This window comes from Ornithodoros turicata, chromosome 5 (assembly GCF_037126465.1).
Source record: "Ornithodoros turicata isolate Travis chromosome 5, ASM3712646v1, whole genome shotgun sequence".
Taxonomy (NCBI): domain Eukaryota; kingdom Metazoa; phylum Arthropoda; class Arachnida; order Ixodida; family Argasidae; genus Ornithodoros; species Ornithodoros turicata.
Genome location: NC_088205.1, coordinates 55,461,993 through 55,534,081, shown reverse-complemented (window position 1 = coordinate 55,534,081; position 72,089 = coordinate 55,461,993). Strand labels below are relative to the sequence as shown.

The 72,089-nt window shown below is 45.5% G+C and overlaps 1 protein-coding gene across 2 annotated transcripts; it reads right to left on the bottom strand.

The window, feature by feature from the left end:
* Positions 1-31,649: 31,649 nt before the first annotated feature.
* Positions 31,650-59,704, bottom strand: LOC135396055 (para-nitrobenzyl esterase-like). Of its 2 annotated transcripts, XM_064627106.1 has the most exons (8): positions 59,442-59,704; positions 45,166-45,205; positions 44,946-45,066; positions 43,072-43,292; positions 38,647-38,954; positions 35,664-35,929; positions 34,369-34,813; positions 31,650-32,137 (listed from the first exon to the last, which is right to left on the bottom strand). In XM_064627106.1, exons 1-8 carry the CDS (start codon positions 59,645-59,647, stop codon positions 31,990-31,992), a joined length of 1,755 nt encoding a protein of 584 aa, XP_064483176.1. In that variant the 5' UTR covers positions 59,648-59,704; the 3' UTR covers positions 31,650-31,989. The 2 variants fall into 2 exon arrangements, with proteins under 2 accessions (XP_064483176.1, XP_064483175.1); XM_064627105.1 differs by having other exon boundaries at positions 44,946-45,205.
* Positions 59,705-72,089: the final 12,385 nt, after the last annotated feature.

Here is a 72,089-nt window from a genome sequence, read left to right as displayed (position 1 = left end):
AAGTCGTGTGATTATATGGCAGGCCCTCCATCAATCGGAGGAATTTCTTCTGAATTACCAAGAGATCATTATACGCGCCTCTAGGCCCATTTCCCCATACAAGAAAGCAATAGTTCATGTGAGAGTATAACAAGGCATAGTACAGTGTGTGCAGTACTGGAATTGGTAGGTAATCTCTATGTCTGTAGATGATGCCCAGCGAAGACGATATTTTTGATCGTACATATTCAATGTGAGTGCCCCAACTCAAAGCTGAAGAGAAGTGTACGCCTAACGTCTTAATTGACTCAACTAACTCGACCTTCTCCGATAAGGGCATAACCGTAGCGTTAACTTTCCATAAAAACATCAAGTCTGCGTAGCTTCGGGAACCTTCGCGAATCTAACGTGAAATTCAAAATTTCTTCGAACCGCGCGAACCGTTCGCGAAAAGTTCGTAAGATGAGTAATCGTTTTAGCGAATGGAATGCATATTTTTGCGGGGGTTAAGCTTAGCAGAGTGAACTCGCTGGAGCAACACAAAACGAAGTGACATTGGTTACAGTTTATGGTTAGCTGACGGCTACAACCACTGATAACGTGGCTCCCCCTTACTCTTGACATAGCTCGCCACCTACATGCACGAGCGGCGCAGGGACTGCGGGAGAAGCTGCCGGAATGCAAGTTCCTTGTGGGCGCGGGAGGTGCAGGGAAGCGACTTGCGGCAAAGGATAGACTTCATAGACCATTCTAACAGTAAACTTCAACCTTTTTTGCGGGCTGAAGAATACCTACAAAACCTATTGCCAATGTCGGTGCCTTTACTGATGTGTCACAGGAACAGACTGCGTTAAAAGCTAAACTCTTCGCCAATTCGCCAAACTCGCATGTCTCAACATAGCCCCGTTTATAATTGCATGGATAAACGACACTCTAAGTAATCGGAAACAGTACGCTGTCGCCAATTCTTCACGTCCTGTAAAGTCAACATTACGTCCAGTAAAGTCGGGAATCCCTCAGCGCTCAGTCACTGGGCCGCTCCTGTTTCTCTATATATCAACGATATTCCTTCAGGTGTCTCCTCTAGAGTATGCCTATTCGCTGACGACTGCGAACAATAGCCTGACTTTTTCGATGCCTGCAAAATACAGGGTGATCTCGATATAGTTTTGTCTTGGCGTACTAACAACCGGATACCATTTAATACTATTAAGATTTAGCTTTTGGCTTTTGCTCGGCGTCTGTCTAAATAATTTAGCTATCATCTTGGTCCTTCCATGTATTGGTTTATGGCATTTCCGCAGTCCGAATCTCGCTGTCAATGAACAACGGATATTTATCTATACGGCACTGCGCTGTGGTTGACTGAAGGAACAACTAATGCAAGCAAAATCTCTCGTTGGACAAGATTTCTAATGCGAATGGAGCCATAAAGGCTAAACTGTGTACATGCTGCACACATTTATCGCAGCGCTTGAAAGGCGTCCGGAACTGCTAACCGCTGTCATATTGATGCCCAGTGCCCGAACGAAACTGTGGTGCGCTGCTTCATATAAAGCAACACGGTGTTGTTGTTTTTTTAAATCCGAACAGTATTTTATACGTTCTTTTTTATTTGTCTTGTTGACAATGAAAAAATGGCTAGGAGGCTTTTTGAGACTTCGTGTTGTGTCTGTCCCTTCGTGTTCCCTAGTCTGGGGGTTTTTGCATTATGCATTGTCTTGTTGAGTCTATGAGATGAGCCACAGAAGATTGTGTACTCATCTTCCTAAACTTTCCCTAACCATTTAGCCCGCTTGTTATCCGTATTTTGCCTGTTTCTAGCCTTGAGTCAACAACTGAGACGAGTTCTAAGACGCTGCTACGTTGCTATCGATCTAGAGTGCAGCATCCCATCGTATACTCTCGAGTAGTGCCAACACCGTTGTGCTTTGTATTGTTGAGTAGTTAGATGAGTCACAAAATTAGTGAACCCATCTCCCTTATCGTTTTAGCCAACCACTTCCTATATTCTTAATTTACTGATTTGCTTTATTTTTCCCAACCAAGTCAACAACTGAGGCCAGTTCTAAAACTCTGCCCCATTGCTTTTGCACTTGAATGTAACGCTGTATCGTGTGCTTCAGAAGAGCGCCAACACTCCTGTGCTTCACAATTAACTCACCCCAAATATTCGATAGATCCCCTCCCTGTGTTGCGGCGTTAGCATATTGTAAAGTCATTTAACTAATCTGGTAATTTAAATTTAATAATACCCTCCACTACGCTGAACCCTTTCTTTACACTGCCACTGTTTCGCGGAGATTTTTGCCCCTAACCTTAGCCGCTTCCTCCCAAGCCAATTTCGTGCGTAGTAGCTGATAATATTTCTCATTCGTTCTTTACCCCAGCAGTCACCACCATGCACCACTCAACACCTGTTTACCCAAACTTGATATGCCGTTTCGACTGCTACTAAGATGTAAAATGTATGTTGTCTTTTGGTTACTTTCCCAATGTGTATCCCCACAGCTTCTTTAAACGTTAAGTTACTTAATCCAAAATATTGCTTGAGACAGGACCACAGGTACGCCGGTACCTTACACGCGAAGACGGCGTACCTCACCTTTTCTATTTGACCGCAAAGCTCGCAGTCCCATCTGCGGCTTTTCCCCCACAGATAAAACTGACCTGACCTATGACCTCATGCGCCTCTTCCTACAAGAATGATTTTCTTTTGCCTTCTAACCAGTAACTATGTATTCTTTTCCAACCTTCCGCTGTTATTGTAGATGGATATTTCTCTATTTCTTTCCCCCTCAGATATCTGTATAATTCTGCGACTGAGCTTCCGCTATAGTCTTTGATCTTGCCTAACCGTTTCAATTGCAGCAATGTGTGCTTTCCTGCTTCATAAATTGCTGGCTGCCATTCCGACATAGGACCCCTGTGATCTATCCCGTGTTGGCGAAAATGTCTTATGTTTATTCCCAGCCAAACTTTTGCTACCTGCTGCCCGATGTCCTTGCCATCCAAAATCCTGTATATTCCATGAAAACCATGTGCTTGTGATAATTGTTTCAGATCAGCAATCTGTAGGCCCCCAACTTCGATAGGCTGCTTCATTTTCTCATGCGCTACCCATTGCGTTTTCCCGTCCCGTATGAACTGAAAGCAGACGAAAGATGAAAGTCACTGAAAAGGTTAGCCAGCTGTAGGACTCGAACCCACATCTTCTGGATTACCTTAGGCAACTTGAGGCCTTGTATGTGATTGTCCCTTCTATGTTGTTCCAGCCTCAGAACGTCAGTTCTCTCAAGAAAGCAGAGTTTCTCAATATTCTACGGCATATTTCAGGAGAAGGGTAAGCGACCGAAAACAAGTACGCACATGTCGGTATCATAATTCTTTTGACAATCTGCGCTCGAGCTGTAAGTGCCGTTCCCGGTTCAACATAGTCTTCCTTCAATTTTTCCAAGTATTTTTCTAACTGCATCCAATTGTTGTGTGAAACCCTGTTCTTATTAAACCTGACTCCGAGGATTTTGGTCTCTTCCCCAATGGTCAGACCCAGATCTTTCCTCGGCCTCTCCCCACCTAAATATACCAATTTTGATTTGTCTCTATTTATTTTCGTCCCACTCATTGTCCCATATCCTTCCATTACTTCCAGAGCTTTCTCAACTACCATAGTGAGATTATCCGCGTATAGGCCACTATGGCTTTACACTGTACTGCCCCACTGTCATCATCACTTCTTCATTTATTGTTGTTGTTGTTGTTGTACTGCCCCAGGTAATCCAACCCCTTTCACTGCCTCAGACTGATTCAGCTCTCGTAATAACCTATCAAAGGCTAACACATACAGCAGGGGAGAAAGGGGGCAACCTTGCCTTACTCCTCTTTTGACCTGAAAGCTGTTGCCCAATTGCCCATTGATGAGTAGCCTACTCCTGGCGTTTTCATACATGGCTCCTATTGTGTTTATTATTTCATTTTTTGTCCCAATTCCTTCTAATGTTTCTCTTAAATATGCGTGTTTAAGCCGGTCAAATGCCTTTTCTTGGTCTAAGGTGATGAGAATACTCTTTATTCTCCTTCTGCTTGTCCATTCTATAACATCTCTTAGCTCCCATATTTTCCTTTGGATTCTTCGACCTTTAACTGCAGCACCCTGTGATCCACGGCCCACGACTGCCCTTGCTAGTATTTTATAATCTAAATTTAACAACGTTATAGGTCTCCAGGCGCCCAACTCCTCCTTACGCTGCTGGTCCTTGCACAGCAGAGTCACCGTTCCTTCTAGGAAGGTTTCTGGAAGTGTACCTTTCTGAAGTGCATCATTGAGCACCTTCACCAAAGAGAGGCCTAGGATGTCCTAATACCGTTTGTAAAATTCTGCCGGAAATCCGTCGTGTCCCGGCGACTTCCCATTGTTCAGGCTTCTTACAGCCTGCTGTACCTCTTTGCAGCTAAGCTCTATGCCTTTTCCTGGCTTTCCCCCACAGAAGGAATCACCTGCCGTGAGTCCATTCTCAAGCATGTTAGCGTAGAACTCTCTTGCCACAATGGCTATTTAATCTTGCTTGGTGACTCGTCTGCCCTTGTTTATGAGGGCCTACATGGGCGGTTGCGCTGAAGCCAGATGTTTAGAGAGGAGCCTCCGGGAGCACCGGGCTTCCTTCTCTAGATTGTCCTTCGCCGCCATATACCTCAACGCCTCCCACCTTTCCTTCCCAGGAGTGCGAGGTGATCTTTGGCGGAGGTGTAGCTCACACCGGAGAGTACTTCCACGCCGAACTGTTGCAACCGCCCCATGTGATCCTGGAGCTTGTGCGTTGTTGCACGCTTCTCATGCCCCTTTTTCTTCCCCCAGGCCTTAAGGCAGTTTTTACAGCATTTTTAAGTTTATCCCACCAATTAAAAGTATTGTCACTATCCTTGACCCATCTCTGGATTATGTCTTTGACTTCTTGGTCAACTTTTGGGAGATCGAGCAACTTTATATCCATTCTCCATGGACGTTGGGAACCCAGTAACCCCATTTCTGTCACTTTCAACAAGACACCCTTGCGGTCGGAAATGTCAATTGTTTCGATGGTTTTAACGTCCCTTACTTTCTGTGCCATTCGACTTGATATATATATTCTGTCGATTTTGCTTCCCCCTCTATTATTGAGGCGGTTAAAAGCCGTTACTCCCCCACCTGCTATTGTCCACAGATCTTGTAATTGGAATTTTTGTACTGCACACTCCAAGTGTCTGGCACCACTACTGTTGGAATGTTTTCCTGATAATGTACCTCTGGTATCACGCAGTTAAAGTCCCCACCAAGTATAAAATTGTGAGCCCGAATAAAATAATACGGAAGTTCATCCTTATAGAACTGCGATTCTTTTGCTCTATTTGGTACATCACATGTTAATTATTCTAAGTACTCCTCCTCCGTGAGCTATGTCCACTGTAATTACTCTCCCACCGATGTCTTTTTCGAATTTAAGTACTCTTATGCTCCTTGGTTGTAGGAAAATAATTCCAACCACTTTTGAGTTGTGCGTTCCATAGCTCCAGTATGACTTTGTGTTAAATATTTTATCGAATTCCATTACTTCTTGTTGTTTGTGCCAGTGCGTCTCTTGAATTAGGATACAGTTAACTCCCAAAAATTTCGATAGTTCAATTACTTCATTTTGTTTCTGTTTACTTCTAAATCCTCTTGCATTGAATGTTATGAATTTGAATGTCATAATGGAGTGGAGTGGAGTGGAGGAGACTCAACTGCCTGACACGGTAAAGCTTTAACAACCTTGTCTTAAATATCAACCTTCGCCTTTCTGCCACCTTTTTTTTTTTTTTGCCTTCCTAGATACCCTTCTCCTTTTCAAAGCCATACTACGTCCCTTCTTATCACCTTCCTCGCTTTCTTGCCCCTCACTTTCCTCTGATACCATCGTGTGGAAGCTTTCTCCACTGTCAGAATATGTAACTTGTGACACTGAAGACACGCTTCATGTTGTGCTTGTTACAGAGGAAGCATCGTCCGTGCTTGCTTCCTCTTCAACATTGCCATTGCCAGCCTCATACCCTCGCTTTTGTTCCGTTCCTTCACCCTTACTTTCATCATTTGCGCTTCCCTCCACCTCCTTGCTGACCTTCATTTCTTCCCTAAACCTTTTTCTCCTGCCTGTTGCTGCTTATCACAGGCCCCTATTTCTCCCTCTTTCTTCCCACTAACAAAGTTCATTCATTTTAACTTCACCATCCTTCTCTACGATTGTGGTACCCAACTTGTTTGCTTCCTCTACAACCTCCTGCTGAACTTCCTGCTGTTCTGTACTTTCCAAACGTGGAAAGTTCTCCTCTGATACCCATGGCGTACTCTTTGGCTCAACCACGCCTCCCTAAGCCGATGGCCTTATATCTGCCGGGACGTTCCTCTTTCTTGCCAGATCACTTTTACATTTCCCACACTCCGCCTCGTAGTAAGACCCACACCAGCGGCATCTATGAGCCTCACAATCACGAACTAGGTGATCAGTTGCATCACACTTCGCACATCTCCGTGTGACCCATGTCACAGGCACTCAATTCTGATACTCCTCACCGTCAAAAAATTTGGAAGGTCCCCATTAAGCTCCATGATCACCAATCTTATTCCATTTTCGCAGTCTTCATGCTCTCCACCATATTTTTCCCTTTGAGTCTTAATTACCAATCCATACTGCCCTAACTCTTTTTCCAAGTCGGTATCCGGATAATCGATGGGGTAAGGAAATACAGTTATCCTTCGCATTTTCGCTCCCAAATAATATGCTTCTACCCGTTTTCCACCAATCAAAACACCTCCCTCTTCTTTCAGTAACCTGACACCCCATATCATTCATAACTACCTCATAGAAGCCATAACCCTGATTCTGTGCACCGCGGACTCTGCCGGGGGCTACCTTTTTACACGCGTCCAAAACACCCTTCCCGAAGTACCCCTGAGGGGCTCTTACCTTAAAAACCAGGATGCGGTCATCCTGGCTCTCATCCATTGCTCTGCCGGCGTCTCAACCTACGAGACCCGGCTACACCCTGTAAACCGCTCAGCGCTTGAAACTCACACTTGAAAAACCACGCACACAAAACTAACAAAAGGATACAAAATGCAAAATGGACAATCTCTTGAGAAGGTTTTGCTTCACATTTGCTTCATTTGCTTTGTTGTGCTTCGCATTTAAACCACCCCGAATACGTTCTACGTATATGCAGCGTTAATGCTTTGACCACTGAAGATGTTAGTGGTCCCTTCTGAATTTGTCGTTGTTCAGGATCTACGGTGTCCTTCGCAAACAATAGGAAATTCCTACCTGACTGACATTTCCATTTTTCTTTCTTTTAATTCTATTAAACATATCCCCCCCTTCCACCGGAGAGCACCATCAAACCCGTTTTAACCTGAACTACTCAGAGCAATCAGAATTTATGACGCTGTTTATATTACTCGGAGACAGGGGTCTTTACTTACCACGCGTACTTATCGTTTAATGATCCAAAGCAATCATTGTTTTGTTCACTGAAACACTAATCTGCAAGCCCTGCTAGTCAAATTTAAGTATTCGCAACTTCTTATGTCACAGGGGTATTGATCAGGTATCGAGGAACGGTGATACTTAATTGGACATGAGAACAGTGAATTCGAGGAGCAGCGAGCTTGACAGATGAGGGAATATGCCAAGACAAACCCACATTATGATAAAAAGTATCCATTAGGTACTAGCCGTAATAATATAGTACCACACGGTGCTGCAAAAACTTTGTTTTAACACACACACACACACATAAATGGGATGATGATGTTGTGTTAACGTTACACCATGTATGCATAGAAAAATAGTAACTATGCTTGATGTACGGTTAGAGAAAATGGGAACCGCATTAGCCCCTGCAGGCTGCAGTACCGCATACTTTTTATCAGACGGCACACTCTTTGCTGCCTTCGGTTGTTGCTCTGTTACGAACATATTCCTAAGTCTTATAAAACGCAACTATGACCAGAAAACATACACTTTTGCATATTTAAAACCATGCGCGAGTCACAAGCCATATCTATGGCCCATGCAACCAAAGCGCTCGCAGTCCCCGCAGAAAATGCCCACATAGCAGTGTTGTATCCGCTACCCGAAAAAGGTAGCGCAATACCGATACGCGCTACCTGAGCAAAAAGTAACGAAATCCCGATATCGTTACACGTACCTAAAAGTAGCGGAATACCGCTACCGTTACCCGTAAAAAGTAACGCGATACTTCATGCGCTACTTTTTAGGAAAGAAACAAACAGTATCGTTGATGACGTACTTCAAACGTCTTAAAATAATAAATAATAATAAAATAAAATAATATCCCAAAATAATAAATCGACGTCCAGTGGAGGTTACACGTAGGTCGCCTGAAGGCTAAAATTTGGAAAACCGTTTTTACAGATTTACTAAAGCCTACTCCATATCCTGCATATCTTTTTCTCTTCCTCTAAAGCAAATAAAGCACAAAGCAAGTCTACCGATAAAAGGCTCAACAGCTTTGTCACAAAAAGAACTCAGATTGCCCGGAACGAGAAGTTAGTAAACATACCACGAAAAAAGGATCCAGGGAACACCCACTGAACTTGACTGTATGACACGCTCTGTGCAAAATATATAGTTTGCCGTTTGTTACCGCTTTTGATTTGTGGAGAGAGTGCGCTTTGTGTGTGTGTGTGTCAAATGACGTGTGTTCAAATTGCCAGAAAGAGGCTTCCTATTTTCAACAAACCAGGAAACAGAACTACATCACTCTGTGTGACGGTTAGTTTCCAGCCAGTTATGTAGTTCTGTTCTTAGAGTGTTGGTTTCAAGGATGATATTGTGATACACGACGCAAGGAGAGTCAGGAACAGTTTATGAGCGACGTTCTCTCATCGCAGGTTCATGTATCTTCGAGGGGTCGGTAGTCCCTACTGCAACTAGCGTCAGAGAAGAGACACCTTGCCGAAGGGTAACCTGCGTGGCACCACACAGGACCGTGTTCCTACAAGAGTACGTGTGTACAACGGGGCAGTGTTCTCACGGCTCGCTTACAATATATTCGAGAAGCTTTGCAGCACTGTACATGCATTTCAACTGTATGTAGTTTTTGGATCCGGGATATCCCGAAATCTCGGGATTTCCTCGAGAAAATTCTGAGATAGATTTTGGGACCTGAGTATGCTGCTGACCTACTGTTGGTGCACCCGCGAGGTAGAACTGTGGAAAAGTAACGACTTCTTTGATTTCTAGCACTCGTTTTGAATGAGAATTCCTTTGTCTTTATCACGCTCAAGCACCCTAATAGCGTGCGTATACGTATTTCCTTCCTAGAGCGGTTTCGGTGAGCACGCTTCGATTGTTGATGCCTGTGAGACACGCGCAGGAGCTCCGTGCATTTCTTTGCTCTTCCGATAGTATATATCGGCGCCGTTGTACTGCTTTATAGGGGGCGTATACGTGAACAACAGCATAAAAATAAAATAAAGAAGAAACAAGAACAAAAATGAATTGCTGAGAGTGTGGCATAGATACAGGCCAGCTGGTGGACAAACTCCATGTCGTGAGGAGCCTGAGTCTGGGCAACAACTAGAGGGACAGAACAAACACACTGCTGGGAATTGGTGGATTGAAACGAAGAGTACATTGAACGATATGCCGAGCTAAAGATCGCGGCAAATAAACCGTCTGGAGCTCCGAAAGTCAGTTTGTTTAAGTTGGACGCATTCGCTTCTTGCTTGTTACTAGACTTTGATACGCAGTCCTTCAGTTTTAGAAGTCAAAGTCTTTGGTGCCAGTCAGAAATACTTAAATCGTGAGCGCTAAGTGTAGAGTTTGTGCATACATTAAAAGGAGACGCAAATGAGCATAAAAAGGGAGTTTTTCGATAAAAGGCGTCGCATTTGCAGACAGAATGGAAGTCATTACGCTATGAGGAATGTTTTGATTGATATGTAAGACAGCGCGCCGAACGGGGTGGTAATGGCTCGACGTTATTGGCCACACGTGAGTGGGCATCGTCACGAGTATAGCCAGAAACGGTTAAAGGGTTCGAGGTGGGGTATGTTCAGGATGGATGACATCGATGCGCACTGTGTATGTGAGGTACATTAGAAGGATGTTTCCGCAAGGCCCGTTGTAGATCGTTCAGCGTATAGGAACCTCCGGGGTATAGGGTGTTCACCAACGTGTCACTACTGGGGTATGCAAGGTAGGCTTCCCGCATAGTGTTGTACGCGCGGCATTCTTCCAGGATATGTGTTCCATGGTTTCAGAGCGCTCATAGGAGAGAGATACAAAACGCACGCAGGAATAATGTCGTATAAATAAGGTCGTTGCGGGAATAACCAGTTACTCCCATGGGTGCCGTCTCGGTTTTATCTCAATCCCAGAATCCCGTGCCGGGATCCCCGTGATTCGCCGGGGACAATCCCGAAATCGCAGGATTACAAAAATGGCCCGGTATTCCCAACCCTAATTGTATGGTCCGCATGGGGAGGGAGTGGAATACACGTTTATCTGTAGGGAGGACGAAAAGTCAGTCAGACGAGAAATCGACACTCGATTTCGTCGAATAATAAAAAACAAGAAGAAGAGGGAGGAGAAAAGCAACAGAGGAGAAAAAATGAAGACAGCGTAGAACAGCGAAAAGAAACTCAGGTGGTTTGTCACGGCTCATCAGAGCATTTCCAATTGATAGCAATTTGGTCGCGTCGGTGCCGCCGAAATTTTGACGCGCGCGCCCAGATTTTCGCCGATGATCCGGTATCAAGGCAGGCTAGAAAAAACACGCGTCGTCACGCAGCCGCCGGAAGTGGCAACTGGTTAAGCAAACACGTGATTGCCCGAGGTTCCATGCGGCCTGGCAGTCCTACGAGCACGCCGGGCGCGCCAAGGATTATTTTGTGTGTTCGTCCGTCACACTTTTTTTCTCTCTCTCGCAGCGTCGGCAAGGTTGACAGGTTTGCATATAATGAGAAGTTCACTTCAGAAGTTGAAAAGTACGGCATAGTGCAGGGCTGCGGGATCCAAACCAAGCACACCCTGGTGTGACTAAATTGGGTTGATAGGGAAGTTTCGTGCATAAGTGCGTCAGCGCAGTCTGATGAGGTCGTAATAGTCGCCCAACAGATAAATGGCATGGTGGCTATCAACTACAAGTTCATTTTAAATGTGTATTTATTGCTTTAACGATTACCTTTTCATAACGACACAATAACATGGGCGTACGTGACGTTCCTGTGTTCGGGTAGCACTGGAAACACGCAAATGGTGACGTTTCTCCCCTGCTGAATGTGGCAGTTGCGCCCTCGTTGCCATCGACGGCGGAATTCGTCGCGCGTCGCAGTCGTCAGAGTTCGTCGCCGTTTTCGCGTGCAACGATCTCTCCATGCGGATCTTTATTTTTAAAGCAAAGTGAAGACTTGGTTGGCGTGTTATGCGGCCAATGAGGTGATGCTTTCTCTCTGGAAGCTGAACAACTTGTGTCCCTATTCCTGTTCTAACAGAACGAATTCTGTTAATTTTGCGTACAGAGCACATAAGTGTGGCACGCATGTTTCTTATATAGCGTATTTTCAGGTGTCCTGTCTATTCGTGTCCAACGTCGAGGTGTCGAATGATATCTGGAAGCGGACCTTTTCCAGACTGCTGCCCCAGACCTACATATGTGCCACCAAAAGCTCACGGCCGGTAGCATTCCAAGCTCACTCATCAAAATCTCGCATTGTTATTATTGAGCACAATGTAATAACTATAGACTGGATGTTCAGGCACCAAAGAACTTACTATAAGCGCCTAAAATAGGCGGTAAAAACTATCTAGTAGGTACACATAGGCACGGTCATTACTCACCGTAGGAATTTTTTGGGGAGTTGTAATGAGAGGAAGAGCAGAATAAATATATTTCATGCAGTCATGCCTTTATTTCTTCATTGAAAGAAATATAGACAGAAAGAAAGGTATTCACGGAAGCAAGCTTGGATCACTATCAACTATCCAACATGGCACCTACACATAGCGGGAAAAGTTGTGGAGTCAATAGCATACGAGCACAATTTCGAAATTTTGGAGTTGTGACTTGTTCGTTTTGTCACTGCGAACGTATTTGTACACTGAGAAGGAATGTTCAACGTGCTCTGCCGTCATTGGTGCATACTTGTACTTCGTAATTTTAGATCTCTTTACAGCACCTGGAGCCTTTGGATCTACACCGGGCGGCACTTTTAACGGCCATTTTCGTAACCGCTATTTTCGTGAGAAATGGACTGAAGCTTCATACAGACTTTTTAATGCGTTAGCATTAGGACTACCTAGTTGGAAAATCATGACCGTCTGCTGGACGTGTGAAGCCTCGGAGAAAACTTCTCTCCTCCCTTCCTCCTCCCATACCCGCGTGCTGTGCATGCGCACTGGTACAGGGAAGACGTGCAGCGAAGGGGCAACTCGCCAAGCAGGAAGAAGGCTTGCGACGCTATTGTGGCTGTGTAGTTAGTGGTTGTTAGTAACAGTTAGTGATAGTTAGGGGTGGATAGAGGTGGATAGGAGTAGATAGGGGCGGATAGTGGTAGTGGGTGGGTGATGGGTCGGCTGTAAAAGCAAAAATAATAATAATAATACATAAGAGAACACGTCTAATGCTAACGCATTTCCGCCGCATTAATTACATTAATTACATTAATAGTCCTTTATTTTTGTTAGCAACGAGACCTTGGGAATGATCGCCAATCATCCATCATTTTACGTACACTCACTTGGTTGAAACTTTTGAACTACATGCTGAACTCTATCACTTTAACTCGCTCGTCTGTTTGTGTTTTCTGTGTGTAAGCGTCCTGTGGTAGCCAGTTCGACTTCGTCGTTTTTTTTTTATTCTTTATCACATCATCATCACCATCACCATTCTTCCACGTCGCTATTATGTCGACGTCCGCATGGTTCGCAAAATACCGTTTCGCCACGAAGAGAGTAGTACGGCAAGTCACGGGCCCGTTGTTGGATCATCCGTTTGGATTTTTCCAATGAGTGGTCATAATGGATCATTTGTAAAAACATAACATCGTTGGTGCACAGCTGATTCCTGCGAGCGCACACGCCGACATCATGCCGGTCTTGCCATGGCGAAAGCTTCTTTTCGCGGGGCGGGGAACAGGGGATGCATTGCATTCATCTGTTCGCACGTGCTCGTCTTGGCCTAGAGCTCTGAGATTAGAACTTCGCGCAGAACTCTCAGATTAGAACTTGTTGTGGTCGGGACAACGGGACTCTCTGACTTTTCGTCGACTGTCGTCTCTCGGGCCGTGAGAGTGTCTCTTAGGGCACCGATGCTCATGAAACACTTCACTCACAAGTGGAATCACACATAAACTTGCAAATCCACAAAGCTGTCAAGCTTGCAGAACTATAGTGAGCATAAAAGAATCATGCTGGATGCTCTATTACCCACCAACAAGCAGTGCGGTTGTTGATCGACTTTTCAACACTGCCCCGCAGATTTTGACTTTGCCGAGATGCAAGACGTCTGATAGATCTTTTAGAAGCCTGGACATCTTGATACATGATGAAAAAACGCGCTAAAAAGATGCGGATAAAGACGAGGTGAACAGGACCTGCACGTGTTCCACAACTAACTCTCGAGTAGGAGTTGGTCACGTGACAGAGCTGTACCATGTGATGTGTCGGCATGTGTATGTGTCGGCATACCTGACCAGTGCAAAAAAAAAATGTGAAAAATGTTGTTGAACTACACTGCAGTAGCTACAAAACTTGTACACTAACCGGTTCTAAAATGTAGAGTTGAGATACTAGTTAAGCTACAATTAAGCGAGTTCTCCGCATAATGTTTTCATTGCATCCTCGTGACTCGGACTGCGTTCGAATACCTCGCGCCCGCGAAGCCGCCTGACTAGGCAGCTGAGTAGACCCCTTTGCTTGTCTCCCCAGTAGACCCCAGGCTTGCCTAGCCGAGGCGCCTGTGGCGCCATCTCGTTGCTCACGCAAGACATGCGTACGGCGCAAGCGCAGCAGGACTCTAATGCGCTAAGTTTGTAGGACATCGTGCATAAACTGTGACCTTCACAACTAAACATGTGTTGCAACTCTCTACGCAGTTTTAAAAAACATACCCTATGTGCAACTTTACATTTAAAGCCAGCAGAAACAGCGGGCACGCTGGTACCGTCAACGCGCGTCTCCATCCCGGCTGTCAGATGGTCATGTGTATAACTAGACTGCATCGACGAGCACTAGGCGTTAGCCGACTGAATTGCGGACTTGGCGAGATTTGGAACGAGACTTAACATTGCGGCACTTCCGGTTAGACTGGGTTAGACCGCTAGGCAGTCGACTAACCGGGGTATTGGAACGCAGACTCGGTCATTTTCACCGTTAAATGCACATGCCGTATAGGTTACTTGGATATAAAATTGCCATACAAATACATAAACCAGCGGCATGGCCGAGTGGGTTAAGGTGTCCGCTCGTTGGTGGTAACCAAGGTCGTGCTGTAGACTGGGAGGTGGAGGGTTCGAATCCTACTGCCGGCTGTGCTGTCTGAGGTTTTCCCTGGGTTTTCCGAAGACTTTCCAGACGAACGTCGGCACAGTTCCCCCAGAAGTCGGCCCAGGACGCACCTAACCCCCCCTGTCCCCCACTCCTATCTGCTGTCCTCTTTTCGTCTGTCCACATCTGTACGCCGCTCATAGCCACAGTTGCTTCGCGGCGCTAACACGAAAAAAAATACACAAGTGCTTTTACTTATTTTTCGACCGACTTCCTACACTCAGGCATCGGCCGACGTCATATCTCTTGAGCGGAAGTGAGAACATCTTTCATTTATTCACACCACACAAATTGCGGTCTCTTTTGTGTGGTTTGGCTCTAATGTTTGGAACGGCTTACCTTCTGAAATAAGGCGTACACCTAGTCTCTACCCATTTAAAAATAAAAATAAAATTACACTTTGCAACAGAGTTCTCATAGGCGCAAGTGTGGTTACTGTGGTGGTGGCGTACTGTGGTTTGCTCTCCAGTTTCTCTTTGCGTTTTAATTTTCACTTTATTCTTTTTGAAAGTTTCAGAAAAGAAGAAGAAGAAAGAGTTTTAATTGCAGTACGAATTCATTTTCTAAATAGTGTTTCTGCTACACCGCTATTGATTGGAATGACCCTCCAACCTCTCTTGCGATCATTAATGATCACGACTTATACCACAAACAGAACTGCGTAACCCCATTGTTCGACTACTATGTTTCTTTGCTTGTTAGTGTACGTACTTCTGGTACATACATATTGTACGTACATCTATCCCGACATCCACGGTTGTTATGTTTCAACGTCTGAATTTCTTTCTTTCTTTTTCTTTTTGTTTTTCATGTGTTATCACCCCAAGGTAATGTCTGAAAGGACCCATCCAGCATTATGAAATATATAGTAAATAGCTAAGTGACGTACATGAATCACGAAGATAGATTGATTGATTGATTTGTAAAAGAAAAAAATCACGAAGATAGAAGCCTCTAGCATATAATGACTTACATACCACATCGTATCATGTACTAGTATTTTACCTGATGTTTGAAGTTTTTCCTTCAAGTTTTCCACTATCGCCTCCTGTGAATCCGATTTATCGATTATCCGAGCCTGCAGAGAAAGAGAGACAGGTTTGTTAAGAAAACGCTTTTGAACGGCGAAGTCTTCGGCCCAGGCGGCGGGGGTCAAACTTTCATGAGCCGTCGTATCCGTCATGTTGAAAGATACCGAAGTTACCGAAAATACCGCCAGTTCTTTTAGTCGTCGCCCGTTCTGTTTGTTCCAATGAAGCACTTACTATTGGAGGCTCGCTACGTCCGTTCGTGTCTCTTTTGCGTTTGTTCATCTTGCGATTGAGATGTATCATGGACTATTTGTACTGCTCCAATGCGAAAAAAAGCCTCGCCAAAACACCATTGTTACAAGGTTTGTGAAGACAATCATCAGGAATCACTTGCCTACTTTAAATTTTCTTTATATGCTGCTTATGTAGGAAGTAATGGGAACGATTATTACAGTGTATGCCCGCTATCCCCAAAACGCACACGGCTTTGAAGGTCCCATATTGGTACACCACTTGCCGCCGTTAGGAAACATCGCAGCATTTTTGTACAAGCCATTGAATAGGGCAAGCCTATAGTGTTGAAGTCACGTCGACGGCATAAAAGGCAGGTACGCATACGGCGTGTGACGATGTCATTTCTGATACCAAAGATAGCCCTTCGAGGTTCAGACGGGTTTTAAACATTTACGCTGTAGTCTAGCAATTGTCGGGGATACAGCGCTCTTATACAGGAAAAAGACATTTGATCAAATTCATTTGCTAATAATTTTGGCACTCCGAGCTATTTGCTATGCAATATCTGATTCTGAATATCGATTTTGTTTGTCATGATGGCGACATTAATTTAAGGATTCATTCAAGGGGTGAATCAACGAAAGGCAATCCGTCTGCTGGTAGCCTTCTTGAGTGAGACTGGTCTCACAACTGTGTTGTGAACACTAAGTGCGAACTCCATTTTTGTGTGAACTGCTGACACCGTATTTTATAGATCTGTAGTGACCTACATTGTTTTCCCGCTCTATTGATTGAGTGCCCGTGAGAATGTGAGGGATCCCGCTGTGTTTTGTTTTGATTGCTGCGAGGATTTTGATTCAGAGGATGTAACAGCTATACAGCTCTTGCAATGGAGCAGGTGGCACCCATGGTGGGTTGCTGAAAGCTCCAAGGTTTGCTTTATTTTACTAATTTATTAAGCGAGCGTTAATAAATAATATTAACTAACTGATAATAATTAATAATTATTAATTAATAATAAATAATTAAATGACAAAGTGGAAGTGAAAAAGTGGAAGTGGAAGTGACTGAAAATGAAAATTCTGAGAGTGGTAAACAGCTATTGCACAAGCTTGTTTCTGTGTACCTTTGTGTAAGTCGTGCGTTTGTTTTGAAGTATATACTTTTACACTGACTGCGTGCGCCATTCTAGGCCTGTCTGTCATGTGTGCGTGTATGTGTGTGTGTATGTGTGTGTGTATGTCTCATCTCCTTCATTGCCATCCCAATCATGTATTAACCCACACGCACTGACGTAGGGTATTGTAATTCGTGCGGTGAAATACCGCATCCCATCGTCATGCATGTAGCTGTTATTGTTGTTGTTCTATACGTGTGCCTAGTTATGAACTACGTATATCACTCTCCCTGTTGTGCATTTCCTTTTCTTCCTATGGAAGACTCGTAACGACAGCTCAGGGTGGTGTCATTACATGTGCGCATTACACTACGTGCGCGTCATTACACACAGTACGTACAGCCATTTCCATTTCCAGGACTCAGTAGTAGTCCAATTTTCGAACGAACGTCAATTGTGATTTATATGAATTGTGACACCGTTATATATATATATATAAATATATATATAAATATATATATATTTATATGTTTATATTTATATATATGTTGTTTATATATAAATATCCGCTCCCCACTGACTCGTTAAAAACGGAATATTGGGTAATTGTCGTGGGATGTTCCGCTTTGTTTTGCTTATTTGAGCCAGTAGAAGCTATATGGCGGAATCTTGACTGTACTTATGCATACTTAACAATCCTCTTGTTTACCGGGGAAGGATATCTTCCGTACGATATACTTAGCTATAGGTGTGCTTCCAAACCCGATCACATGCCAATAACTGGGCAAGCAGGAACTGTTCACAGCTTCCTCTCTTTCTTTTTTCTTTTCAGCTAACCTAGACAAAGACTTAAACTAGTTCGCAGTACACTTTTAATTCCGCTTACCTTAATCTCTTCCAAGATTTCTTGGCCCGGCTTTTGGTCGTCGGCTGTAGCTTTCTCCTGGGTAGAGTCATCGCAAGCGTCCGCGCTGCACGCATCCATCAGATCACTCTGACACTTCGTTGCCGCTCATCGAACTCTCAGCCGTTGGCGTGCATATAGAGGGAGCCATCGACGCTACAAGGTCGGTGTTCGGAATACACGTTGCGGGAAAAAAAATAATAACACAGACCAGCAAAAAAGAAAAAAAGGGCCACGCCGCTTTACGTCAAAACCGTAACGGCCGATCGACGGAGTGAGGTCTACTACTTTAGATAACGAGAACAGCCGCGTTGTGTGCGCACTAATGGTCGCGTAATTTCGTCGCGTCTGTTCCTCTGGGAGCGCTTGGTCCATGTGGAAGGGCGGTCTGTTTGCGGTCACACCCAGAAATCTGATGGGAATCGTCGTTACTCGGTGACAACGATGACGGCAGTTGTGCTGTCGACGAGCAATGGAGGTTATCGAATAGCGGTAATTGCGCAATAATTGTTCGAATTGACTTTGAGGCGGAGCGTGTTGAATAATAAAGTTAGTGTCCCAGTTCTGCAATCGGGTTGGTGGCTGACGAGTGTTTTTTTTTCTCAGCTCCGCGAAGCAACTGTGGCTATGAGCAGCGTATAGACGTGGAGAGATAGAGAGAAGACAGCAGGAAGGAGTAGGGGGCATGGGTTAGTGTGTCCTGGGCAGACTTCAAGGGGAACTGTGCTGACATTCGTCTGCAAGGTCTCTGGAGAGCCGAGGGAAAACGTCAGACAGCACATCCCGGTGGAAGGATTCCAACCCTCCACCTCCCAGTGTTCAGCACTACATTGGCTACCGATCTTGGCAACGAGGGGATGCCATTGCCCGCTCGGCCATGCCGTCTCTTGTTTACATGTGGTCTCTTCTTTACACCGTAAACACACGCGATCTGGTTTCTATGCCATTCCGGGGGCAATCAACGAAACCTGGAAGGAGGTCGTAGAGCGCAATAACGCTAACCCTCCTGCATCTTATTGGCCTAATGAATCACGTGATTCATTACACCTCACTTGTGTTTCCTCGTATAAGTACATTGCATCGCATTTTCTATCACACATGAGCTTGTCGCTTCACAATGAAAATACTGTTTCAGACTGCAACAGGTAGTCTTGGCTACCTACAGCGACGTCTTGCTCTTGCGCTCCTTCGTATCAAACGCCTTTCCTAGTTGATTTGTGCAACAGATTTAAAGAGATTGAAACATTCAAATAATTTTTTTTGCTAAAAAACAAGCTTTCGGACGGAGTCCGTCCTTCATCAGCAGAAAGCGCCTTTAATTCAGCTCCCGACTACATTTCATCACGTCACGATCACCCACAAGTTAGGCGTGCACTGTACCGTTACAACTATCTTTCAGAAATATTTCGCTAAACAAAAAATGACTGGAATATCCTTCCCATGCACATTGTCGTCACAACTAATCCTGGTCGCTTTAAAACATCACTTCTCCAATATTTAACCTCTAGCTGACCAACTTACAGTGCTGTTATCACCTCATAATCACGTGTTTTTTTTTTTCGTTCTTGTAAATTGTGTAAGCGGTCGCCATGTTAGCCCCTCCATTATGTAATGCCCTCAGGGCATAAACGCCCTAAAAATAAATTAATTAATAGACACGGTGATACAGTTTTCTAGCGGTGTAAAGCAACGAATTGTATAAAGCGTATTATATAAACACAGTGCAAGGTTTAAAAGAAAGCCGCGCTATTTTGTAGATCTTCATAGTTGGAACAACGTCTATCTCCGACGCTATGTAAGAGTATCCGCTGCACTCCTACAGTGCGCACCGTGAACATTATTTGTATCTGGTTAATCCTGTTTGCTGAGTTCCCTAGCGCTAAAGCTCGTATACACACACACAACACACACACACACACACACACACATCACATCACATCACATCACATCGCACATAAAACCCTTATGGCCCTATACAACTATGCAAGTGAAGACAAACAGGCATGAAGAGGGTACCGTCCTTCAATATAATATTAAAACTAATTATGAAAGCGTTTAGGAAACCAGCACTGGACATGCAGCTGACAGAGCAGCACAAGCGCCTTCGGGAAGGTCATGCACGACGTAACAACGGCGTTTCACAAATGAAGACGAAGACCTTTCAGTTTATTAGTCCTTTATCAAAAATCGCGGCCACAAAATAGTCTTCTTTTTAAATGTTAATAGCAAGTTTGACAAGCCTATCGCACTGCTTACTGATATACACATAAACGCACATAAAAATATTTTGCTATGTGAAAGCGAAGAAGGTCTGTTGCGTGTCTGCAAAGTGACTTATAGGCCACGGCTGTCATGGGTTCGCGTAATTATTATTTACATCTTCACGGTGTTTCGTATTCCATAAACCAATTATTGATTGATTTGTCAACGGATAAGATGACGCAATGGTTCGTTGTTGGCGTTTTATTGCCGAACACTCTCTCTGATGGAACGGGCTGGTAGGGGATACATCTGTTCCGTCGCATCGCGGAATCGGTATTACTGGATCGAAACGGTGCACAAGACGCACTTCGTAAAGTGGCAAGGAATGTCCACAGACACGGATGGCCGTTACTTAACACGTTCATTAGGATGTTTAAATATGGTCATATAACTGAGAGGGACAGTCGCATCAGGGACACTTCACCGTCATTTTATGCCCCCTGGACCACTGTACACGGTACACGGCATCAAAAATCTCATGCGAAATAGTGGCATTGTTTCACTCTTATTCCACGGAATACGCGACAAGAGCAGACACCGGATGTTGAGAGTATTCCGGAATGGACCTTTTTCACAATTGCATATGCGCATGCGTATGACTTTGAGGGGCCGTAGAGGATTATCTCCGTCTTCACTAGATGGTGCACTATGGGGACTACAGAAGTGGGGACCAGTGGGGAGACCACACGAATGGGCCCCACTTCGGACCGGTTTTGCTCCTTTGTGCTATCCACATTTGTTTTGACGCGCGCCGAGCATGGTTTGTTGGAGAGACGCTAGGATACGACGCGTATGTGAAAAACGTCCACTCCCTCTCTGGAAAAACGAGAAAACGACACCACCTAAGAGACCAACGAGGCCGTGACCTGGAGAAAAGGAATGCCATGCGTGGCGTTTCATAGAGTCTAGGTTGGTCCTCACTGGTGCGTTTTGACGCACAGGCATCAGTTCCGTTGGCACGCATCCTCAGTGTTCAACGCAGCACAATGCGTTGATATACTGCCACGGAGCTACGTCCGTCGGTTGACAGTGGTCGACACATGTGGTCGACGAAGCCCACCAATGCGGGTTCAGTGCAAGCCCACAGAGCACAGACAAAGGCACAGCGAAGGCACTACCATTGAACATCGTGTTTTAGAGGCGTTTTGTTTGTGTGCTGTGGTGCCTCGATATGGAAGATCCGGAAACGGTGATGCTCAGCGACGCTTCCGCTGTATTTCTTGTGGCCCAACAGAACTTGCAACAGAAATTGCGACAAGGACGCATGTTTTCACGCTGCACTGCCTTTTTGTAATCTAGCCTCGCCTTGTCACTTATTTCGCTGCAAAGCATTTATTGCACTGCAACGCCCATGGCAGAACCAGACACACAAAACCACACAACGCTGCTCCGAAGGCCGGCATTGCTGTTTACCTACCAAATACAAGCTGCGCATGCGTCAGGTTCACCGCTCTGATTGGTCTCCTTGCTGCGTCGAACGCGCTGCTGTGCGGAAAAGTTGAGCCGTTGCGAACTCTTGTATGTCCGTGCGAGGGAGCTCTCTGTTAGCTCGTTGTCTTGGTAACTGACGGACACAGGCCAATCGAAGGGATGCCTGTGCGTCAAAACGCACCAGTGAGGACCAACCTTTACGGTGCGTCTGAGCAGAGAATTCCTCCTCTGAGCGCCGTGCTCTCACTCTCCGTTTAGGGAGTGACGTCACGTTGCCGGAGCTTCTGCGGCCGCGGAAGCAGCGCTAATCTTTAGAATTCGTTTATTTAACATCGGAGGAATAAACTAGCCGTGTAGATTGTCGGCCGATGCTGAACATAGTGAATATAGTGCCTCATGCGGAATGACTTCATTTTCATCGCACATATATGACAACTAGCAACTCATCTTGCGACGAGGAAAAAGACATGGTGGGTGCGGTGATGGTGAATGGACTCGTCGTTGTCGACCTCACAGAGGTGGGCAACGTCACGACTAACACCCTGGTTAACGCGCGTCCAGGGCCGACTTCTAACGGAACTGTGCCGACATATGTCTGAAAGCGTCTGACGAAAAAGACATGCAGTCGGTACTTCTATATCAAACACGCGCCAATAGGCGATTTTAAAAAGATGCGCGCCATCAAGCGCGCGGCGCAAAGCAGCATGGGAGCTTTGAGGCACAGGTACTGCTCTATCGTCTGCTTGGGTTATGGTTCACCTCGGCTGACGCTGCTGCTGCGCACACCAGGAATGTTGTTGTTCTTCTTTTACCTCCTCCTCTGGCCGTCTCGTAATGCTTTAAGGCGCTTGACGTCCCCATGAGCCCTTGCGTGCCACAGGTGGCGCTTTATTTTTGAAGCGTGATGCGATACCCGAATTATTTTGATCCTATCCTATAAATTAATCCTATTTATTTAAATTATTTTAGACACACATTTAAGATAAGCCGTCTCCAGATCCCAGCCCTATGAGTTTGCTGAAGGGCAATCATGTGGTTAGCAACCCTCCTGAAACTATCAATATCTTCGCTGACTATTTCTCTAATGTCTTACACTCAAGACACACCGACCGCTGTGATAGCTTCCTGCGCTTCGTCTCTCACGTTGCCACACATCTCTGTCACTGAACACGAAGTCCGTAATAGTACAGCTGATTTAAGTAAGTACAAAGTGGTTTCGATAACATTCCTAATTTTCATGTTGAAAACGAGCAAGCGAAACGAAGACGGACAGCACACACAGTTTTATTGTCAAGGGCTGTTCATGTATTTTTGCTCCAATGCAAACTGTTCGGTTTAACAGCGCCCTGAGCTCGTTCCATCAATATGGAAGAGTTTTGCCGTTGTGCCCATACACAAATCGGGCACATCTACGTCCATCTCTTTTTACTACAGATCGATATTCCTACTGCCTTGTTTTTCAGATCGATGTTAACAAGTTCTCAGTATGGGTTTACAGCAGGCAGATCAGCTGAATCTAATCTAGCTACATAACCCCATTGTATAGGGCAACGCACAGCGCAACGCTCCCAAGTCGATTCCATCTATTTTGACTTCTCCTTTCCAGAGGATTTGTTCTCGAATGCCTTCGACTCAGTCAGTCATCCTTTACTCTCGAAAAAACAATGTCGATGTGGTATCTCTTTCTATCGGTTACGGGTTAGCTTCTTCTCTTTCTGGAACCTTGAATTACGTGCGGATAAGCGGTTTCTCTTCTGGCTCTAACAAAATGTTCTCAGGTGTGCCACAAGGAACAAATATAGGTCCTCTGCTTTTCTTTCTTTCTTTTTATTTTATGAATGGCTTGCCTGCATGTGTTAAAATTTCAGGTGTTCTTCAATATGCAGGTGATTTAAAATTGTACCCTAAGGTTTCCTGTGTAAGCGATCGACAACTCCTTCAAGACGATGTAGTGCATGCCTGTCCTCAAATGGATTTCCGACGACTCATATGTTGGAACTCGATTGCACCACACGTCAACAAGTGATTGAAATTGTTCAGCAGCGTTTTATTCGAAAGTTTTACGACAGGCACGTTGGCATCCCCACATACTACGACTCTCATCACTGGACTTAACTGGACATCAGTGGACTTAATACGCTGTGTTCTCGTCGCCTATACCATTACTCCATTTTGTTATTTAACGGAGTTCACTCTTTGGCTGATTGTCTGTATCTTCTCTCACCAATTTGCTTTAATGCCCCCCGCGCTAAGGCGTTAAGATACTTCCCTCCTTTTTTAAGTTGGAATGTGTCGCGAGCACTCTTTTCACACGTGTTATGAACTTGTGGTGGCCACCAATGATGACGACGATGTGCCTCTGCTGCCACGCGCTACCTGGCTCATCAGTTCTACCGGCACTGTCCTAGTGTGAGGCCACGGCCATCATCTGCCCGCAGGGACATTCCATCATCGCCGGTCGGGACTCATGTAGAGGAACGCCATTTCCTCTACATTTGGTGACCCGAGCGTGATGTTCTTTGTTCGGGTCACCAAATGTAGAGGAGATGCTGTTCCTCTACATGAGTCCTGACCGACTGTAATAATAACGTTTATCTACAAAATGACATCGACATTTTCGCAAGTTAGAAAGTTTTCTCATCTGCCATTAGGAGCATAAGATTATCATATGTCAAGCTTGCTTTTTCTTTTATTCGGTGTCAGCGCCGCGAAGCAACTGTGGGTATGAGCGGCGTACAGCAGTGGACAGACGACAGCAGGAAGGAGTGAGATCGAGACAGCGGGTTAGTATCAGTCCTGGGCCGACTTCAGGAGGAACTGTGCCGACGCTCGTCTGCAAGGTCTGCCGGAAAACCCAGGGAAAACCTCAGACAGCACAGCCGGTGGTAGGATTCGAACCCAGCCACTCCCAGTCTCCAGCATGACCTTGAGTATACTACCAACGGGCGGATTCTTTTAACCACTCGGCCAATGCCGCTGGTCATGCTTGCAGGGATGCTTGGTTATGTTGTGCATGATGTTGTTCTAGTGCGGTGCAGACTACGGTTGTTCATGGTCACCATAAAAGTAAAAATTGAATTGAACAGCGATCTATATAGAAGCAGTTACGGTTATAGTTACAGAAGTCACGAGACATTTACTCAGCAGTAACTTGTATGTGTCTATTTTTTAGACCATTTTGGAAAGAAAAGGGTGCGACAACTTTTCGTGCCAGGTTTTATATCCTGGTTACTTTCGGTTAGCTTACCTCTTTTTGTTCATCGCTGTCTGGCGTGTAGTCTGCCTATGTGCCACCATGTGGGAACTACATTTTACTTCCCATGTAGGAGAAACGTGAAAGCAGGTACTCCGCACACACACACATACACAGAAAACTGCGAGGGACAACACTACGAGGGGCTTCGTATGTCACGCAATGCTGTGATTTGTTAAAAGGAGTTGTACGCTTCACTATTGAACGAACAGAATTCGACGGACGATGATTGCATGCACACATCTCCTAATTAGATGATGAATGCCAATATCGTTCACCCTGAGATGAATTATCTTTTCTGACGTCGTGAAATCCATGAGATGGGTGAGGCTCCCCAGTGCATGACCGAACGCTGTCAACTGTCCTGAATACTAAACTCAGGCTCCACTCCCAGCTCCACTCCGCTTAGTGTTTCACGTCAATTTGTCTCTATTACGGTAATGTGAATTGGAATTCAAGGATAGTGCGTAGTTTCGACATTCGTGTCACGTCGAGTCAACGGGTCTCCAAATGTCGAAAAACACTCATTCGGATAGCCCTCGGAAATAGTGTAATGTTTCGGCGATTCGTGGCTTCGCAACAACGTGCGAGTAATAAAAATGGGAAACCGAACAATAATCACTTTTTTTTATTGCACGTTAGACAATTATGCTCAAGCGATTCAGCTCTTAATATCTTGAAGAAAGTCTATCACGTATTCTTAGTAGCCTTGTTCAGCTTCACGGCCAGGTGTTCGTTTAAGCGACAGTTAGGGGTTACATTACGTTATTCCTGATGCCAGGTTTTGTGCCGGTTGAGCGACACATCATCGCTGAGTCGTCATCAATCTCAAGAAATTCTGAAATGCACGTGGCGTCAGTTGTCTGTTTCTTCAAAATATATCTAGACAAAATGTATTATGTTTCCTGTGTTTTCTTTTAATTTTTTTATAAAGGACAACGGTTACATTATTTTTGTACCGCTCTGCAGATTTGGGAATTAGGTCTGACGACTTTTCGGAACGAAAAAATGGCAAATGGCCCTGATACAATGATCGAATTCGTATTTTAACTGTAATTTATAATTTCACGGTAAATATTCCCTCTTGTTTTAACGTAGAACAGAGACGCTAAATGGCGTATCTTATTTAGTCACTCTAACATAAACAATGTTTGTTCTGTTGCGGGACTGTAAAGTGAAATTTGACCCCCCTGTTTCTGTGTGCGATCTGGTTGTGTTTGCCTGTGTGATGCCGCACACACTACTTTTAGAATCACAAGAATTACATGGACAATTCTTCAAAACATCGAAGAAACAGTATCCCAAAATACTGTCAACGCCCTCTGTTTGCTCTTCTCCCAACCATATCGCACGGCGTGTGTTACGTCTGGCGAGGTTTGTGTATGCAAAAAAGTTCATTTCCTGCCGAAATTGAACAGAACTTCACCTGACAGCGATGCCAGGTACCTACTGTAATGTTCGAAGATATACCAAGTGTGCTCTTTCGACAAGGGACGTTGTGTGCCACAAGATTCCAACGGATAATGCGCGGTAAAGAAAGTGGTTGCAAGCGCTTGGTCAAGACATCCGTGATCCACTCCGTATTTGCTCAACCCATTTCTCTGGCGAGTCGTACGAAATGGTAGCAGCGGACGGTCGAAAACGTCACGAACGGACCGTAGTCCGGACACCAGTGTTTCTCCTTGTGACGTCTGACGATGCGAACACCAGTGCACACGAGGTATGTATATTTACCGATACACAGGAATAATGCATATATACGAGGGGTGCTCAAGTCAAACCGGAACTTTCTGTCTCCTGAGTGTACAAATGGCTCGCGCTACTTCTTTTTCGTCATTTTCACGCCCGACAGGCCTCCGCGTTCACCACGTGGTGGTCCAAAGTTTGTGAAAAACAGAAGACACATGCTGGACAAGATGGCCGACAACGAGGTGAGCGCGCACATCGAACAGCGAATTGTCATGAAGCCATTGCGTTTCTCGTGAATGAAGGCATAAAGTCATCTGAAATTCACAGAAGACTTCAGGCTCAGTATGGCCACGATACACTTAGCCGCAGCAAAGCTTTTGAGTGGTGCAAACGGTTCCGAGACGGCCGTACATCAGTGCAGGACGATCATGGCCAGGGCGGCTCAGTGCCCAGTGTCAGAGTTCCTGAGAACATCCAACTTGTGGAGCGCTTGATCCTCAAGGGCCGACGGATAACATGTCTCGAACTGGCTCGAAAGACGGACCTTTCTGGGGGAACGTTGACTATCATTCATGAACACCTCCAGTTTCGGAAAGCCGGGTCTCATCGGCAAAGGGGTCCTCATCCTACAGGACAATGCACGCCCGCATACCGCGCATCTCACGACACGCACCTTGCAGGAACCTGGCTGGGAGTTGCTGCCACATCCCACTTACAGTCCAGACCTCGCCCCCAGCGATTTCCATCTCTTCGGGCCACTGCAGGCGTTCCTTGGGGGCCGCCACTTCAGCTGCGACGAGGAGGTCAAGAATGTGGTCCGATCATAGCTGCTACTCGCCTGTAAGGATTTCTACGTTGCTGGCATCCAAGCCCTCGTGAAACGCTGGGACAAGTGCATTAGTGCACCTGGAGATTACGTTGAAAAATAAAATTAATTTCTCGCCTGTAAGTTCATTTTACGTTTGCGAAAAATGAAAAGTCCCGGTTTGACTTGAACACCCCTCGTATATAAACAAATACAGACGACGGAAGCTTTCTGCCTGCTTCTCGGAGTTGAACTGCACAGTGTGAGATGTCCCGCAGACAAAATTAATTCCGCTTTTATGAAGCATCTCAATTTGGGCGTATTAAAGACTGAAACGGAGTCCCCAGGGTGAACATAATGCGGCCAACACTGCAGTCCCTACGCTCGCTTCGCCCGGGACACCCGTTCTTGTCCGCCATCTTGGAAGTTCGGTGCTCCACCTGTAGTTCATTGGAGTCGCCAATACGGTTGAAGCCTGCTCTACGACTTCCTAAAAAAAGAGAGGGAAATAAAAAAAATACAGAGCAGATTTTGCTCACGCATTGTCATGTTTTGTAACGACGGTACATCAGTACCAGGACTACCTGTAGATTGGAACCTAAATGGAACCTCGGGGACAGCGTTGATCATATCCAATTTAGTAATCAAAATCATTTTCTGGGACATAAGGAACGCGCATAACAAATGCACAGCAATATTAACCAAACAGGCAGGGGTTTTTCTGTTCCTCATGCATTGCGTCTATGGTAGTACGCGTGAGAAGTCTGCGTTACGTTTTCCTGAAAAACGTATAGGGAAATGTGTCGGGAAGGCAACACGTGATCGAATCTGCCCGCTCGGTCAGCTGTGCAGTATTTCGTCCTTGATTCGCAACAGTGTCATACAAGAATATGTGTATCAAGTACATAAACGTCACATGTAAATGTTAAATGTGATCAAAGACGTATGTCGGCACAGTTCCCAGTGAAGTCAACAGGGATGCAGTTCCCCTCTGTGTTACTCGTCACGTTGCCCGCCCTATCGAGGCCGACTACCGCAAGCAGTATCTGTATAGTATCTGCAGTACCACCATCACTCGACAGTCTGCAGAGAGGAAGACGAAGAAGCTCGCCGGCGCGCGTTATGCTGCTCACCATACTATATGTCTCGATCAAATCACTTCACGCTTGAGCGTCGTCTATTGTTCTCGTCCTCTTAGCTCCCGCAAGAAATTGGCAAAAGTGACAACGAAACAAATACGGAGAGAACGTAAAGCCGGCTTCACCTGCACGCACGTACTTTGGAACCTAATAGCGAATTCGGGTGGTCATTTCGTAGCAAAATGGCCGAGCGCTCGGAAATTGCTAGGTCGGCGACCGAGCTGGATCACGTGACCGTTGCCACCCGAACATGATTGCTAGGAATCTAGCGGTTTTAGGAACTTGGATCACGCTAGGGGCGTCGCGGTCGCAAATCTTCGAGTTTTGTCGTCTGCTAAACCACGTGGTTTGAACATGGGGGCCAATGAGGGCACTCGCCACCGTTGCAGTGCGGATGTGACGACACCGGATACAGTTGAGCAATCTGCTGCTCGATCGTTTTGAGACCGGGCAAAAAAAGTGCTAGCTAGCAAATTCCGAGCGATCGGAAAGCGCCACGCGAACATGCGATATTTGCTTCGTTTTGACCAAGCGAACATGACTGCTCGAGATCTGGCAAGAAAGTTGCTCCGAAATGACCCCCCCGAATTCGCCATAAATGGAACCTCGAAGATAGCGTTAACCATCGACAAATTTGTGTTAAAGATCACCCTTGGTGCTCAAACATCGTACCTCTAGACAACAAACGCAGAGCGGTATCAACAAAACGAACTACAGGCGATTTTGCATTCCTTATGCATTGCGCCTATGGCAGCATGCAGGTGAAGCACGCTTTAAGTTTTTGTCACAGAATTCTGGTCGTGTCCATTCTGATCAAGCCCCATGTAGCCTTTCCAGCAATCAGTGATTATTACAGTCTTCTCTTCTACATCGTTTGTGATTTGCGATAGTAATGTTATAGCATCGCGCCTGTTGTCCCGACAAACTTCTAATTGTGGTCATATGGATGTCAATCATGCCAATTACCCATGTCCCGTCTACTAGACTCCCTCTATTGAATTTTACCCTCCCAATTTTGCACTCATCTACTTCTACGTCGTGGCCGTCGGCCCCAATCTTCTCCATGTCGGAATAGTTAGTTTTTAGAACATTACCACACAGCTCCCTGTAATAGTTGTATCAATCTGCGGCCGTTTCTCTGGAGCTACGGAGCTAGATTCGTGTTTCCTTCTGTATGAACAAGAACTTCTGAAAATTTCACGCTTGTAGTAGACATCGTTCTGGTGATAGCCGGAACAAAAATGAACGCTCCGCTTTACAAACCTACAATTCCACTTCTTCGCCTCGCTCTTCCTTGCTACGATGACGAGATTGCGTTCATATATCTGGATGTGGACCGGGCCGGGAACTTTTCATCACGGCCTGGTTGCCTTTAGTACTGTAGGTGTCGGAGGGCCTTTGCCAACTCTACAAGAGCTTTTTGTCACTGATATCACCACTTCGTGGAAGTAAATACCTATTTAACGAGTAACTAACTACCTGAATTGAATTCTAGTTTCACTAACTTTTCTTGTAACTTAAAGTACTGTCGAGTCAAGGGATGTAGTTCCGTATCGGGACCACTGGGCTTTTTAAAGAATAAAATCAATCTTTTACGTGAAAGAGGAGCTAATTAGTAACGAAATTAAACAGGAATGACCCTCGTATATTGCGTGACACGTAGAAAAATTAAATTTTTTCGCCCGTTTCTTGAAGGCGATCCGCCATCTTTACTGAGGACCTTCTGACCTACCCGAGGCACAGTCTCGACGCCCGCACCGCCTAGTGCGTGCCTTGGGGAAGCAGCGCCCCTCCACAGACCCCCCAATCTGTAGAACCTAACCTAGACTAACCTTATTAAAGTGAGGTGATTTAGCCGGATTCAACGACCTTACCTCTTGCAAGATGTCAAGCTTCGAGTCCGTTAGGCTTAGCATTCCCGTGTCTCTCCTGCGCTAAAAGTGAATCAGGTGGGGTTGTTGAAATGCATATAAAAAAAAATCTTCTATTCCACAGAATATTGTAATTCTTATATTTTTAGATTCAGTATATGACCTTCTTCCACTTCTATGCAATATTTACCTTCCTAACGCTATCACTATTTTTTTTTAAACGAGTGGTCCCGGTACGGAACTACACCCGAGTTATGTAGCTGTAGCTGTAACTTAATCACATTTTTTAGTAACTTAACACAACTCTGCTCGTGAGTGTACCTGGCGCCTCCTTTGCAGGAATACTGCTGATTCACTGAGATCGAGCGAAACTGCACGACATGACGTCTTCCCTCGAATATTTGAAGGACGGAATAATCAAGTATCAGGGAGCTATTTCTAAATGACAATTGGTTCCGAGCCTGTCACCGATATGCGTCTCAAGCTCAAATAACAATATCCCCCGTAGGGATGCATAGTAAAGAAAGGGTGGGGCCGCCAAACATATGGGAGCTTGTAGGTGGTCTGAATATATCACTGCGTGTTCTTCCGTAATTCAAATCAACTGAATTCCGTTCAAATCAACTGCTTTTACTCACGCAAAAACAAGCCTTGCGCAGCACTTGAGGGCGCGCGCAAGGTACAGTGGGTATCTTGAGTGGCGAAGCAGCATCGCCTGATTCTCCATGTGACAGTACACGTGCGAAGTCGCAAAGTTTAAAATGTTGTTACCCAACGTGTTTTTTGTTGTTTCGGCACGCACACGTTTTACCCCTGCCTTTCTTCTTCGTTGGTGGCTGCAGTAAAGCACGTAGTAACCCGGCGCCAACCACTGAAACTATATCGGCTGAGCGAATGGGCGGGTTCTCTCCCTCATGTATCCCACAATACCTTGCCCCGGCCTCTCGCGGAGCTGCTGCGTGTAAAATCAACCGACCGATTGTTTTTTTTTTCTTTTACAGCTATCCGTGATGAATGTTTGTACCTTGAGTACGTACGAAACACTTTATTAGTGTCAGAATATATGGGACTGATTGGTACATGGTTTGGAGCGCAACACACACATGACGCGACTTCGATGTGTGTGTTGTCTCATCCTGTGTCGCCTCGCTCCAAGTATTAGTGGCACTAATCCCACCAAGAGTACCTTAGAGTGTTCCAACCCATCACGTTAATTACACCGCAATGTATTTCCCTTCAGTCGACCTTTCCGCATACAATCTTAGGTTGTTATACTCACTTGGTTACGTTGGTTCAAGTTGGCAGGTTCTACTAGTAGAACAGTGTCAAGTTAATAACTACTTCACTTTTAGAGAGCTAAAAATGCTTTATTTGTCCAACGCTTTTCAATTTCAATGTGTTGCACGTGGTTCTAGTTATTTGATTGCATATTAGCACGGTTTCTCGGTTGTCCATAAAATTAATTTGATACTCATCACCCGTTTGTTTTTGTCACACAAGACGCTATTCAGTATGCGTGCCTATTTTCGGAACTGCGTTACGGGCCTGTCCTAGTACATTCGATAGTGCTTTTAATTGATTTTTCGATAAATACAATCACAAAATTTCAAATATATTCATATGATTTGCTTGTGCTCAAAGTATAAAGTTGGGCAATGATTGATGTGCAACCGATGAACGCTCGATGTTCCACTAAAGAATAGCTTTGCGCAGTCTGTTGCAACGATGTGCACTCGGAAAGTTGATATACTGCAAACTGCCGGTAAAAATTCGTGCCACGACAGGAAAACCGGCGACGAACTTCGGCCAATCTATGCTGCCCGGAGAGGTAGGAGGGCGCCTAGAAATTCAAGAAAGAAATTAAGTTCGATGTCCTGGATAGTATACGCATCATAGAGCTGAAATAAAAGTTATCGCAGTACGAAATGTTGGAATGAAAATCTGGGAAGTTTTCACGTTAGTATTTGCGGAATGCGGGTTCTACAAGCACCCAGGTATACTTCACAAAAGAAAAGGAGGCACAGTTAACCTACAACATGGAACTAACAAGTCCCAGTCCCGAGTACAGTCTCGAGTAAATTGTGCTGTTCATAGCGGCCAGAAATGTGAGCAGCAGAGATGCGCCGTAATGCATTGCAAAAGTAATACATATATTATTATATCCCGACAATGAGGGAATAATGTATAATGCATTTATGTTTTGGCCGAGCAACGCGTAATGGGGTTACTCATAATTTGGGTTGAAAGGCGGTTAGGAATAGACGGTTTCAGGAAATCCCAGTGCTCCTAGCGCACGCGCTCCATCCTTACTGTTATGGGAGAAGGGAGAATGGTCCTTCATGTTTCGTTTTTGCTGACCTGGACACGTCGTGGACAATGCGATGAGAGAGGAGAAACTGGAAGAGGTTGGCAGACCTTTTCCTTCTTTCCGATAACACGAGTTCCCACAGTTCAAAGCGGCGCTAAGCACTCTGGGGTTTTCTGAAGTCGTCTATTGCGGCCTCGTACCGGCACGGAAAATCCCAAGCCAGCTTTGTCACGGACAGGGTGTCGAACCGAAACGTTTTTCGTTCCGGTTTTCGTTCCGGTTACATCATAAACGATCCGGTACCGGTTCTGCTCCGGAGCAAAAAAATAACGGTTCATACCGGTTTCTAACCGGTTCCGCTTCTGCTGGGAATATTTATCCCCACAAGAAAAAAACAATGTTACAAAATGTAAACCCGTTTATTGCGCATACATGGTATTTAATATTAATAGACAGCTGTGAAATTGGTAGCTCCTGGTTCCTGTAGGTTACTGTCTGTTCAAATAGGCTTTCTCCTTTCTTGAAGCACATGCTACAAACGGACTTGTTTGTCGTGATGTCATACGTAAAGTACTTTCTTGCTGGGTTGGAGCAATCGCGTCCCATCTGAATGTCTGTTGCTACTGTCCAGCCAGCAAGCACCACGGCACGAGTACGACGCAAATCGAGGAACAGCTTCACTCACAAACGCGCTCGACGGCTCCGTTTTATTTTCTTCGTGTCCTGTCCACAAAAGAGTTGACACTTTGCACGGGCTTGCCCTCGCGTACACGTAAATGTATTCAACTTAGCTGCTCTCAAACAAGGGACGCGTTGCGCGACATTACCGATAAAGAAGCCGTTATGCAGCCCCCTTGGGTCGCTGTTTAGTTGAGGAGAGTTTGCGGGGATCAAATTAGAGCGAACAGTACGGCACATTGCTAGAGTGTCACATGTACCTCTAAGTCTGTGTGCGTGCGCGAACGATAAACCATTACAAAGGGGCCTAAGGGTCATAGTATACCGACATACATTCCACGGTAACCGTAACCCTCGTATGGTACCCATGACATGACTTCAGTGCACACGACGTCTGTTTCATTCGCCTATCCGTAGTACAAACCGGCGAAGTTTTTTTTTTTTTTTTGGACCGAAAACCGTTAAATATATTTTTCGGTTTCCCTCCTGAGCGAAAAAAACGTATACGGTTTCGATTCCGTTCCGGTTCGCACCAAAATAGCGTTTTTTTCGGTTTTCGGTTCCGGTTTTCGGTTCGCTCCGACACCCTGGTCACGGATGCGGTCACCAAGACGGAAGACAAAAGCCCGAGTGCCCAAACCACCTATGCTCTGCAGTAAATCTGATCTATGATTGCTCTTTTGGATTCTGTAATTGAATATCATCATCATCATCATCATCATCAATCATAATCATCAAATAAAGTTGTTGTGTGTGTTGCCTTCTGCATAACTGCTATCGTCCCTAAGAAAAACGAAATAATTCATCGATTTTGCAGAAACGAATTCTATCACCGGTAATGTGAAGGTCTCTCCACAGGACGGGCTTCACACACCACGGAGGAATATGTTAGAGACTTCCGCCAAAATTTAATGCCAAGGTAATGTTATTACTTCATGAATGTAATGACAGCAGAAGCATGAGAAAGTAATGAGCAATGTTATCCATTCCTTTCAGACACTGTAATATGTCATGTCAATGCATCACAAAACAAAGATTAGCCTCCCCTCCCCCTCTGGAATGAGGAAGCACGACCATGAACGTACCCCGTTTTTGCGAATGTAGCTACAATGAGCACGAGCCTCTTCGCTAGCTCCTTCTCCGCTCCCGTTGGCGATGAATTCCCTCTCTCCAATATGCTGCCGAAAATGCACTCCACATCATCATAGTGAGCTGCTCTATCCGTTCCGCGGCGTCGAGTGGACGGAGCGTGATCGAAGATGTAAGCGAAGACGTCGTTTCCTTCAACGGCTAAAGAGTGCGCGAAGTGATACACCGGGCAGTAGTAGACAACGTCACCGTACGCAGCGCTCAGATAATCCACTTGTGACGGGTATCGGCGTTGATATTCCTCAATTATTGCATTTGGATTGATGATTCCCATAATTCGAAACAAGGATTGCAAAACTGGATGCAAGGTGCGACTATCGCTGTCTCCGTATAGCGCTGTGAGGATGCGCATAGCCAAGCTGCCTTCATCCGCAACGTTCCCTGCAAACCATAAACCTATGAAACCACCGTATTTATACGGATTTGGCAGAATGCGCAAAGATGGATGCAGCAAATTTTTGCGTTATTTTTTTGCCTTGTGGCTATGGACCTCTGGAACAACTGAATGGGAAAGTCCAGCCATTGGGTTTTGTTCTAGGAATGTGGCCGTTTTCAGTATTTGGACGTGCCGCTCGAATGGCACATTCCGCCCAATGAATTTCTTGCACAATTTCTTGCAGTGTGAGAGGTAAAGGATACTTAACGTCGTAAACAACGACAATTGGCTATGATAGAGCACAATTAGGGACGGCGAACACGGATAAGACTCAAACGCCCAGAACTTAACGAATTCAGACAACTCAGAGATTCCTGGCGTAGCACCTCTTTTCCCTTAATTGTTTGGATACTTCACGTATTTAACGCACAAGGCTCGTGAAAAGCGAAGCTTTAACTCGAAAAATTACACCATCACCATCGAGTGAAGACGACCGTTCCACGCCTATATTTCTAAATGCATGTACCGTTTGTGCATGCAGTATAACCCACTGCTGAGATCCACCAAGGGTCCACATTCATGGTATCACATATTGCCGTAGTCAAATGCGGTACATGGAGAAATCTGACTCACGCTCGGCTGTAACATGTACTATAAATTGTCCGTTAAAAGCAGCTGTGATACCATCATAAAAACGCTAAAAATATGGCTTCGTACGTGCCGTGGATTTTTCTAAATGGTCCAGAAAAGGGGTTTGTACTAGTGCAGAATTGGAAGGGTCAAAATATCAAAAGGAAGGGGCTAGATAAAGCGGTATTGTATTATTTGCTACTGGGAAGATGAACGCCGTCTTACCAAGTAGTATTTGCTTATGTGTGACTGTGAGCTTCTGCGCGAGCTGAACTGGAGGTTTTGGCAAGAGTTCGCTGGCAAAATGCGGGACGAAGGTGGGCTTTCCAAGCATGCCGGAACGTTCTACTATGGTAGATGCATTGACTCGCTTCAGGCAGTCGAGAAGGTTTTCTATGTTCATTTTCAGAACGACTTGGCGCTCCGAACAGCGGGTGGCGACGGCCAAGTTCCTCACATTTTCTGTTGACAAGTTGGTGTTGTCCCTGTAACTGCGTAAAGATATACCTTATTAAGAAATGTATACATTGGTAAAGGAGCAAACACGAAGGGACGACGAACACAAGCTTCCATTACACAATAAGCTTACTTCCTAGAAACCAGCTGCTGAAACAGTCACGGAAAAGGGGAAGGGAAGAGGTTCCCGAGCTAGTAATGCTATGTCTTACTGTCCCGATAGTGATTTTTTTTACTGGGAAAGCAAGGTCGAAGCCAAGCTCAGGACCTGTAGTCTTAATTGGGCTAAGCTTCGAAAATTTATCTTTATCGGTTGCTTTGCTAATTTTCTGTATGATGGATGAGACCTAGTGAAGCGTTTCCCGGCTTTTTGCCTCACGCCTCCCCCACAAGTGCAGTGGAAAATAAATTACGTTACATTTAGGAAATAAACTTGCGTAGTGGAGCCAGTGATCGCAGTGTGTTTGTCTCTTCCTGTCGACGGGTTTGCTCCTTCAACACTGAATATATACAACAGGCCCTTGTCTCTCCTCTTGTGTGCCGAAATTATTTTCAATTGCGGATGCCAAAGCTTGTCTCATTCGCTGAAGACACCCCTACAGCTGTATAGCTAGCACGTAGTACTACATTGGAAATGTGGAACACCTTATGGCTCAAACTGATGCACAATATGACGTTGTACTGGATGAAGCAATTTAACATAGGTCAATCACAACGCCCGGTTTCATACTTGAACTGAATTTTATACGGGTAGTTGAAGGAAAGGCACCAATAGTGGAATTCGTACCCACACCCTCTGATTGCCGGTCAGAGATGCCACCAATTACACCATGCTACCCCCTCGTCAACGTACCAAGCCAACGCCACCTAGATACAGAAGGCCTGCTTATTGCCTCCTCTCCCTCCTTCACTACGTGAACATATAAAGCCAGAATTCGTCTGCTACTGCTGCGATTCGCCGTCCTGCGCATTCAAGAACTCGCAAATGATTGCACCTAACTTTGAACCTGCAGACTTAAATCTGTAGACGAAACGTGCAACACGCTTTCGAGAAAGATGTGGGACCATTTTGCGCTTCCCTTTAAAGTTTTTTTTTTTTTTTCATTTACTTCGCGGGGACGTTCAATCTCTACTCGCAGACGACGTCGGTTCGTCTCCATGGCTACGACTGCTGAAAGCACGTTCGTGATTGACTATACGGCCATTGGAAACACGATCCTGATTGACTGCCTCTTAGTTTTTACGTCACATCGACGAGCGACCCTATGTGGTGTTGACTAAGCCACGCTAGGAAACAGGGAGACATGCACTCACCCTCAACACATTCCCTCTTACATTGTTGCCAGTCGCTGCCACGTTCACACAGACGAACACACTCGTTGCGAGCGGCATCTTTCTAATTTAACCCTGAAGTGGATGAGACAATTAAACATATGAAGACAAACACAACACAAGCCTCTCTTTAATTGCGTCATCCACTATCGCGTTACATGAGAAAGATGCCGCCCGCCTCGAGTGTGTTTGCGTGTCTCCGTGTTTCCTAGCTTTGTACGTTGGAGATAGGGTATAGCTAGTCAGAAAGTGCTACTGCGAACGCACATCACGGGGCACGAACTGAAGAAACTCAGTAAGCATTTCGGACACGTTTTATTCTATGCACACGGATACAGCAACGGATGTGTAATGTGGTAATGGTAGTGGAAACGAACCTTTATTGAAAAAATAATAATGATAATAATAATTGGGGGTTTACGTCGCGAGACGACTGAGATCATGAGCGACGCCGCAGCGGTCGGTCTGTGGATTGCTTTTGCCCAGCTGAGGGTGCTTTAACATGCCATGAAAGCTCATCACACGGCACCCCGTATTTAACGTCCCTCGCGGAAGACGGCATGTCTAAGCAACTTGTACCCTGCCACCAAGATGCTAGCGTCCTCGGCCGGGTTCGAACCCGCAATCTCGGGATCAGAAGGCGAACACGCTACCGACTGAGCCACCGAGGCCGGTCTTTATTATTATTTATTATATTTATTTATTTATTATTATTAACAAATGACTAGTCATTTGTTCAATGAAGGGTGGCTGCTCTGTTTGAGAACTTGTTGTCTTCATCCCCTTTTCCCTGTCTCGGGTTACCATTCCGTTGTTATGTATCAGCTCGCCTGCGCAGCTAGCCCTTCTACCCTCTTAAAAATGAACTTCACCGCATAGCATGCTCCTAGCCAACCATCATCTCACATGCAAAAATGGGAAAAGTCCAGCACTCGCAAGTGAATAGGGTAAGTATGTAACGAAATTGAAACATTCAAATAATTTAGTTTACTAAAAAACAAGCTGTCGGACGGAGTCCGTCCTTCATCAGGTGCGATACATTTAACACTTAGTACAGATACTGTACCAAGTGTTAAATGTATCACACCTGAGGAAGGACGGACTCCGTCCGAAAGGTTGTTTTTTAGTAAACTAAATTATTTGAATGTTTCAATCTCGTTAAATACTTATCTCAACCATCATCTCAAATGATATCGTTATCTGTCCTAATTTGTTGAAAACGGGAAGTGTACGCCTTTCTTGTGACACTTATGCTGTTCATAATTGTCACAAAAAAGGCGTACGCCTCCCGTTTTCAACAGATCAGGGCAGATAACGATATCATTCGAGATTATGGTTGGCTAGGAGCGTGCTATGTGGTGAAGTTAATTTCTAAGAGTGTACCTTTCACACGGATACAGGAACGGGTGAACATACTTACCGTCGAAAAGGACTCCCACTCAACAGGATAAACCGTTCTACGGATCTCGTTAACTGGGAAAACAGCATAAGGTATCCAACCGATGTGGCTCCGCTTCCGTGACCCATCAGCACGATTTTGGAAGCGTTTCCGCCGAAGTAGCCGATGTTCTCCCTGACCCACTTCAATGCCGTCAGTTGGTCGTAGATGCCTAGGTTTCCTTTTCCCCGAGGCCGAGCTCCCTTTGCGAACCCTAGTGCTCCAAGGCGATAGTTAGGAATCACTACCACGATGTCTCCTATAGCAGCCAAGTATGAACCGTCGTAAAGCTGTAATTCATATCAAATCGGTTTATGTCCGGCAGATAATTATTATAAGAGTTACTCAGCTTCAACCGCAGTGGTTATAAAACTATACACAGCAAGCTATACAAGGGGCGTCCCAGAAGTTCTCGGCCCGACACAGGACGAGTGCGCGCACAGACATGCAACATTATCATGGGACACAGACATTCTTCAAAGACAGGTGCCACCAGAAATAGCGCGTGGCGCACTACACGGCTTTCCGGTGACGGCCAACTCGAGACGATGTCCGCAGTTGGGCTCAAAGGGAGAAAGTGAAGGCACGTGATGTCATCCAACATTTGTCTCGAAAGGGCCGAAATCCGTCAAACGTCGACTATATGGCGGTTACGTTGAGGGACGATGTCGTATCCTATACAACAGGCTGAAGAAGCTGGCAGCAAAATTCAAGCGAGGACGGGACGGGCGCGAAGACGAGCCCCGTCCTGGCAGTCCTGCGGAAGTCGCCGCACAAGAAAACATCCGCCGAGTGCACGATAAGGTCAGGTCATAACCACCACTTCGGTAGGTCACGCTTCCGGGTTGCCATATAAGCCAAGGGACGCGGCTTTCCCCGGCGAGGGGTTCGTTCCATCAGGAAGACGCGCCTCACACCGAGTTGCTGTAGCGATGACAGCAACTCACTCCTATGACGTTCGCGTGGTCAACCATACTCGTCAAATCTCGCACAGCCATTTGTTCCCCAAAATGAAACAGGCGCTCTCTGATGTCCACTTTACCAGTGATGGTGGCGACATTGAAGCCATGACCTTTCTTTTTTTGGAAAGACCAAACTTCCGACTTATATACAGGGTGTTTCACGAAAATCCCCCGGCTGAATAATTCGTGAACAGGTAGCGCTAGCGAAGAAATTTCTTTTTGGTAAAGATCCTTGGGACATCGGCTATGAACTGAATACTGAGCGGCTCATTTGCATACGCTCACTAATTAAATAAACATCCTATTTTTAAATTTTACTACGCACGCTTACGGAACCTCTGGTTTTACGCATCGGGACCTTCAGTGAAAAATATTGCAAGAAAAAAACCGCGTCGACACTTAGTGATTTTTTCGAGTAATTCATTGGTTTCGGTTTACATATTTCTTGCGCGGAGCAGCGCAATCCACAATCTAGCGCAATCTAACAATTTTGTCAGTGAAATTAATCAGTCAGTTTTTTTAATTATAAGGATTAGAGCCAAAATGTCAATGAGAAGGTTGTAGCGGGCGATACAACCACACGAAACCCGCTGATTGCAACTTTGTACCTCTGACGGATCATTTTTTTCCCGGCTCAAAAGACTAACTTTCCGGTTTGCAAAAAACCGACGCGGGACCTGTGGCAGATGCGCGAGGAGCGCCGGATCACAGCGCTCTCGAGCGTCCTGTTATCGAACGATAGTCACAGTTCTCATTGACATTTTGACATTTTGGCTTGACATTAACTGCTCGCGCGTCTGCAACAAGTCCCGTGTTGGTTTTTTGCAAACCCGAAAGCTGGTCTCTCGGGTTTGCGAGAGAACAGAACGGGAGATGTTCCTCGTTGAAAGACATTTAATGTTTCAAAAACCCCAAAACGCGCACGTGTGTTGAAATATCCATCGCTGAATTTCGCTATACAAATGAGCCGAAACAAGAACTACGCACTTTTCGAGCGCAGAAAGAGCGACAGGCAATCGACGTGACAGGGCCACGTGGTTTGGGAAGATGGAGCTGATTGGCGTAGGAGCTATTCTGTTGGCCAGATAGACAGCTCGCAGACCCAGATAAGGCGAAGGTCGCTTCATTTCTGCGCTCGAAATGTGCGTAGTTCTTGTTTCGGCTCCTTTGCATCGCGAAATTCAGCGACCGATATTTCAACACACTTGCGCATTTAAGGGTTTTTTCAACATGGAATGGCTTTCAACGAGGAATATATTCCGTTTGGCTACATCGCTTTTGCGCGAAATCGCATGATTAAAGAGTTAATTAATGAATTTTAAGTAATTAGTGATCTTGTAGTTACTTTCTTCGACAGAATGCTTCGAATGCCCGCCTGGCCATATAACTCAATTGCATAAACGGCATCTATTTTGCTCTGCTAGTTTTTTTAAATAAAAATTATATAACGAATAAAAAACACCCTGTATATATATATTCTTTTTCACCAGGATCCAAGCACTCAAGCATCCATGGGCGAAGTATGTGGACGTTACCGGGGACTACGTTAGAAGGTAACATTCGTTTATTCACCTGGGACGCTTCCATAGGACAGGTGTTTCCGTGTGCATTTCACTTGATTCTGCCATAGCTCGCCGTTTCGACTCTTCGAAACTCACGATCACAATCATCTGATAAGGCGTGATTTCGTGCCTTGCTACGAACTCACGTGAAAGTCGACATGGCTGAGCTCGATCATGCAGCATATTAGTGCACTCAGCGAATAACATCACACTTGTAAACAGAGCAGGTGTGATGTTATCTGGTGAGTGCGCCAACATCCGGCATGATCGAGCACATGGATACGCCATGACGAACTTCACCTGAGTACATAGCAGGGCCCGAACTCACGCCTTGTCAGTTGATTGTGATCGTGAGCTTCGAAGGTCCGAAACGCCGAGCTATGGATTCTGCACTGCACCTTCAAGAGCAAGACTGAAAATGTGGGGTGCCTGTACACACTTCATACGCCGTGTGTGCATGTCACGTCACGTAAATATTCGTCTGTGGAAGATCCAAAGAACACAAAGAACACAGAACAAAGAAGAACAAAGAACACACGCGGTCCTCACGATGTCCCCAAAGTGTCATCGTGTCCTCGTCCTTCGATATGAATCCAGACAACGTCCTGAGGATGATACTCGCGGATTGTTCACGGTGAGTCATTCAGGTACGTCCTGTGCGCGTCCCTGTGGGTAACTGGCTGGATGAGCAATATTTTGTTCAGTTTACCTGCTAAGACTCCCCAAATATGGAGTGATACATTTGTTTTGTTGTTTGGGTCGGTCTCTGGGGCTGAACGGCATTCGTCATAAACAAAGGGCGGTCCTGTGTAAGACTTTTCTTCCCCAAAAAAGGTGACTTTTCTTCCCCAAATTCCTCATACTGTGGCGATGTCTATGACACATGGAGCATTTACCGCGAAAAAGGCAGAAGTGCACGATTCTGTTGCACTGTTTTGGACCTTCCAAGATCCTACCGAATGTCTGAAACCAAAAGCAGTAAGAAACACAGACTTTACGCCGATGGAGAGTTAATACCCTAAGCAATTCCTCGTTTGTTGTATTATTTGTTTGCATAATCGAATTAAACTTAGCAGCTCACCCTTCGTTTTTAGTTCGGAGGTGAGTAAGACTCTGGAATTTACGGGAGGTCGCGTAACAAGCAATAAATAGTATCTGTTGTCTCTTCGGAAGGAAACTCCAGTAAGTTAGTTCCTTGGACTTAGTGCTGCTGGAAGTACTTTTTCAGAATCTTTGATATTTCTCTCTGCTTGCTTTTTAAACCGCTGCGCTCATTGTCCGTTGTGGGAAACGTGCTAAACAAATAGAATGGGGAAAATGAAAAGCTGGTGGCTGAGGTTCAAAGATGCCGGAAAAATAAAAACGGCCTTGTACTCAAAATGTGCACTCCCTTCTCAAAATAAATAAATAAATAATTCATCTCTATAAGATATCTTGTTTTGCTCCTAAAACCCTACTGATGGTGTTTTTGGGAGACTTCCTGAGGAGCGTCTGAGGATGGCCCGAGGCGTTGCATTTTAACGCATTGCTGACAAACTGAGGACCATACTGGGATATCCGGGGTATTTATTCCTGTCCCAATGAAACATCCCTGGGATAACCTGAGGAGATCATTGCGTTTTTTGGGTACGTGTTCGAGAAACGCGGAAAAGCTATTGGTTCTTCGGTATTCGCCATGAAAGCGAGACCCTGGGCCGCAGGGCCTACCAGTGTGATTCGGTTCTAATAGACTTTTTCTTCTTTCTTTTTGCACGATACGCGAACTCTGCGGGGATAACGTACTGCAACCTTCTACCGTGAGATTTATTTCTTTTTTGTTCCTCGTACACCGCAGGTTCGAGAATCGTTTGAATTACAATTGAATTAATGATAGTAGCACGAACCTTGTTCGCCCCGAACTGGAACTCGCCACCGTGGAAGAAAACAACTACGGTGCGATTTCCACACTGCTGTCCGATATCCATACAGTTTATATCTGGTGACCAGATGTTCAGCTGGAGACAATCTTCGTCCAGTTCTTCCGCGTGGATGTGCAACCATGTGGGAAGCGGTATCGTCGTCGTTTGTGGGCAGACTCTGGCATGACGAGGCCAGTGAATTGTTCCTTCAAGAGATGGAAAGGACAGAAAAACAGCTATTTGTTTCTGACATACTTTCTTTTAAATCCCAACTATTTACTGTTTCAGCACCTTGCTAGTTACTGTAAAGTCGGAGCCTACAGTGATCATTTTAGTGCATTGCATTGTAAAGCATAGAAGGAAAGAAACCAGAGTTGTTCGCGAGCAACGCGCGAACAAAACCGCATTTTGCGCTTTTCTCTCACTCTCTTTTTCGCTCTTCCCTACTTCTTAAGAAGTGCTAAAATGCGGAGCGTCATCCATTGGTTTCTTCAATTTGTATCTCGCTATGATTGGGCAAATCATTTGAGGGGGCTAGTGCGAGTCTTGTTGACAAGTACTTCGTGATGCTGTGATACTGATTCCTGCTTCCTGATACTTCTTAAGATACTTCTTACTACTTCTTAAGAAGGAGAGAAGAAAAGCGCAAATCGCGGTTTTGTTCACGCATAAATCACGAACGGCGCAACGGACGAATCCCGTTCCTTTTGTATCGCTATCAAGGTAACGGCACCTTTTAGGCGACACTTTGCACTTTAGTGCCCCTTTAAGCATCATTTCATGTTATCTTCAAGAGTTGACATGATCATCCGACGAACGTTCTCGAGGTTCATCAAAAGCAGGCATGGCTGTTTGCGGTAATATGAGCCAATATCGCTTCAATAACCTACACTTCCTGATGTACTAGACTCCTACGTTGACGTAAACCTGTCCCTTCGATGCGATCGGAGCCGAAATGGCAAGCTAGCCACCCCAGCCTATGTCATAAAAGGTGAGGTGCCAACAGCCTCTACTGTAGCAAAATCAGCTGTATTCACAAAAATAGTTTTTTGTGTGTCTGTTGGCGTCGCGAAGCAACTGCGGCTATGAGCGGCGTACAGATGTGGACAGATGCAGAGGACAGCAGGAAGGAGTGGAGGGCAGGGGGGTTAGTATGCGTCCTGTACAGACTTCAGGGTGAACTGTGCCGGCATTCGTCTGGAAAGTCTTCCGAAAACCCAGGGAAAACCTCAGACAGCACGGCCGGTGGTAGGATTCGAACCCACCACCGCCCAGTCTTCAGCACAACCATGGCTACCACCAACGAGCGGGACGCCTTAACTCGCTGGGCCATGCTGCTGGTCACACAAAAATAGTGATGTCACGAGTTACCATCTTACTTGTGCAAGTCCTGAGTCTCAATTTGTGGACAGTTTGGTTATGGCATATGATTATATTTTATTGAAGAATAAAATGTTCAAGACAACTATCAATAGACAAAGCATGCGCGTCAGATGCACGTCAGACGTTCGATACATTGCTCATACTGTGGCGATGTCTTGATTAGGTTCATTATGGACTCCCAAAAATAATCATCATACAATTGTGGCGACATCCTTCACTTCCCGAATTGGACGTCCCACAACTTTCAGACTTTCGCTGCGCGGAACCAGATCAACCCTAACCGCAAGAAGGGTGCCTCCTCTCTGTCACACCGATCACCTTTTACCGCATCCTCGTCGCCTTTACCATCTCCACTCTCACTAGGACATATCGCAGTAATGTTCCCGCTCTGAAAACCTATGGAAACCCGCAAGTGTAGTACGTTCGTTTCTTTGCTATGCATACCAAACGCATTAGTACACCTGCAGTATACTAACCTTTGAGTAAAAGGCAAGGGCGAGGCAGTGCAAAGCGTAGTTCTCGAACAGGTGGTTCAGCAAAAGGTATACCCATGAACTTGTAAACTAGAACACCCGGTGTCACTTCCGCTTGGACAGTCTGAATGCGGCCGAAAGAGGAACGCAATGTGATGATTTTTGGTGCCGGTGGCCAGAGCCTCATCAAAACAGCAATAGCGATAGACATTGCGAGGCTTACTGCAATGACGCAGACCAAGTACGACGTGTTTCGATTGGCCCTGCAGTAAACAAGACATCGATTTCGTCTGGGTAAGCACACAGACAGACACGAAAGAGCGCTGATGCGAGCGAGGTGTTTGGGTCAAACGTAGACATCACGCGGAAAGAAGACAGGACGGTCTGCGTAGTTCCGCCCTTCTTTCTGCGTTATGCCTACGTTTGACACATAAAGAACAATAGAAGCAATTATGACCGAACATACCAAGAAATTGTGGATTAGTTAATTGAAATTCTAAACATAAAGTCCGCACTATTGATGGGAACAATCACCACTGCCGTATTCCTACTAATCAATCTCTCCTGTCACCACAACGCATTTGGTTTCTGCTACTATGGCATGCTTGATATGATAATTGGTGGCTTTGCTGCGCAAGATATAATCATGAGCAACGTCACGGTGGTCGGTCTGTGGATTACTTTCGTCCAATTGATTAACGCACGCTGAAATATCAGCACTTACTCTGCATATGACGACACAGCGAAGCAAACTCTACAATGACAACAAATTGCCTGCGTCTTCGTCCTGGTAAGGACCTGCCGCCATGGGATCTGTGGGCAGACATGTGTGGCGTAAACGGTGTGTGGGCAGACACGTTGTCCACTGATCCGCCAATCTACTGTGCAAGCTAACTTCCGAAAGCCAAGCGGTAGACTTCCCATAGAGCTATATTTCCAGGCGGTATTCATCGAAAGCAAATGCTACATAAGGCTTCTCGGTTGAACGAGACAGTTCTTAAACGAAGACCCCATGAGTTTCAATAGCTTGCAGAGGACGTTTCGGTACAGACCAGCTCGGTATACAAGGATAACAAACGTTTCAGTGCACGGATATCTCAGCATAGAGTCGTCTCGGTGCAAAGGGATCTCGGTACAAAGAGTGTAGAGCAAGGAAATATTTCACAGCTCCGTTCTTTGCTTCTGAACGTTACAGCCAGCTTGACAAATTAACAGGCATGCACAGCTGGCCAAATCGCCACTGAGGTTCCGGCAAACTCAGAAGCGCAATAACGCAAAACGTCCTATAGGACTGACACTTGGAGCACGAAAGACATGGAAGGTGTGGTACGCGTAGGAAAGGACCCACGGGAATAGCCCTTTGGAATGGCTCGTTCTCACGCTCATTTCTGGGTCAGGAAACTGGTTGACATGACCCTGGTTACTTATTCGGCACAGGTTTTATCTCTCGTCTACAATCTCGATGAGTGGAATATACAGAGTTTTTTTTTTTTTCATATTTTTATACGAAGCTATTAGATACCGGTTTTCGAGGGTATATTGTACGGCCAGGCGGCATTCTCTCGAAGAGTGTATGTAACGGCTGTATGACTTGAAGGAACTTATATGTTGTCAGCCTGTTTTAGGTGCGCTCATGCACGTCATCCTAGGGGGGGGGGGGGTCTGGAATGCTTAAAAGTATAAGCGGGATCGCGAACGCGGTTGCGATTGTTCTCCGGGCATATGCTACAGGAAGGAACCCGAGAGGCTCATGTGGTGTTCTGCAATGTAAAACGAATAAACGTTGTTCATTGTTTGTCGTTTGGATGTTGCTGTGCGACGGGGTACGCCCCAGGAGTGGGAATAGTTTTCCACATATAATTGTCTAAAACTAATTAATTAGCAGAATGGGACACAATTCGTTGAATGTATATCTGCATTCTTAAAAGAGTCCCAAAACGAACACGGGCATTGAATAGAAGACTTTTTTTAGAAAAGCAAGCGCCACCTGTGGCACGCAAGGGCTCATGGGAACTTCGAGCGTCTTACAGCAACAACAACATTCCCGGTGTGCGCACCGATAAGTGTCAGCCGGGGTAAACCATGACCGAAGCAGACGACAGAGCAGTGGCCCTCAAAGTTCCCATGCTACTTTGCGCCGCGCGCTTGGTGGCGCGCGCATCTTTTTAAAATCGACTATTATTGATCGCCGAATGTTGCAAATGAGTGGAAGCTGAAACCGCGCTCATCAGAAGCACAAGGACGACAGCGCTACCAGCTCCCATGTCTCAGTGGTTAGCGTGCTGGTCATGTCACGTCGAGACTGGGAGGTACCCGGGTTCGAATCTTGGTGCCGGCTGTGCTGTCTGGGGTTTTCCTGGGTTTTCCTCAGACGTTTTCAGACATATGTCGGCACAGTTCCCTTAGAAGTCGGCCTAGGACGCACATTCTCCAGGGCGTCAGTTGTGACGTTGCCCACATATGTGAGGCCGACAACGGCGAGCCCTTTCACCATCACCACCACCACCAGGACGACAGCGCTCATTCCACGTCAGAGGGCCACGTGTTGTTGAGGGCCACGCGCTCATTCCACGTCAGAGGAGACGATTGGAACAAGCGGTGCTGTTTGCCCAGGACGCATACTAACCCCCTGTTCCCCACTCCTTCCTACTGTCCTCTCCCCATCTGTTCACGTCTGTACGCCAATTCATAGCGGCGTTCTTAGCGGCGCTAAAACGGAATTTAGACAAAAACAAAAAACAGGTGCTGATCTGCTCGCCAGATCAACCGCGTAGCGACGATGATGATGCGTTCCTGAGGCGCGCAGTTTTGGTTTCGCCTTATTTACATTGCAATATTCGGCTATTGATATTTCAACGCACGTGCTCGTTTCAGCTTATAACAAATAGAAATGCTTTCAACGAGGATTGTCTCCCATTCTGGTGCCTCACCGAATGGACCATTTCCATTTACGCGTCCCTCCTGGCGGTGAGAGACGACATGATGAGAAGACGACGAAGCAATGATGATAAATTAGCACCACGTGGGCGTAGCTGGCGTTTTTTGAGGATATAGCAGGATAACATTGGTTTTGAATGGTATAGTCTGCTCCAGTGGAAGCACACAACACGTGATACACCCCAAAAACCCACACGTAAACTTGTTAAGGTCAATACATAACACGCCATGTTTCCATGCCAACTATCATGGTGGCGCTCGTACCACTTCCGCTTGCCGTACTTCTTTTGGTGGTGCTTTTCCGGTGGGAAGTGGAATAATCGTACACCGAGATTGCCTATGTTTCGGCAGTCGACGACGCAACACATTACAGGCATCGCGAAAAAAAGCTTCGCTAAGTCGCGTCACTACACCGTACACCAGCAGTCATGATGCTTTCGTGCCAACAAACATGGCGGCCGCCGCCAGAGGTGGCTGGGCATGCGCATATGCGCACGCAGAAATGGTCCGTTACAAAGTTTATTAATGAATTTTTGGTAATTAGTCACCTATAGTGGTTACATATACCATAGCTTGCCGTGCATATACTTTCTTCGAGAGGGTGTCCTCCACGCTGTATAGGTCAACTGCAAAAGCGGCAACTACCCCAACAACACCGAACGTCCGTCGGATGTGCATGATAGATCCAGATGTCCACAGTCCCTAGCGTACATCCGGCGAACGTTCTTTTAAGCGCCGGGTCCGCCCAAATCGCTAAGCGCTGCCCAGTGTGCGATATGGCGCGCGAGGGAACGTCCAGACAGGATCTATTATGCATGTCTGGCACAAATAGTAGAAAAGTGCAGCCGGTATAGGTGTAGTAGTAACTGAAGCTCAAATGTGTCATTTACAATTCAAAACAAAGTGTTGGTTTCAGTGATGGACGCTTAAAGGGGTTGTGAATCCAAATCCAAATATTACACAAAACCATGTTTGAAATGTATATTTATGGGTGCCAAACATCTCCGTCGAAACCCTTTCACGCTGCGCTCCCGCGCCACGGAGTTATGGCGCTTTGAATATGAGGAGATCCTTCACTCTTGGCTCCCCTCCTCCTCGCCCGATCTCGGTATGACGTAGTACCGAGCGCGCCACGGAAGTGCGGAGTTCCTGTCCCTATGACGACGCCTGTAAACAGGGACGCTACAATGGCGCTGTTTTTCTGTCTCATTCAGCCCTTCTCACACATATAAAACGGACCTAAAACGGATGTACATGGGACGTCCGAATGTCCGTTCTCGGATATTTCCCGAACATCCATAGGAGTGCATTGTGTTGTTGGGGTATGATGCTCTCATAGCTTTTCATAAAAAAATACTGTAAAGAATACAAAAACCATCCTGTATATTAACGTAAACTGTTGAGGCTGAACGAACAACAACTAGGCCACATAACATTTAAACCTCACCGACACCCAAGCAAGCATCTGAAGGAAAGGCAGTTGATGAAAACTCAGTGAGTGCCAGCGGCCGGGCTCGCTCCCGCACCTCATTGATTACCTGTCGGGTGTGCCACCAATACCACTACGTCCACATAGCGCTCTCATCAACGTACCAAGCCCTCGTTCATGAAAACACGGAAACGCATTCACTCTGGCGAACATACCGAGGCGGGCGGAATTTTCGATAGTAACCTATACTGTAGAGGTTGAACGAACAACAATTAGGACAATCAGCATTTAAACCTGACCAACGTACTAGCTGTTTCGTTTTTCTTTCTTTTTTGTTTTGTTTTGTTAGCATTTAGCGTGCTACGTTGACACGGTCTTTTCTAAAGCTAATTCCTCGCTTTAGTTTTTCTTTCTTTTTTTTCTGTACCTTATTCGTTAGATTTGAGTAGCATTATTCGTCGTTTACACTGAACAGCTTGAAGACACTCAAAGTCACTAAGAATGCATAACAATGCTCACATTCTCACTCAAACGGACTCAATATCCGCGGTAAACCTGATACCTCCGATCCATGCCCGAGATTCGTGGACACCTCTCCCTAACGTGCGCTTAGCCTAATAGCACGTGTTGTGTAAGTAAGACAACTTTACGTTTGTACACGTGAATAGGTGAGAGGAGGCATGAAACCCGAACGGAAGGAGGAGGTCAGGAGAGAGCGAACACTTATCACGGGTTACCTCCTTTTGATTGGTTATAACGGGAACTGCGTGACGAGCTTGATAAGGATTCTTCAAAATGTTTCATCGCTTTCAAATGCCAGACTTCTTTTTAGACGAATATCGATGGTACAAATGGCATTCTGAATGCCATCATACCTCCGACACTTTCTGTTTCGGACGCAGCTATCCTCCCCCCGAGCGGATTCCGCTCGGTCTTCCACTTCACCCTTTCCTCTCCTCCTCTCCACCACCTTTCCCTTCCCGAGAAACATGCCGCCTAATCAGGCAGGCAGACCTCTCGGGTTCCTCCCTACGACACTCCTCCTCCTCCTCCTCCTCCTTTCTGTTTCCACTATTATTGTAGGGCGTTTCATTTCAAATGAGTCAAACTTTTTTTATAAAAGTGGTGCATTGCACCTGAGCGAGACTTAGTGCGTAATGTTAGTAAGGGTCCAGAGATACTCAGTCTATTTTTGTTTCCTCGTTAATTAATTAATTCGTTAATTGGAATTAATTGGTGATCCTTTTAACTGCAGGGACTATAGCAAAACTGTCAATGGCAGAGTTGTAGAGGGGGAAGGGGGGTCTTCGGTTCTCTTACCCGTGTATGTACCTCCTCTCAGTTCTTTTTTTCCCGGGTTTAAAAAAAAAAGCGCGCCAGAAATTTCGAAATGCCGCCCGACAGCAGCACAAACGCGCACGGAAAGAAGTGATCTCTTCGTTCGTTCAAAACATATAGACCTAGATAGATGTACTGTTTACAAACATGAGGTGCCATCTGCGAATGCACGGATTTGGTGTGGGCAAAACACACTGAACGCAGCCGTGCGAATGCTTTCCGCAACTGCAACATCGGCCGTGTTGCAATGCTACACCGCTTTCGACTGTCTCCTTCCAAAATCCCTGAACAAGTTAGAGCTATGAAGGAATCAGGCAAGTGTCGCTACAAGACCAAGTTGTTTATGAACGGTATACAACATGACGATCTCTTTGCGCTACACATCGACAACTGGACAGCCCAGCCACAGGTAGGACGCCATGATCGGCTTGAAGTCAACAAAACATTGACACAACACGATTACATGCACCAGGTCCCAGTTGTATTCGATGCACTTAAGTGAGTTGAGCATAGAGGCATATGTCTCATTTAGATGACATTTACATTTTGTTCGTGAATGACGCTGCCAGACAGCGCAGGCGCAACGGCTCGGTCATCCACAATTTAATCAGCTGTCGCCTAGACAAGTGTACGCATGAAGAACACAAAAAGATAAATTGCCTTGCGTCCGCCTCTCCTAAATGGAGGTATATAACGTCGTGAGACAAAATATACGAGCTCACAACCCCATAAAGATACCCATTAAATTTCATATTGGTTGCAACCAAGCTTCCCCGTGGTGCTACGAGGAAAAAATAGGAAAAAGTGTGAAACATAAAAATAAGCATACATTATATACATGCAAAAAACATGACGGTCACAGATAAGGTAAATATTAAAAGGAAATCACCGGCGAACAGACCATGTGGCAATAACGGTACACTACAGCCATAAGAATTTTTGTACACCTTTTTACCACCATAAGTACAATGTCAGAAAGAGTTTAAAAAATTGAAGAGAGCATTAGATTTCCCCAAACCCGCGAACCTCAGGGGGAACGCAGTATCTGCAGCGTTGTCTTTTCTGTTTTTAAAGCAGAAATCACCAGAAATGTTCTTCGGTCTCTTAGGCCGCGAAAGCACACCTTTATTTTGTATATTTCTTTATCAAACCGGTCTTGTAGTGCTGGTGCTGGCGTGTGAATGTGTGTATGAGTGAGCAAAAATATAAGAGTGAAAGGAGAATGAGTGAGAGAGAGTGGCTGGTTTGTCCCTTCAGATGGACGCACCCTGGAAGTCGCTGAGAAGGCGTGTTAGCTTAGCTCAATTGGTAGAGCCCTGGACCGGCAATCCAGAAGATGTGGGTTCGACTCCTACAGCTGGCTAACCTTTTCAGTGACTTTCATCTTTCATCGTTAGTTTCATCCTCCTCCCATTTACACGTGCTCAAACGCACAGCCCTACACTTTCCTACATGCGGAACTGTCGTTAGGCTAAGCCCTCTTTAAGTGTGATGTCTCACATTATAGTCCCACTTTTACGCCCCCAGGAACAAAATTGGGTCGCTAAATAACCAAAACATTAACTTTAGGTTCCACACATGGTCCCCCTAATTGTGAAACTACAGTGGAAAATTACCTGAATCAGATAGCTTTTGATGTATAAGACTGTGAAATCACGATGGAGAGCGAATTCTACTTTTGTCCCATTGAGTACAATATAAGATTTCAAACGCCGGGGGAACAAAAGCCTTTATAGACATACGGATAATTCTTTTTCGGAATAATTTCTAGTATATAGACCTCACAGGATCCAGTGTGGAACCAGTGAAAAGTGTCCACGTTTTCCGCCAAAATGAAATTATACGTTTCTTATGCATTGCGTCTATGTGTGTAATGCAGGCGAAGCACGCTTTAAGTTTTTGTCCGCGGATCTTGAGCATGCCACATCTGAGCGCTATGTACATGATATATACGATGCATCGTATACTGGAGATCAGATAATGATGACAAGCAATGGGCGCGTTAAGTGGCTGCTCCGGAAAGCGAGTGTTTGGCACTCCTACCGTTAAGTGCCTACGCAAGTACTTCGAGTTTCCTACGCGAGCGCTCTTCACGCACCTGCTTTTGGAGGGTGCACGAAAAGGGGATATCGTGCTCTGTCACGTTACCTCTTCCGTCCTCTCCACGCAAGCGAAGAGAGAGAACGCAGGACGTGGGGCGGCAGCAGCGTAGAAGAAACGGCAGCACAGCGAGCGTGTTCAAGCGTCCAAGCTTCACGCGGCATTGGTGAGGGCAACTGTGCTTTACAGCCTTGCTATTCTGCACAGGATATCAACAACTTCATTAAATACACTTCGGTCCCGGTTGCGTGGTCACATTCCCCGTCACCCGCTCCTCAGGAAAATTCGATACCGCCCTGAAAGCGACTTCTATCGAGTAGCGCAGAGGACACGCCAGACTCTCACTGGCTTCATAACTAAGGACACTATACCGCCGGAAGCCCCCTGGTCTCTACCGGTACCGCCCACTTTTGTACGCCTTCCAAACCTTCTGGAAAGAAGAGATCAGGTCCCACCTCAAATCCTCCGAGCCCATTTTCATGCTTTGGTAGAGAAGAAGTTTTCTACGTTTACGGCAGCATATAACGATGGCGCATCCCGAAACAACAAGTCCGCCTCAGCACTCGTCATACCATCCGAAGGCGTAGTGCACAGAAGACGCCTTTCACATCCAACCTCCTTCACAGCTGCGGAACTCTATGCCATCCTCCATCCTCCATCCTCTGTGCCTCTATGACTCAAATCTGCACTTCAAGCAATTGAAAATTCCGGCATACGAGGCCCATCCGCAACCCTAGTCGCAGATGTGTTAATGGCTTACTACACTCTCTACGCAGCAGGCCACAGGAGGCTAGTTCTCCAGTGGGTTCCAGCCCATTGTGGTGTCGTGGGGAACGAGCAGGCCGACAGCGCCACAGCAGCAGCACTCTCGTATCGGAAACGCTGCTGAGAGGAGACCGCCGTTCCATTCTGCGACGCCTAGTGACACCCCTGGCTTCCTGCCAATGAACAGCCGACATCCTTCCCCCCTCTGTTGAGCAGAGGTGATCCAACGCTCGCTTTCCGCATGCCAAGAAACACCTCTCGTCAAGATGCTGCATTAATCCACCGAATGCGCCTCGATGTGGCCTTTACAGCTCAGTGGCGTTACCGCTTGAGACAAGTTGACTCTCCCACCTGCTGCCACTGTGGTGTTCTTGAGGATCTGGAGCATATTCTTCTTCATTGCTCCCACTACCAACCTTCCCGAACCACACTCTCCGAGTCTCTTCATCTGCTGGACTCTCGCCCCTTCTCCCTATCGAAATTGCTTGGTCCCTGGCCTAATCCAGCCAGGAACGCTCCGCCCTCAAAGCTCTTCTGACATTTCTGGACACCATCGGACTTCGATCGTTATTGTGAAGGGGCTCGTTATTTTATTCCCCACATTCCCACCAGCAATGGGGGAGAGTATCGCCTGTGGCGATGAACCTCCCCACTCTACAAAGCCAAATAAAGTTGTTGTTGTTCAAGCGTCCAAGTGCCGTTTAATAGCTACTCCAGGAGCACGAAACTCGGAGCGCCCGAGAAGGAATAAACGAGCAGCTACTTAACGCGCCCAACGTATAGGCAGCAGCGCTGAAATGTCGATGTCCGCAAAAACCACATCCTTTATATGTGTCATTTCATAGCGTTCTTTTCACACCAGCAAACTACTACACAAGCCTCAAGGTGCCTAAGAACATGAAATATCGAAATATGGCTCTATTACTGGTCAAGTATATACCGGTAAAATGAAGGGGTACGGGCTCGATACCTGCCGCTGACAGACCTTTCTTTTATACCTGCCGCTGACAGACCTTTCTTTTCGACGACTGCCATATTTTGATATATAATTCCACGCCGCTTTTCACCGTCACGTTATGCTCATTTTCGTAGTCTTCTGCAATGTGAATTTTTTTTTAACCGAAGTCTTTCGCTCTGCAGGAACAGTTCCTGTTGGAAATATCTGCAGCTCGAAACCTGAAGCTTTGTTCTCTTTACTTTCACGGGATGGTTGGATTTTCTTTTTATCCACACATATTAAATACTGAGTTCATTTTCTGATTTCAAGATAGATTATTGTGTTTACTTTTTTGATGTGGGATTTGCTAACCGTGGCTACGTACGCACTTTACCACCTCTGTAACGTACAAAGTAACAAAACAGCGAGGACAAATGGACAAACAACAGACAGACATCGATGGCACATTATTAATGGTACATGGCGATGGTACATTAAATAATGCAGCCAGCGCCTCTTTTTGCCTGCACAAAACGAATTGTGTCTTACCATAGGCATCACAAAGATTACTTGTGAAAAATCTTAAGAAAATAGAATGCGCAGTACCGGATGTATATTCAAGGACGCGCAAAATTGCGAACCACGACGGATAAGCTACAGCCTTGATCCCGTTGGGCAGTGCTTCGCAAACTCTAGGAACTCTCTCTAGCTAAAGGAACTCTGGAACGAACTCTCTTCCCGAACTCTGGGCTAGGAACCATCGCAAAACGAAAAGTAAAAAGACAAGAAACCGCATGACACCAGCAATGCCTGTTAGTTAGAGCACGTGCAGTTTGTCAAAACGAGGTTGGACATATCAACTCTCAGTTCCTTCTCGATCTTCAGCTCCAACCTTCGCTTTGTTTTCATCGACGCCATCGCAGTAAATAACGAGAATTAGCCGCGGCAGGCTGCAAACATGGGCGACACCGACATATAAGCCCCCAATGTCCAAGAATCAATGAAATCCAAATAACCTAGGTGCTGGCGCCAGGACTCTTACGTAGAACCTCCTGCTTTCCGGGCAAGGATGCATGTCGAATACCGTAAATCCGCAGGGATGCCGATACGCCAGCGTGGTGTAGCGAAAGCTTCCCCGACCGGCAAACAGGAGGTACTAGGTTCGAATCCTGGCGTGAGCATCTTTTTCCTGAGTTATGTGTACCGCATAAGTATGGCTTTGCATAATCAAGAGTGTGTACTCTCCTACCAAACCTGCCCAAAATTCGGAAAGTGACTTTATTTATTTATTAAGGAATACGAAAGAAACAAAGAAGATGGGATACAAACAAACGGGAAATACTAACGCGGAACTGCATACCATAACATGAACCTCGGTAAGAAAGGATATCGCGAGAACATATAACATATTCGCAGAGATACGCGTAGAAATAGCGCGCACGTATTTGGGGAGCGAGAAGACAGTGATCCCCACACTTGGAACAATCATAGCACAGCACGCCCCCTCCCCCCTTCCAATACTGATGCAGTGATATGTCATGCAATGATACAGTCATGGCCTCCAATCTGACGACAGAGGGGGCCTAACCTTTTTGAATGCGCTGTGTGTGTCGATCGTTATGTATCCTGATTAACACAAAAGACGTACTTTCTGATCTTGTGCGTGTCCACGCAGGGCGCGATATCTCACGAGGTAACACACATAACACACTCTATTGCGATGTTTCACGCCATCTCTACAATAATAATCATACTAAGTGGGAGCAGATGTCTATACAAGAATTTCACACCCAAATATCGCTGCTCGTGTGAATGCGCTCGCCGTAATTTCGGTTTGCCAAATATTTGAATCCTCATGAACAGAAAATATGTGGAAAAAGTGATAGATATTTATTTTGATTCAAGATCTTATAATAATAATAATAATAATAATAATAATAATAATAATAATAATAATAATAATGTCTTATTGGTGCCCACAAGAACGGTCATGACGACCCTAAGCTCGACGACGAGCGATGCGCGATATGCAACTCAACAAGGCTCAACAAGGAAATCAGAATGTAGAGGTTTTCCGGGACTACAAACAAACAGAAATACACCCTTGCGCTCTCCAAACTAACTGTGTAGGTCGGAAGAATAAATGAGGTTCCACCAGGGGCGGATCTAGGATTTTCCCGAGGGAGGGATCCGCTATGGACAAGTGCCACGTGCATGCTGGGATTGGTCCATTGAACCCTATGTTCAAGTCTGGAATTGAGGGAGGTCCGGACCCCTGGACCTCCCTCCCCCGTAGATCCGCGCCTGGGCTCCACGGAGGTATGGGTTGTGAAGCTGACCTTCAGGTGCTTGAGCAAGTTGCTCGAGTTATTGATATTCCCTGATACCGCCTTATTTGAACAATACGTACAATATGCCACGAAGTTTTTGCCATCAGGCTTTGCCGTAGCATTTTTGAACGCAAACTTCACAACGAATGTCTCCTCTCCACGTCTAATTAGTGTAACTGAACCTGATTTGAGCAATGCTCCGACAGCCGACGGTCCTGTTGCAACACTGTCCTGACTCCCCGTCGAAACCTCTTCGTGCTATCACGCCAGGCAAAGCATGCGTCCGAAGTGAAAACATGACAGAAGTGAAAACATGCGTCTCACGCACCTGCTTTAAGCATTTCAGTGCGTTATGCAATTCTCTCCCTGAATGACAACGCTGAACGAGCTTTTGATGCCTGCGTCAGATGCACAGTGCTGATATTTTGTGCATGCATGTGATGCGCAAGATGAAAAAAAAAATCTCACAGTTGTCGCTAATAAGAAGGCAGTGAAGCACACGGAAGGCTAAGGAAAAAATGCGAAGTAGCCGCAACCCGCTGTAACCTAACTACTGTAGTTAACTACAAAAATAAGTTTAACTAGTAGTTGTAGCTCACATTTTTGCAAGTAGCTTCTAACTACTTCTTAACTAGCACGTATTAGTTTCACTAGTTACGTGCTGCACATCCCTGCATATTAGGGAGTCTTAGTAAATCGGAAGCTGTTCACTATAACAGTTCAGAAAACATAAGCCAATCACCTTTCTGCCTTTGGACCGAGAGACACCACATTGCTAAGTTTGGATTTGATAACTTCCTTTATCGTATCGTTTTGTAGAATTCTCCCGGTGTATTAAAATTCGCTATTCAGCTACAACAGACATCATTAACGAGGTTTTCAAATTCATCACTACCCTTGCCTTGGAGAATTCCAAAGGGCAATGAATTCCATTCAAGAATAGTGCGAACAAATATTGTCTTCAAATGAAATGGGTGGGGATGCGTGTTTGTCGTGGTTGAAAGGGTTGGAGTCACGGAAAATATAGTATTCGAGAGCTAAACTCCTTAAAGTGGGACTCCGCATCAAAATAACCAGAAAAGTTGTAGTATATTCTTAATCTTTGGGATGTCAGGAACATGTGTGTTAAATACCTCTGTCCAAAACTGAACAGCTTTTACTCAAACGAATTTATTACTAAGCGAGCGCTTCGCCTCCGTGAAGCGAGAGGGCGCTGAAAGCAACACACTGCTGAAATCATCTGGCAATGGAGAAAGAATGCAGGCTTCCAAGCAGACGACAAGGCTGGGTGACGTCACGGTATCCTCCTCTGGACGAACTGCTGTAGGGTGCGTTCCACAACTAACCCTCAAGTAGGAGTTGGTCACGTGACAGAGTTGTACCATGTAACCATGGGAGTAGAGTAACCCTCGGGTAGGTTGTGGAACGGGCGCGAGTACGATTCTCAACATGGCGACAGCAGACGACACTGACATTTGGGCCTCGCGACATAACAACCGCTGTCCGCTGCTTCGCTTTAGTGTACGCTGTTGACTTCGGTATGTGGACATCTGCGTGGGTTCGTAAAGCATTCACGCCACGAATTAGGGGTATTTACCGCACGTTCCGAGAAAGGGTAGCGCTGTTATCGTCCGCAGCTAGCTCGGAGACGCACAGAAACAGGTTTCGACCTTCACATACAACGATCTGATGTGTGTTTTATGTATGGTTCCGTTCATCTTGTCTGAAGAAAACATCAGGTCGCAAAATTCGCACTGGAACTTTCCTGGGTCCGCTATGACGTTGCCGAGACGAGCAGCAGCAAAAGCAGACGACCGTAGATTTCAACGCAGACGACAGCTATGACGTCACTACTCTTACCTACTCCCGTCTGATAGGGAGTAGAGCGAGTCGACCTCGGGTAGCTACTCTCGAGTAGGCAACCCGCTTTCGGAACGGGGCCCGCAACGTCATCGAGTAGGTTTTGGAACGCGGAGAGAGAGTAGCTACTCCCTACTCTCGGGTCGACCCGGGTGAGTTCTGGAACGCAGCCGTAGTATGGAGCTGTTTTCTCCTCTTTGCATTTCGGTTTCGGTTTGCTATTGTCATCATTTACGAGTTCCTCACGCAAAATGAATGCGAATGTTGTATTCGGTATCGGGGGTGTGGTTCCTGTTCTGTACGATGCCCACCTAATTTTTTCGAATCCTTAGAAAGTCTCCCTTTAACGTCTCAAACAAGAACTTAAGTCAGGCAACTTTTCTTCTGGTCTGCAAGGAGTCTCATCTACATTGAAAATAAAATAAACTTCAACGAAAACTGCTGCTTCCCCTTTTACAAGTTCTCAAGCCAATCGCGACCCCTCGCGACCACAGCAGCACAATGTACTGAAAGCCGAGTGCAATGGGGGTGGACGGTATGTGTCTCATCAATGTTCTTTAGTTTCACTGGTCTGTTCAATGCGTTTCGCCTATCCGTCCACCTCCATTGCACTCGACTTTCAGTACATTGTGCTGCTTGGGGACCCACAGTTTGGGAAGCACCGTAGAGTGCTTCATTAAATTCAGTCACAGGCTAGATTTTTTGCAGATTGATAACATGGCTGTGCACAACTGTGAACACTGATTATATGCAAGAGATAAATGGAACCTAGGAAAGACAATGTGAAGAACACAAAACCTTGCCTTATGTGGTTCAAGGGATCAGGTTTGCAGTGCTCGCAAGAACAGATGTCTTCGCATTCCCCAGTGCGGTAGTTGTCATTCGTGGTGCCCACAGTTTCCCGAGAGGGCGTTGGGCTTGTAGGAGAGAGGAAATGCTCAGGGTCAATGGAAGAACTGGAACACTCCATAACGACTTCGAATGCATTGTGCGGCGACTGTAATTCCATGGGAAAGAACAAGCAAGCTGTACTAAGTCAGGGGCTATGTAGTGTTCACGTGCTATATGGAGCACGTGTTCTTTTCGTTGTCTTCCAATAACCCGCTGACATCATGCATTTCTGCTTGATTTCCATTGGCTAGAACTGTGCTGATTCTCTTTAGTCTAAGCATAGACGTATGCGTACCTTTTAACAAACAACAACAGTAGAATGGAAAGGGATGACACTCTGAAACGTGTGACAATTATAACTGACAACCATCATGCCCATGTGCATGGAGATACACGAAGTAAACCAGGAAACCACATTACTACTTGCAAGACGGTGGGAAGGCTTGTATAGCCGAGCGTCTTCTGGTAGCCAGACGGTAACGAGTCGCTCACGGAACGTACCTGGTGCTGGAAAGCGAAGGACGAGGACCCGCCAGCCAGGAATATGGGATGCACGTAAATACAAAGATAATGAACTCCACAATTATCAGAAAAATGAAAAAGAAAACAAACCATAATTAGGGCGGGTGTGACGTAGGCGGATAGTTAAACTATCGGTAGATAGTTGCTCTTAATAAGCTGAGGTTTAACCATAGCAGATATACTTCCACCGCGAGGAACCTTGTAAAGTTGTACCAAACACTTATAATTACTGGAGGTCATAAATGGATCTAATGTGGAGAAGAGAAATACAAAAAATAACTAAGTCAGTAGGTAGTAGACAAACGTAACATAATACGCAAAAAAAGGGGGGGAAATGCTTTTGTAAAATATATGAGTCATGAAGACCTGTATGGTATGTAAGGCCATAAAATTCCAAAGCATAAGATAAGTGACTGTAGAACAGAGAATGTTATACTGTAAGTAAGCATCTTAATGGCAGAATAAACCTACGACGAGTTCACGCAAACATCCCATTTGTGATCTTTTTGCTTAGGTATTCCGTATCCTAGGTATTCCACGATAAATAGGAATCAATAAACACACCAAGAAACATAGTGCTGTCACCTTTTTTTCCAATTCCCTTCCCTGAAATAAAAATTGTTTATTATTACTGTACGCCACCCTCTGCTTAGGGTTTTGCCGTAAGGCGGTGTAGCGTGTACGCATAAATAAATAAATAAAAAACAGCATGTAGCAGGATTTATTCAGGTTTGGTTTTAACTTGTTCACCGAAAGCCACAGGATATATCGTCAGCATGTAAAGCTACTGTAGCAGACAGAAAATCAAGGAGTTCATTTATATAAGCCAAAAATAAGAAGGGGGCCAAGTAATCGACCCTTACGGTATCCCACTCTCTATGTATTGCTCAGATGAACGGCATGAACCAAGTGTAACATATTGCTCCCTATTGGACAAATAACTGGTGATAAGTTGTAGGGCACAACCACGCCCTCCGTACAACACGAGCTCTTGTGTCAAGCCCTGTCACACGGCATTTTCAATGCGGATTGAATCCGATCCGTTACTAAGCCTTCACGGGGGGCGTGGTGTCGAGAGCGGTCGAGATTAAACCAATTATCAAACGCAGTCGCCTATACACTAAAACCGCAACCGTGAAATTCCATGGGCTTGTATAGGAACATTTGCAAATCAATGTAATGTTTTTGTTGACTACTACAAATTCGCTGAGTTCGAGGATGTCAATGGCGATCTTCAATCCGTCTTGAGAATTTCAATCCCGTTTAACAAACTGGATCGGGTTAAGCAGGATCGGAGTTCGATCCTACTCGAATGTGTCCGTGTAACAGCGCCGGATACGCATTGAGCTCGATGAGCATTGGCCCAATGCGGATCGAAAGTGTCCGTGTGACAGGTCGAAGGTCTTGGATAAACCAACAAAAATGCCTAATTTCAATAGCTTGTTATCAATGCTTGTCTTTATCTTTTCCATAATATCCACCATAAGTAATTATGATTTCTGTTTCCCAAAATCGTACTGGAAACGCGATAACAGCTTGGGAGGAACAGCTTTCAAGTCCAGTAAGAACCAGTTTTTTTCACTATTTTGCTAAAAACAGATAATACAGATATAGGGAGATAATTATCGACAGGAAGCATGCTCCCTTTCATATGTACAACTTTGGCTATTTTAAGGCAATCTGGAAAGCATCCTTCAGAGAAGATAAGGTTTGTCAAATGCTAACCTAAGCTAAGGATGCTGTAAACAAACAAACAAAAAAACAAAACAAACGTTTTTAGAACTTTCACTAAATGCCGTCGTGTCCCATATAGACCGCGTGTTCTTTAATTGAAATATAACAGGCTAAAGTTCGGCGTGCGTTACCGGCGTCAAAAACAGGGAATGCGAATTCCGTCGCAACTTCAAGACGTCCAATGGTTGTGAGGGCATTGGGCCAGCTCCAACGTTGATATAAAAGATGTGTTAAATTGATCCGCGATATTTACCTTAGAAGTTACGAGATTACCATCCTCTATTGCTTCAATGGTTGACGACTTTCCGTATTTTTCTTGCAGATCCATTAGCTTTAGAGATGCGCTTATGGTATAGTAGGTTTACTTCGCAGATCGACGTATATAGGGACCTGAGGGCACTGCTGTATCTGTTGAAGCTTTCTCGCAATGCGCTGCTGCTCACACTTACGTTCTTATTTACAAAGATTATTCTTTCGTTTATTAATGGGAAGTATTCGTCGTTTAATTGAATGCTTCTTTATTTCGTTTCTTCTTTCGTTCGCTTCTTTTTCTTTACGAAACACCTTGTTACTGGTGGCTTCTGTCACTGAGCGAGTGATTTTATGAAGGAATTTTTCGTCAGTTGAAATGTTATCATCCATTGCAAATGAAAAGTTAACTTTCTGGAGATATTGCTCGAGTACTTTGTAATCCAACAAGTGTTTCTGAGAGAACGTAATGGTTGGCACACCAGTGTTCGTGTCACATAGGTAAATCATCTTGTGGTCAGCAACGCTGGCGGCCACAACGCAGCTCCTCACGCACTGAGCGTCCAGATTAGTTACGACGTGATCAAGTAATGACCCACTACTGCTTCCGTGATAGCGTGTTGGTGCTTTAGTCACCTGCTGGAAACCATACCATGAAATGCTCTCTAAGTAACGTTTAGCGGAGAGATTGTCTTATAAAGGGAGGCTCCGGGTCAATTCGAAATTCTTACAGTGACTGTGTATATAAGTTCGCTGCATTCTTCAGAACTGAGAAACAGTTTGGGCTCCACACGGGCATTCAAACTATAAATTTGACGGTGCTGCACCCTATAGATCCGTCTCGCAGCGAATAGAACAGGCTACGGTACAGCACGTGTAGCAGTGCACGTGCAGCAGCGGCAACTATCATGGCGGCGAGCAGTGTGTCTAGCGGAACAGCAGTGGATAATCAAGTTGCTTGTGAATGAGAGCGCCAAGCCAGCTGAGATTTTGCAAAAATTACAGACGCAGTATGAGGAATAAATGATGTCAAGGGGAATAGTGTACGAACGGTGCAGACATCTGTGCGAATGGCTGGATATGGTAACGAATGCACCTGATTGACACGTTCGTCCGACTGCATGCAGTCGCGCCATATTGGAGATCGCAGGTGTTGAGCAAGCCATCCTCAAGAACCGGCTTTTAACAGTTCGGAACATTGCAGCCCAGCGTAATATTAGTGTCAGCAATGTGGAGCACATTCACGAGCACGTACTGTTCTGCAAAGTCTGTACAAGATGGGTTTTTGGACACCTCATTTGTGACCAGAAGGAAGCGCACATGACAATCTCTGAGTAACTGCTGAACCGATTTCCATTCCAGGGGGACGAATCTTTGAAATCAATCATCACGGGCGATGAAGCCTGGATGCATCACTTCAACTGACAAACAATGAAAAAGCAGCATGGAGTGGCGACATAATGCTTACCTGCAGCCAAAGAAAAGCAAGATGCAGCTGACTGCTGGGAAGTTCATCGGGACTGTCTTCTGGGCCATGTGCGCAGTCACCTGTCACACGCTGTCGAGTACCCATGATCCGTGAAAAATACCCCAACCACAAGGCTGTCCTACGGATATCTGATGTACTTCAGAAATTGGACGTTGGGCTATCCTGAGGATAACGAGTTTTGTCCGATATATGTACGCTCAAAGGTCCAAGTGAGAGAAAGAAGGAGTCCTCTTTGACGTCCGACAGACATCCAATCCAACAACACACGGCTGTCCCAGGGATCTCCGATGTACGTATGAAGATGGATGTTGGGATATCCTGGAGATAACGAGTTTCGTCAAATATTCGGGATTCCAGCGAAGCCCTGGCCACCTGGCGGCGATTTTGAATAGCTGCGAGTGGAGGTCCGGGAGCGCGTCCGGACAGGGAAGCAGTACGGCCGTGCACGTTTCTTTTGCTTATGGACAGAATGCCGGCAACAAAGAATGTATCGAAATCGAAAAAATGAATGTTGCACTACTAATTTCTTTTCAGCCTGTTGGAAATGCAACACGCTTTCTTTTAATAGTTTCCTAATCAAGAAGAACGGAACGGAAGTTCCATGCATCCACTCACCGCACGAGTTTCCTGGTCAACTCTGTCACCACAATTTTATCATAATATTAATCTTAGTAATACAGAACGAGGAACCGGCATTTCTTTGTCGTGTTGACATGTGTGCATTTTCAGACCTCATGCAAAGTAAACAATATCACGTACTAATGTGCGGCGAGGCAAGCATCCAATATGGATGTTTTCTCGGAGAGAAAGCTTCTGTACAGTGCCGCAACGAATAACTCGCAAAGATAAAAATGTCACACCAAGTTGTATGTAAATACCAAGAACAGTGCAGAAAACGAATGCTTCACTTTGCCAAAGCATCTGTAGCAGCGCTCAGATGTTCGCAGCACAGCATATATGGCATGTTAATTAGTTGCACACATATGGTGTTAAGTCAAGTCAAGGTGTCAGATATACGCGTGTGTGCCAAGGGTTTTCAAAATATGCATTGTTCACCTCTACCTTTGACATACAGTCACAGAGTTCTGCAAACATCAGGGTCAGAGCTAACGTCATATGAGCATGTTTTGTCATCACCACACCAAACAAAGAAGCGTTCTCTTGATCTCTTGCAAATGCCCACGTGAACATGAACTTGTGAATTACAATTTCTTATGATTACTTGTGTCTCAAAGTTCCGACAAAAAGAATCTAATTCCTAGAGACGCTATATACACTTCCAACGGTGCTGTTGTTCCCTTGCAACACTCACATATTATACGGGACTAGGGGAGGAGAAACTCAAACATGGTATTGCTTGCAGACTACTAATCCACATTCCAAAACACATGCTATGTCTCTCTTCTTACCAACTAATCCCTGCTTTGCCTTTTTAGACTCTAAAATGCCTCCTTTGTTCGCTCGACTGCGGACGTATGTAAACAAGCTCCGACGACGGAAACTTTTTGCCTACTTCTCCGAGTTGAACTGCACAGTATGAGATGACCAGCAGACAAAATTAATTCCGTTTTCATAAGACATGTCAATTTGTGGGTATTAAAAACACTAACAGATGAACATAATTCGGCAGATACAGCATTCACTACGCGCGCTTCGCTCGAGAGACCTCCTTTCGTCCGCCATCTTGGAAGTTCGGGGCGCCCCCCTGCAGTTCATTGGAATCGCAAATATGTACGTGCACATGTTCAAGTGAGAGAAAGAAGGGGTCCTCTCAGTCCATCGAGAGATATCGATAGGGACGTTAAGCGAACGAGGGAGGGACATTATACTGACGTTTCTTCCAGCTAATGCTCCTAATAAAGCAGGCATAATATATTCTTAATTTTAAAGCACAGATGCTATATTACTAATGTGAATAATTTTATCTGATTCTGGTGTCAATAACTGCACGTCCCTTAATTCCTAACTGTAGATCCACATTAATGTTGCAAAAAATGATAGTTTCACTAAATATATCACATCAAGCGCTTGAATCACACAGACAAAAAGAAAAAAGAATGACGATGTCAGGTGCAAGCAGTGCAGAACATTGGATGTCTGTCGGACGTCCCAGAGGACTCCTTTCTCCACTAGGACCTGTGAGCGGACATATGTACCGGACGAAACTGATTATCCCCAGTATATTCCAACATCCAGCTATAGACGTACATCGGGTGTCCTTAGGACTGCCATGTGAATGGTGCATAGATAATCGCGTATGTCCGTCTCTGGATATCCTGAGGATATCATTTCCGTGCTTTATTTTCTTCATCCACGCTGGATATCAGAGGAATATCTATCAGACAGACGAGACCGACCACGGACGTTAGGACATTAATCGTACATCCAGTGGATATTCGGTGTTCTTGGGGTATAAAGATTCGGGCTCCGCGAATAGCGTGAAAGGTGGCGGGTTGACGGTGAGGTGAAAAAGGACACTTCGTTGTAACAAATCAGATTCAAATTTACTGCTTAACACACACAGTATCAATACACAAGAAACAAGCCACACAGGCGATACCATTAACAACTACCATCAACTACCATCCGTACTCTTGATACTGGTACACACGCGACTATTCTGAACTCTCAATACAAATCAATGAAAAAAAAAAAACTCCAAAACAGAATAAACTTTTATCTGGCGCCAAAAGGTTCTTGAAGGTGGCCAATCACAGTCTATGTGTCTGCTAGCAATCACAGTCTTCGGTGATTTCCTTGAAGTAGTCATGGCACTTCGCACACACGACACTGAACAAGAAACGGGTGACTGACTGTTCCATGCACCTCTCAGTGTGTGTGCCTGCTTCTGTTTGCTGCTATGGTGTCGCTCCAATTAAGAAATGCGACACCCTGGTGTTTCGTGGACTTTTGTCCCAAGCTGTACAAATATTGATGCACAGCAGTGTGAAGAAAGCAATAGCTGCAGGGCAGTTTTCAGAAGCAGCTTTGCAACCAGATTCCAAGAGCCTGCCAGGCAGCAGGAAGTACACCCAGCCAGAGTATTTCTGTTGAATTCATGTTTAAAGACCTTCACACCTCATTTACTCATGAATGCAGCATTGTCACGTGACAACACATGACAGTCTATTAATGCTTTGAACATGCATTGAGCTTTATGCCTCTGGTTGTGCGTGAAACAATGAATCTTTCAGTGAGCATACCATTTTCCAAATTGCAAACCATCAGAAACAGTTTATTAACATGGGCACTGCAGATTATTCTCTTTTTAGATCCTGATAAGTCTGTCTCATTTGCTTTTCCCCTTTTCCGCATCCTCAATGTACACCACCTTATGAAGTATAAAGTAGCTCAGGTTATGTACCAGCTATTTCACACCTTCTAGAAGACTTCAGTTAGCCATGCACAAATATACCACACCTTTCTTTCAGGCGTGAGCACAATTAATTCTGGTTTCCTACTTACCACACTAATTTCGGTCCATTCTTCCTTTCGTCCTTGTGTAGTCAAGTTTGGAACGACATCCCTCTATGCCAGTGTTACTCTAACTATTCCAGTACGTGACCCCTTTAAGTAGCACCAAACCTACCATGACCCCACCTTTACTTTCACCCCACCTTCTGAAAATTTACTTTTTTTTTCAATGATGCAGATATATTTATATTGTAATGTGTTTAAAAGACATCAACCACAGAGAGAGGTACCAAAAATGTTTATTGATGTTTTTTAACAAGGATTGATTTAATCACGTATCCTAATGAGAAGGATGTATTTGCTTTTTTGATACAAGCAAATCAATATGTTGGTCTGTGTGACTCAAGCTATGCAAGCAAGGTATATCGCATGTCTACTCAGGCCCTCCATGACTCCCCGGAGAAGGCTCATAAGTCATAACCGGTCAAGGCTCATTTGGGGGTCATGACCCGCAGCTTGAGAAACACAGCTCTACGCGTTTGTTCCAACAATAATCTTGCATCCTTCAAAAACGTGAACAGACGGGACTTATACGTACGGTGACATGCAATTACTTTTTGATTATTTGCATGTCTCTGCTGTGCAATAGCTTTGCTATTTGTTTCTTATACTTGACATGTGTTCTTGGTATTTCTGTTCCCCTCAAACTGTGTAGACATTTGCATTGACTGTGTCTTGGACTGTTCAACATGGCTTACCCTCTCAGTCCTCTTATCAGTAATCAGTGTACACTGTCATGAAATAACAATAAAAATCTCAAATCTGAAAAAAAAAAGAATCATCTGAAACACACCTGTCTGACTGATTCTTTCAACAATCTCCTCACAAATGCTTGATGAGCGATAGTTCATGTAACCACTCCTCTGTTTGAATGGCACAGGATATGCACCTTGAAGATGATGATGTGCACTGAAACGAGCTTTAACAGGCCGAGGAACTTTAGATCATGTGGTGAGCCTATGAGTTTGTTATTGCCTTGAATGGACAATCATTGCACAGAGGTAAAACTTATTTGTTGACTACTCCCTTCAAAGTTGAACTATACATTTTTTCATGCCCTGCACTTGTCATTGTATCCCAGAGGTCACCCAAATGACTTTCTTAAGCCCTTTTGCAAGAGCAGCCTTCTGGGAAGAAATAGGCTACGATATCTCAAATTGGAGCTCTGACCTTACCGAGCAGTGTTTCATAGCTGTTGGGGCTGTACAATGTACGAGGGTGGTTCCATAAGTTTCTGGCCCGAGGTAGAAAATGCGCGCGAATTTGAAAATGCGATTAAGGACGCGTGGCGCCATCTGTTGGAGGGCCGGTGCACCACCCTCAACCCTCTCCATGCTTTTGTCGGTTGGAGAGCGGCATTTCAAACAGCCAGGGTGCACTCTTCAGTTAAAATGGGAAAAATCGAGTACCGCGCTGTGATAAAATTTTTGACAAAAGAGGGACTTTCGCCTAAGGAAATTAAAGCGCGACTGGACAACGTGTACAGGGAAGCCTCTCCGTCGTACACAACGGTAAAAGACTGGGCTAAAGCAGTTTCGACTGGGGCGAGGGTCCACTGAAGATGATCCACGCGATGGTCGTCCAGTGGAAGTGGTGACACAAGAAAATTTGTCTCTTGTCGAGGAGGAAGTGCTGAGCGACAGGCGTCTGAAGGTGAAGGAAATCGCAGAAAGGCTGGGGCTTTCCAAAACAACAGTTTTTCGCATCACCGGCGAGGGGCTTCACATGAAAGGTCAGTGCGAGATGGGTGCCACGACTTCTCTCGTCAGTTCAAAAGCAACAGCGCGTCGTCAGTGCCGAAGAGTTTTTGGAGCTCTGGCAAGAGAACGAAGAAGAAATATTGAAGTCAAGTGTCACAGGGGATGAGACTATGGTGCTTTACTATGATCCTCTTTCGAAAAAGGAGTCGATGGAATGGCGAAAACCAGGAGAAGCACCCCCAAGAAAAGCCAAGGTCACACAATCCACAAAGAAGATCATGGCAACAATATTTTGTGATGGTCACGAGATCCTCCTCATCGACTTCAAAGAGAGGAACACCACAGTGAATGCGACTTATTATCCTTCACTCCTGCACCGACTGCGAGACGCCATCAAGGAAAAGAGGCGCGGCAGGTTGAGTCGAGGTGTCCGGTTGCTCCAGGACAATGCCCCTGTCCACACGGCTTCTGTTGCCAAGGCTGCACTGAAGTAGTGCGGCTTCGAAGAAATCCACCACCCACCCTACAGTCCACACTTGGCACCGAGTGACCACTTCCTGTTCTCAAACTTGAAGAGGGACCTCAGAGGACGGAGATTTCAAAACGATAGTGAGGTGCAAGAGGCAGTTTTCCAGCCTTTTGCGGACAAAACTTCGGACTATTTTATCGTACACACAAAAAAATAAAGGTGTAAAATTCAACCTTTTTGGGTAGAATTGCATTGATACAGATTTTCGACCCTTTTTGGTAGAATTGCAAGGGGTAGAACAGTTCTACCCCTCCTCTTCTACTCTGCATGGTTGTACGGTTCTACCCCTCCTCTTCTACTCTGCGAGGTAGAATGGTTCTACTCCTCTTCTACTCTGCGAGGTAGAATGGTTCTACCCAGTGTGGGGAGATGAGATCTGCCCTTCGGGCACAACATGTCTACCTCGTCAAGTGTAATGTTGTACCCTGATATGGGCATATAATTCAACCATTGGTGGGTAGACATTCTCCCGTCCAGGGTAGAAAAATTCACACAACTCTGGTAGAGCAGCTCTCCCCTACAAGGTTGACTATTCTTGCCCTATGGTGTGACTGTATGTACCCTTAGAGGAGGAAAATTTATTCCCCACAAGTAGAACTTTTCTACCCATTCCGGGAGACATTTTTGCTTTTATGTAGTGTCTGTTCTCCCCCATAGGTGCTGTGATTTGCACCTATATAGGAATGTGTGTGTGCCATGCAGGCACAACTATTCCACCCTAAACAGCAGAACAGCATGTGTTCATGAAGTTCACCATCCTTGTGAGTGTAATGTACTGGTGCCATCAAAAATGCCACTCTGTGGTTGTACATGCAAATGAACTGGCAGGTTTCTGCAAGTTAGAAACATTTATTTAAACAGTCAAAGTTTAAGAGTAGTCAAGTCGCGCCAATGCAACTTTTGCTACAGGCAATAAAGAGCCCCCCCTCACTCCAACAAGGCTAGTCAAGACTTGTAGGGGCCCTACAGCTTTTGGCAAGAATTCCATATTCATCAGCCAATACATGGCTATCAATGTGGCCACGGCGTGGAGGGTGTTGTTGGCTTTAATCACCTTCGCTTCTACGCAGACAAAGATATCTCCCATGTCGAAGATCCCTCCTCATCTGCGTCCTGAAACAAGAAGATCAGACAGTTTACGCAACTTGATAGTAGAACACATCTGTAAAAAGTACTCGAGCCCAGGTTATGCCCAAAATTCAAACAGCGCAGTGCTAAGATCTGAATGCAACGTTTTGTTGGTGGCGGTCTGCTGCGTGGTGAGAAGTGCATTGAAAGAACACAAAGACTAACTGCCAAGTATCTAGAAGGAAATAAGCGTGAAGTGGCCAGGAGCACGGTATCCTCTCATGCTGCCATTTTCAGAAGTTCGACGTAACTGAAGTGCTCACAAGTGCAAAGTGTTCAATGCTGAGAGCCAACATGCTATGGCAAGGGAGGCTGAAACATGGCACCACTGAGCAATGTACATCAAGACTATGCCAAGGAACACCTGAAAGGATTATCAAGGGCCTTATGGACTAACGAGATGTGGATGACTCTTGCCGGACAAGATGAAAGGGCCTGCAGACGGATCAGTAATGGGCACAGAGCTCCTCTTCAACTCGGAAGTCAGTGGACTGGTGGTAAGGTGCCGCTACGGTGTGGCATCATTAAGGATGACTTTTTAATGATAGCATCCATAGGAGCACCATGTGTGGCACCAGTTTTCTAGCATCCGAGTCGATGAGGAGCTGTGTGCTTGTCATTGATGCATCCTTGCGATGCGCGATCTGATGCACCTTCCTCAGTGCTGGTCTCATTTCAGCCGCCATTAGCTTGGCATGTTGCCCCTGAGCACTGAGTACTTTGCACTTGTGGGCACGCCAAGTACATCGTACTTCGGGAAATGGCAGCACTGGATGATATTGGGCTCTTGGCCTGTTCACACTTATTTCCTTTCAACTACTTGGCCTTTATGTCCCAGGGACGTAGCCAGAAAAAAAATCGGGAGGGGCTGTATGGAAGCGGAGGGTTTCCCTCTTTCCTTCTCCCAAATGCACTAAAGGTACAGTTTCGAGGGGTGCTAAAGCCCCCTGAGCCCTCCCCTTCGCTACGCCTCTGTTATGTCTTCTCTCGATACGCTTCACACGACCATGCGGACCATCTACTACAAAACGCTGTGCTACATTTAGGGTTTCTGGTTTTCGGCATTTATGTTTAAGGAAATGAGGGGGTGCTTATTGGCATTTATGATGTTTGACGAAATTTGAATTATCTTGGTATTATCGGGGAGACTAGAAAGTAAATGCCCGAATTGGCCATCTGTGATAGCCCACAAAAAAGTACAGTAAAGGCATTTAACGGCAGGCGTGGATACCAGAGGGGGATGATGAACACTGAATTGAAATAAATATCACAAAAATAATGCTATTTACTCACTAGTGCCAGGAACATGTTCAATTTCAGGGATTTACATTTATGTTTTACATTTAAACTTTGCTGATCTTGCACATGTTGCCTGCAGAGAAATGAAACCTTGCGTCTGTCTCCTCAGACCTTGTATGTTTGAAATTAAGTCTGAAACCAGCGGCACACACTGATTTTTTGCGGGAATGCAAAATCTGGAAAACTTCATCCGCAGGGTGCTTATCAACATTTCTCAGCAAATGCCGGAAACCGGAAACTCTACATACTTCTGGGATCACGACCCAATGTGTCATTAAGTGATCTCTATACCTCCTGAACACTTTTTACAATTTATCACTCTTCAGGGTTAATGCAATGTCTCTCTTCAACCATTTTTGCCCAAGGAAGAGAAGCTGCCTAATAATTCCGCACGCCCTGATACGCGACATCGATGTTCATAGGCCACACCCTCACT

Bases quoted from the DNA above. Each gene is read 5' to 3' on its own strand.
- LOC135396055 (XM_064627105.1), bottom strand. From the start codon at position 59,647: ATGGAATTACAGTCGCCGCACAATGCATTCGAAGTCGTTATGGAGTGT. The intron at 45,206-59,441 runs GCAAGGTTTTGT...TGTTTACTGCAG, and splicing joins GATCCCTTGAACCACATAAG to GGCCAATCGAAACACGTCGT. The intron at 43,293-44,945 runs GTTAGTATACTG...CATCTCTTGAAG, and splicing joins CCCTTGCCTTTTACTCAAAG to GAACAATTCACTGGCCTCGT.